General features: G+C 45.8%; 4 protein-coding genes, 1 non-coding gene and 1 pseudogene across 6 annotated transcripts; 3 read left to right on the top strand and 3 right to left on the bottom strand.

Moving 5' to 3' along the window:
* Window positions 1–19986: 19986 nt before the first annotated feature.
* On the top strand, window positions 19987–22939 carry LOC123449229 (glucan endo-1,3-beta-glucosidase 7-like). Its single transcript, XM_045126369.1, has 3 exons — window positions 19987–20667; window positions 21597–22600; window positions 22677–22939. The coding sequence occupies exons 1-3, from the start codon at window positions 20589–20591 to the stop codon at window positions 22881–22883; spliced, it is 1290 nt and encodes a 429-aa protein (XP_044982304.1). The 5' UTR covers window positions 19987–20588; the 3' UTR covers window positions 22884–22939.
* A 194-nt stretch (window positions 22940–23133) lies between these two features.
* Window positions 23134–32238, bottom strand: LOC123449230 (DNA polymerase I). 2 transcript variants are annotated; one of them, XM_045126371.1, is made up of 15 exons: window positions 32128–32238; window positions 31548–31779; window positions 30722–30801; window positions 29882–29920; window positions 29461–29479; window positions 28664–28720; window positions 27594–27721; window positions 27440–27508; window positions 25651–25736; window positions 25434–25543; window positions 24594–24644; window positions 24225–24283; window positions 23948–23992; window positions 23744–23818; window positions 23134–23653 (listed from the first exon to the last, which is right to left on the bottom strand). In XM_045126371.1, the coding sequence occupies exons 1-15, from the start codon at window positions 32221–32223 to the stop codon at window positions 23537–23539; spliced, it is 1263 nt and encodes a 420-aa protein (XP_044982306.1). In that variant the 5' UTR covers window positions 32224–32238; the 3' UTR covers window positions 23134–23536. The 2 variants fall into 2 exon arrangements, with proteins under 2 accessions (XP_044982306.1, XP_044982307.1); XM_045126372.1 differs by lacking the exon at window positions 28664–28720.
* Window positions 26060–27279, top strand: LOC123449231 (annotated as a pseudogene).
* Window positions 32239–32483: 245 nt separating the features above from the next.
* TRNAE-UUC lies at window positions 32484–32557 on the top strand. The gene has a single exon. It is a non-coding gene; the product is annotated as a tRNA-Glu (tRNA).
* A 513-nt stretch (window positions 32558–33070) lies between these two features.
* On the bottom strand, window positions 33071–36907 carry LOC123450684. The gene is made up of 5 exons (XM_045127818.1): window positions 36595–36907; window positions 36335–36536; window positions 34727–35671; window positions 33831–34130; window positions 33071–33298 (listed from the first exon to the last, which is right to left on the bottom strand). Exons 1-3 carry the CDS (start codon window positions 36905–36907, stop codon window positions 34951–34953), a joined length of 1236 nt encoding a protein of 411 aa, XP_044983753.1. The 3' UTR covers window positions 33071–33298; window positions 33831–34130; window positions 34727–34950.
* Window positions 36908–40852: 3945 nt separating this feature from the next.
* On the bottom strand, window positions 40853–49868 carry LOC123449228 (coatomer subunit gamma-1). Its single transcript, XM_045126368.1, has 18 exons — window positions 49617–49868; window positions 48198–48295; window positions 48023–48073; window positions 47722–47835; window positions 47435–47635; window positions 47231–47332; window positions 46184–46291; window positions 45881–46108; window positions 45548–45798; window positions 45260–45431; window positions 43695–43850; window positions 43560–43610; window positions 43221–43361; window positions 42944–43138; window positions 42745–42876; window positions 42484–42657; window positions 41847–42086; window positions 40853–41287 (listed from the first exon to the last, which is right to left on the bottom strand). The coding sequence occupies exons 1-18, from the start codon at window positions 49696–49698 to the stop codon at window positions 41093–41095; spliced, it is 2691 nt and encodes an 896-aa protein (XP_044982303.1). The 5' UTR covers window positions 49699–49868; the 3' UTR covers window positions 40853–41092.
* Between the last annotated feature and the right edge of the window lie 21442 nt (window positions 49869–71310).

The raw sequence follows: 71310 nt of genomic DNA, 5'->3' as shown, positions 1-71310 counted from the left end.
AATTTGGCATGAGGGCCTCGTCAGGGATAGAAGCGCATCTCGTCGTTTCGCAAGAATGGATATCGTTACAAGTACATGTACTGAATAGAAGAGTATATATAGAATTGGCTTACACTCGCCACAAGCTACATCAGAGTCACATCAGTACAATACATAAATATCATGAGGAAGAGTAGGGTCCGACTACGGACGAAAAACAAACGAGAAAAGAACACGACGTCCATCCTTGCTATCCCAGGCTGCTGGCCTGGAACCCATCCTAGATCGATGAAGAAGAAGAATAAGCAACTCCAAATGAACAATCAACGCGCTCGCGTCAAGTAACCCTTTACATGTACCTGCAACTGGTGTTGTAGTAATCTGTGAGCCACAGGGGACTCAGCAATCTCATTTCCAAAGGTATCAAGACTAGCAAAGCTTAATGGGTGAGGTATGGTTAAGTGGTGAGGTTGCAGCAGCGGTTAAGCATATATTTGGTGGCTAAACTTACGAGTACAAGAAATAAGAGGCGGAAGATCTACGCATAGCGGACGTGACTATTGATGATCAAACGAATGATCATGAACACCTACCTACGTCATACATAACCCCACTGTTTCCTCGATCGGAGAAGGAACTCACAAAAGAGACAGTCACGGTTACGCACTCAGTTGGCATGTTTTAATTAAGTTAACTTCAAGTTATCTAGAACCAGTGTTAAACAAAGTTTCCATGTTGCCACATAACCGCGGGCACGGCTTTCTGAAATATTTAACCCTGCAGGGGTGCTCCAACTAATCCATCACAAATTACCACAAGCCGCATAGGAATCCTCGATCACGAAACTCGCGATCTCGTCGGACTCCTTAGTGGAAAACCTCAACTCTGAGATTACCCAAAGCATCACCGGAATCCCGATGCACAAGACATTCGTCAAAGGTAAAACTAATCCAGCAAGTCCACCCGACGTGTCGACGATCCCGATAGGAGCCGCGTATCTCATTCTTAGGACACGACGGATAAGCTACGCGTACGGAGGCCTGATAGAAATCTCCCAAGTTGCCCTAGGTTGGCCCCGCATAGTGCTCTGTTTTGGACCAGCACCATCAGCACTGGCCCCCCTGTATTATGTAGAATTACTCCTCGGGTTCATGACGCCCTATGCTTTCAGTATTAACAAAATTATTATGTTGGGCAAATGTAGTACCAATGTTGGGCCTTGCCAGACCAGCTTTAATCTAAAACGAAGTATCAAGGGGGTCCCCATAACAACCCCGATCATATTTAGGAGCGCTCAATTATGGAACATAACACCGATAGACGAAACTAAGGGGGCAAAGGTGGAACAAAACACCAGGCTAGAAAGGCCAAGCCTTCCACATTTTACCAAGTATATAGGTGCATTAAATTAAATAACGTTTAATATGGTGATATTGTTGGGGAACGTCGCATGGGAAACAAAAAATTTCCTACGCGCACGAAGACCTATCATGGTGGTGTCCATCTACGAGAGGGGATGTGTGATCTACTTACCCTTGTAGACCGTACAGCAGAAACGTTAGTGAACGCGGTTGATGTAGTGGAACGTCCTCACGTCCCTCGATCCGCCCCGCGAACCGTCCCACGATCAGTCCCACGATCTAGTGCCGAACGGACGGCACCTCCGCGTTCAGCACACGTACAGCTCGACGATGATCTCGGCCTTCTTGATCCAGCAAGAGAGACGGAGAGGTAGATGAGTTCTCCGGCAGCGTGACGGCGCTCCGGAGGTTGGTGATGATCTTGTCTCAGCAGGGCTCCGCCCGAGCTCCGCAGAAACGCGATCTAGAGGAAAAACCGTGGAGGTATGTGGTCGGGCTGCCGTGGAAAAGTCGTCTCAAATCAGCCCTAAAACCTCCGTATATATAGGGGGAAGAGGGGGAGCCTTGCCTTGGGGTCCAAGGACCCCCAAGGACTTCGGCCGATCCAAGGGGGGAAGGTCTCCCGTTCCAAACCGAATCCAACTTGGTTTGGAAGGTGGAGTCCTTCTTCCCCTTCCCACCTCCTCCTTTTTTTCTCTTTGATTTTCTTCCTATGGCGCATAGGGCCTTCTTGGGCTGTCCCACCAGCCCACTAAGGGCTGGTGCGCCACCCCCAAGGCCTATGGGCTTCCCCGGGGTGGGTTGCCCCCCCCCCCCCCCCCCCCGGTGAACACCCGGAACCCATTCGTCATTCCCGGTACATTCCCGGTAACTCCAAAAACCTTCTGGTAATCAAATGAGGTCATCCTATATATCAATCTTCGTTTCCGGACCATTCCAGAAACCCTCGTGACGTCTGTGATCTCATCCGGGACTCCGAACAACATTCGGTAACCAACCATATAACTCAAATACGCATAAAACAACGTCGAACCTTAAGTGTGCAGACCCTGCGGGTTCGAGAACTATGTAGACATGACCCGAGAGACTCCTCGGTCAATATCCAATAGCGGGACCTGGATGCCCATATTGGATCCTACATATTCTACGAAGATCTTATCGTTTGAACCTCAGTGCCAAGGATTCATATAATCCCGTATGTCATTCCCTTTGTCCTTCGGTATGTTACTTGCCCGAGATTCGATCGTCAGTATCCGCATACCTATTTCAATCTCGTTTACCGGCAAGTCTCTTTACTCGTTCCGTAATACAAGATCCCGCAACTTACACTAAGTCACATTGCTTGCAAGGCTTGTGTGTGATGTTGTATTACCGAGTGGGCCCCGAGATACCTCTCCGTCACACGGAGTGACAAATCCCAGTCTCGATCCATACTAACTCAACGAACACCTTCGGAGATACCTATAGAGCATCTTTATAGTCACCCAGTTATGTTGCGACGTTTGATACACACAAAGCATTCCTCCGGTGTTAGTGAGTTATATGATCTCATGGTCATAGGAACAAATACTTGACACGCAGAAAACAGTAGCAACAAAATGACACGATCAACATGCTACGTCTATTAGTTTGGGTCTAGTCCATCACATGATTCTCCTAATGATGTGATCCCGTTATCAAGTGACAACACTTGCCTATGGTCAGGAAACCTTGACCATCTTTGATCAACGAGCTAGTCAACTAGAGGCTTACTAGGGACAGTGTTTTGTCTATGTATCCACACATGCAATGTGTTTCCAATCAGTACAATTGTAGCATGGATAATAAACGATTATCATGAACAAAGAAATATAATAATAACTAATTTATTATTGCCTGTAGGGCATATTTCCAACAGTCTCCCACTTGCACTAGAGTCAATAATCTAGTTCACATCACCATGTGATTCCAATGAATCCAACACCCATATAGTTATGGGGTCTGATCACGTCTTGCTCGTGAGAGAGATTTTAGTCAACGGTTCTGAAACTTTCAGATCCGTGTGTTCTTTACAAATCTTTATGTCATCTTATAGATGCTGCTACTATGTGTTATTCGAAAATACTCCAAATATCTACTCTACTATACGAATCTGTTTCACTACTCATAGTTATTCGGATTTGTGTCAAAGCTTGCATCGACGTAACCCTGTACGACGAACTCTTTAACACCTCCATAATCGAGAAAAATTCCTTAGTCTATCAGTTACTAAGGATAAATTTTGACCGCTGCTAGTGATTCAATCATGGATCACTCTTTGTACCTCTCAACAGAGTGCAAGACACACATGAGGTGCGGTACTCAGCATGGCATACTTTAGAGTCTACGGCTAAGGCATAGAAGACGACCTTCGTCTATTCTCTTTATTCAGCCGTGGTCGGGTTTTGAGTCTTACTCAAATTCACACCTCACAACGCAACCAAGAACTCCTTCTTTGCTGATCTATTTTGAACTCCTTCAAAACTTGTCAAGGCATGCATTTTGTTGAAACTTCTATTAAGCGTTTTGATCTATCTCCATAGATCTTGATGCTCAACGTTCAAGTAGCTCAATCCAGGTATTCCTTTGAAAACTCCTTTCAAACAACCTTGTATGCTTTACAGAAATTCTACATTACTTCTGATCCACAATATGTCAACCACATATACTTATCAGAAATTCTATAGTGCTCCCACTCACTTCTTTGGAAATACAAGTTTCTCATAAACCTTGTACAAACCCAAAATCTTTGATCATCTCATCAAAGTGAATATTCCAACTCCGAGATGCTTGCACCAGTCCATTGAAGGATCGTTGGAGTTTGCATATTTGCTAGTATCTTTAGGATCGACAAAACCGCATGGTTGTATCTCATACAATGTTTGCTCAAGGAAACCGTCGAGGAAACAATGTTTTGACATCCTACATGCAATATTTCATAAATAATGCAGCAACTACTAACATAATTCTAACAGACTTTTAGCATCGCTACGAGTGAGAAAGTCTCATCATAGTCAACTGTTTGATCTTGTCAGAAACATCTTTGCGACAAGTCGAGCTTTTCTTAATAGTGACTTATCACTATCATCGTCTGTCTTCCTTTTAAAGATCCATCTTTACTCAATAGTCCTATGACCATCAAGTAGTTCTTCCAAAGTCTACACTTTGTTTTCATACATGGATCCTCTCTCGGATTTCATGGCTTCCAGCCATTTGTCGGAATCTGGGTCCACCATTGCTTTCTCCATAACTCGTAGGTTCACTGTTGCTCAACAACATGACCTCCAAGACAGGGTTACCGTACCACTCTATAGTAGTACGCGACCTTGTCAACCTACAAGGCTTGTAGTAACTTGATCCGATGCTCGATGATCACCATCATCAGCTTTCACTTCAATTGGTGTAGGCGCCACAGGAACAACTTCCTACGCCCTGCTACACACTGGTTGAAGTGATGGTTCAATAACCTCATCAAGTTCTACCACCCTCCCACTCAATTCTTTTGAGAGAAACCTTTCCTCGAGAAAGGATCCGTTTTAGAAACAAACACTTTGCTTTTGGATCTGAGATAGGAGATGTACCCAACTGTTTTGGATATCCTATGAAGATGCATTTATCCGCTTTGGGTTCGAGCTTATGAGACTGAAACTTTTTCACATAAGTGTCGAAACCCCAAACTTTCAAGAAACGACACTTTAGATTTCTCTAAACCTCAGTCTATACTGTGTCATCTCAACGGAAATACGTGGTGCCCTATTTAAAGTGAATGCGGTTGTCTCTAATGCTTAACCCATAAACGATAGTGGTAATTCGATAAGAGACATCACAACATGCACCATACCAAATAGTGTGTGGCTATGACGTTCAGACACATCATCACACTATGATGTTCTAGGTGGCATGAAGTGCGAAACAATTTCCACATTGTCTTAACTGCGTACCAAAACTCGTAACTCAGATATTCATTTCTATGATCATATCATAGACAGTTTATCCTCTTGTTACGACGAACTTCACTCCGAAACAGAATTGAACTTTTCAATATTTCAGACTTGTGATTCATTAAGTAAATACTCTTGTATCTACTCAAATCGTCATTGAAGTAAGAACATAATGATATCCACTGCGTGCCTCAGCACCCATTGGACTGCATACATCAAAATGTATCACTTCCAACAAGTTACTATCTTATTTCATCTCAATGAAAACAAGGCCTTGCTCATGTGGTATGATTTGCATGTCACTAGTGATTCAAAATCAAGTGAGTATAAAGATCCATCAGCATGGAGCCTCTTCATGCAATTTATACCAACATGACTCAAGCGGCAGTGCCACAAGTAAGTGGTACTATCATCATTACCTCGTATCTTTTGGCACCAATATCATGAACATGTGTAACACTACGATCGAGATTCAATAAACCATTGAAGGTGATTATTCAAGAAAATAGAGTAACCATTATTCTCTTTAAATGAATAATCGTATTGCAATAAACACGATCCAATCATGTACATGCTTAACGCAAGCACCAAATAACAATTATTTAGGTTTAACACCAATCCCGACGGTAGAGGGAGCGTGCGACGTTTGATCATATCAACCTTGGAAACACTTCCAACACGTATCGTCACCTTGCCTTTAGCTAGTCTCCGTTTACGTCGTAGCTATCATTTCGTGTTACTAATCACTTAGCAACCGAACCGGTATCCAATACCCTCATGCTACTAGGAGTACTAGTAAAGTACACATCAACATCATGTATATCAAATATACTTCTTTCGACTTTTGCCAGCCTTCTTATCTACCAAGTATCTAGAGTTGCTCTGCCTCAGTGACTGTTCCCCTCATTACAGAAGCACTTAGTCTCGGGTTTGGGTTTAATCTTGGGTCTCTTCATTAGTGCAGCAACTGTTTTGCCGTTTCACGAAGTATCCCTTCTAGCCCTTGCCTTTCTTGAAACTTAGTGGTTTTACAAACCATCAACTATTGATGCTCCTTCTTGATTTCTACTTTCGCAGTGTCAAACATTGCGAATCGCTCAAGGATCATTGTATCTATCCTTGATATGTTATAGTTCATCACGAAGCTCTCACAGCTTGGTGGCAGTGACTTTGGAGAACTATCACTATCTCATCTGGAAGATTAACTCCCACTTGATTCAACCGATTGTCGTACTCAGACAATCTGAGCACACGCTCAACGATTGAGCTTTTCTCCTTTACTTTGTGGACAAAGAATCTTGTCGGAGGTCTCGTACCTCTCAACAAGGGCACGAGCATGAAATCACAATTTCATCTCTTTAGAACATCACTTATGTTCCGTGACGTTTCAAAACGTCTTCGGTGCCTTGCTTCTAAGCCATTAAGTATTTTGCACTGAACTATCATGTAGTCATCAGAAACGTGTATGTCGGATGTTCACAGCATCCACAGACGACGCTCGAGGTGCAGCACACTGAGTGGTGCATTAAGGACATAAGCCTTCTGCGCAGCAACGAGGACAATCCTCTTCAAAGTTTGCTACTATCAACTTTCAACTAAATTTTCTCTAGGAACATATAAAAACAGTAGAGCTATAGCGCAAGCTACATCGTAATTCGCAAAGACCATTAGACTATGTTCATGACAATTAGTTCAATTAATCATATTACTTAAGAACTCCCACTCAAAAACTACATCTCTCTAGTCATTTGAGTGGTACATGATCCAAATCCACTATCACAAGTCCGATCATCACGTGAGTCGAGAATAGTTTCAGTGGTAAGCATCTCTATGCTAATCATATCAACTATACGATTCATGCTCGACCTTTCGGTCTCATGTGTTCCGAGGCCATGTCTGCACATGCTAGGCTCGTCAAGCTTAACCCGAGTGTTCCGCGTGTGCAACTGTTTTGCACCCGTTGTATGTGAACGTTGAGTCTATCACACCCGATCATCACGTGGTGTATCGAAACGAAGAACTGTCGCAACGGTGCACAGTCGGGGAGAACACAATTACGTCTTGAAATTTTAGTGAGAGATCACCTCATAATGCTACCGTCGTTCTAAGCAAAATAAGGTGCATAAAAGGATTAACATCACATGCAATTCATAAGTGACATGATATGGCCATCATCACGTGCTCCTTGATCTCCATCACCAAAGCACCGGCACGATCTTCTTGTCACCAGCGTCACACCATGATCTCCATCATCATGATCTCCATCAACGTGTCGCCATCGGGGTTGTCGTGCTACTCATGCTATTACTACTAAAACTACATCCTAGCAAAATAGTAAACGCATCTGCAAGCACAAACATTAGTTTAAAGACAACCCTATGGCTCCTGCCGATTGCCGTACCATCGACGTGCAAGTCGATATTATCTATTACAACATGATCATCTCATACATCCAATATATCACATCACATCGTTGGCCATATCACATCACAAGCATACCCTGCAAAAACAAGTTAGACGTCCTCTAATTTTGTTGTTGCATGTTTTACATGGTGACCATGGGTATCTAGTAGGATCGCATCTTACATACGCAAACACCACAACGGAGATATATGAGTTGCTATTTAACCTCATCCAAGGACCTCCTCGGTCAATTCTGATTCAACTAAAGTTGGAGAAACTGACACCCGCCAGTCATCTTTGAGCAACGGAGTTGCTCGTAGCGATGAAACCAGTCTCTCGTAAGCATACGAGTAATGTCGGTCTGAGCCGCTTCGATCCAACAATACCGCGGAATCAAGAAAAGACTAAGGAGGGCAGCAAAACGCACATCACCGCCCACAAAAACTTTTGTGTTCTACTCGAGAAGACATCTACGCATGAACCTAGCTCTGATACCACTGTTGGGGAACGTCGCATGGGAAACAAAAATTTTCCTGCGTGCACGAAGACCTATCAAGGTGATGTCCATCTACGAGAGGGGATGTGTGATCTACGTACCCTTGGAGACCATACAGCAGAAGCGTTAGTGAACGCGGTTGATGTAGTGGAACGTCCTCACGTCCCTCGATCCACCCCGTGAACCGTCCCGCGATCAGTCCCACGATCTAGCGCCGAACGGACGGCACCTCCGCGTTCAGCACACGTACAGCTCGACGATGATCTCGGCCTTCTTGATCCAGCAAGAGAGACGGAGAGGTAGATGAGTTCTCCGGCAGCGTGACGGCGCTCCGGAGGTTGGTGATGATCTTGTCTCAGCAGGGCTCCGCCCGAGCTCCGCAGAAACGCGATCTAGAGGAAAAACCGTGGAGGTATGTGGTCGGGCTGCCGTGGAAAAGTCGTCTCAAATCAGCCCTAAAACCTCCATATATATAGGGGGAAGAGGGGGAGCCTTGCCTTGGGGTCCAAGGACCCCCAAGGACTTCGGCCGAGCCAAGGGGGGAAGGTCTCCCCTTCCAAACCGAATCCAACTTGGTTTGGAAGGTGGAGTCCTTCTTCCCTTTCCCACCTCCTCCTTTTTTTTTCTTTTCTCTTTGATTTTCTTCCTATGGCGCATAGGGCCTTCTTGGGCTGTCCCACCAGCCCACTAAGGGCTGGTGCGCCACCCCCAAGCCCTATGGGCTTCCCCGAGGTGGGTCCCCCCCCCCCCGGTGAACACCCGGAACCCATTCGTCATTCCCGGTACATTCCCGGTAACTCCGAAAACCTTCCGGTAATCAAATGAGGTCATCCTATATATCAATCTTCGTTTTCGGACCATTCCGGAAACCCTCGTGACGTCCGTGATCTCATCCGGGACTCCGAACAACATTCGGTAACCAACCATATAACTCAAATACGCATAAAACAACGTCGAACCTTAAGTGTGCAGACCCTGCGGGTTCGAGAACTATGTAGACATGACCCGAGAGACTCCTCGGTCAATATCCAATAGCGGGACCTGGATGCCCATATTGGATCCTACATATTCTACGAAGATCTTATCGTTTGAACCTCAGTGCCAAGGATTCATATAATCCCGTATGTCATTCCCTTTGTCCTTCGGTATGTTACTTGCCCGAGATTCGATCGTCAGTATCTGCATACCTATTTCAATCTCGTTTACCGGCAAGTCTCTTTACTCGTTCCGTAATACAAGATCCCGCAACTTACACTAAGTCACATTGCTTGCAAGGCTTGTGTGTGATGTTGTATTACCGAGTGGGCCCCGAGATACCTCTCCGTCACACGGAGTGACAAATCCTAGTCTCGATCCATACTAACTCAACGAACACCTTCGGAGATACCTGTAGAGCATCTTTATAGTCACCCAGTTACGTTGCGACGTTTGATACACACAAAGCATTCCTCCGGTGTTAGTGAGTTATATGATCTCATGGTCATAGGAACAAATACTTGACACGCAGAAAACAGTAGCAACAAAATGACACGATCAACATGCTACGTCTATTAGTTTGGGTCTAGTCCATCACATGATTCTCCTAATGATGTGATCCCGTTATCAAGTGACAACACTTGCCTATGGTCAGGAAACCTTGACCATCTTTGATCAACGAGCTAGTCAACTAGAGGCTTACTAGGGACAGTGTTTTGTCTATGTATCCACACATGCACTGTGTTTCCAATCAATACAATTGTAGCATGGATAATAAACGATTATCATGAACAAAGAAATATAATAATAACTAATTTATTATTGCCTCTAGGGCATATTTCCAACAGATATAACAAGGAGCCCATGTTGTCACATGGAAACAACTGCACATGCAACTAGCAACGCTAACACATGGTTAAGCAAGCGGTAACATAGCTAAAAATGGTTTGCTAGGTTGTGAACTGGTTGAAGGATTTCATGGCAATGTTGAGAGGCTGATATTTAACAGCTGGTAGGCAGCGAGACATAACTATAGAAACGTTAAAACTAGCATGGCAATGATAGTAATGGTATCTGGGGAAATGGTCATCTTGCTTGAGATCCTTCTTGGAAGAAGAATGACTCCGTGAAGCAGACGAACCGACGTAGTCGAACGGGTCCTCACTTTCCGACACGCTTGCGGAACTCTATTGAGACAAGGAAACCGGAATCAACAATCAACCACGATATTCACCACATGATGCAAAACACATATGATGCATGAACGGTAACATATATGCAAGACATGGCATGACAATTCACAACAAACAAACACTACACATTAAGTGAAGTTCAATATGCAACGAGTTGCATATTGACGAAACTCCACATACGAATTATTTAGTTCTATCCCAATTAAGTACACGGCAATATTAAATGTGGTTAAACAAGGCAAGAGGTGAAGCGTAATTAAACTACCTATCTATGCATTTTAAATGAGGTCGGAAATGACATATAGCACCTCCGAAACGACCTCAAATGTTAATTTACAATTTTGTCCAGATCTGAACTAACACGTTTAAATGTTTGATAAAAAGCAAATCAAATATGTTCACGTGATTCTACGCGCCGTTACAAGCAACTTACACGTAGAGAACATCTCCAACGGAGCTACGGTTCAAAAGATACGAACACCGCAAGATATGATGACATGAATGCAAAATGTGTGCAACGACAGTGACAAACATCCCAAGACATACAACCAGCAAGATAAAATGAAACTACACGAGATTCTAAGCAAGTTTCATATAGGACACGATCAAAACGGAGCAACGGTTCAACAACTACGAGCTAAACAAGAAATCACTACAATCTGCCAAAATCAGCCACATAGCATTTTTTACAACCCACAACTACGAGCTACATAAATCCAATATGCTGAACCAAGGCATGAGGCGGTAGAGGGCAAGAAGCACTACAACATACTACTAACAACACCTAGCATGGAAGAATGGATCACTAGGAAAAGAAGTCACAAAATGGCATCTCACACACTATTTCAGACTTAGAAAAAAACACACTTTATGAAAGTGCAGTTTTTTATCTGAAGGCATATTGACAGCAGCAAAACCATAAGCTACAGGACTCCGAATGGCATGAAAATTGACAACAGGCTAGAGAATCCTAAAGTCTACAACTAACTCCATTGCACCAACCTCGAAAGAGCTACAGATCACCACATAAACTCATGCAAAGACAGCAACAAAATATAACAGATTTTAGACTTACAAATATTTCAGCATCTCCAAATCGGCACTATTTCCTAGCAAGTTGAGAGCAAGCAAACCACACCTAAACATGGATTTCTATTGCAACCAAAATTACCAGGGGCTAGCATACACATCCAAGGGCATATCTCAAGTTGACAACTCCTTCATATCACACACGGATTAAATGACACAAAATAGACAAGAGGGCAACATGGCAAAATATCACACGCACTAACTTCCTCAAAAGGTAAACCTAAATGCACAGTTAAATTCTACGGATTTTTCTACCCCGAAAACATATATAACATGAGGGGTTGCAAAATAAAAACAACGCCACACGTATATGCGGGAATATGTCCTAAACGCGGTATAATAACTAGCCGCGGAATCCTACATGCAGAAATATAACCAACTACTCTAAAATACATGGCAAAGGGTCCCTAAAAACATGAGCATTTTATCTACGGAGTTGGAACATCTGGACACGCACGAAAAATAAATACGGGACAAAAACATAATAGGACAGCACGCGTTTCTAGGCATATGGCAAGCCAAACTACGTCAAACATGCATGCAAGTTATAAATTACGAATCTACGCGCAAAACTACACAAGATCCATATACAATACGTTCCGATCCGACATACGGATTAAAAGTTACGGGCGTTTAATTATCTAATAATCCTGAAATTAACTAATTCGAAAACCCTAAAAAAATACTATCGGGCCGAATCGGCACTATTGAACCTAAAACAACAAATGGGCGCTAGATAACTAGCATGCGCCTAAGCGGGGTTTAGCGGGGGCGGCTCACCTTGGTCCGGCCCGGTCGGGTGGAGAGGAAGGCCGGGCGAGGCGGTGAGGCACGCCTGGAGGAGACCGGTCGGCTAGGCCAATTGGGGCGCAGCTGGGCTGGCTCGGCTGGCGAGGCCCAGGAGCGGCGAGGCCGGTCAACGTGGGCGGTTCCTCGTCTCGATCCAGACGATGCGGCGGCGGGGAGCACCTGGTGTGCCAGCGGCGAAGCACGGGACGGGATCCAGGCGAGGCGGCCGGGATCCGATGGGGACCGCCGGACTGGACGGGTCCGAGCACACGGACCTCATTCCCGGCGGCTGGCGGCGAGGCCAGCGGGCACTGCGGCAGGCGGCACTTGGGGCCAGCGGTAGCGGGATCCGGCACGGGGCGACGAGGCTCGAGGCGCGACGCGAGGCCGGCGGCGGATCTGCCGGGAATGGCGAGGGGCGACTGCTGCGCTCCGATGGCTCGGGGAACTCTGACAGGTAGGGGCTGCTCGGGGAGAGGCTGAGGAGGAACTCCCGTGGGAGGAGCTACTGCTGTGGGGAGCTCGGTCCCAGATGGGCTCAGGCGGGCCCAACGCGGGCTCCGCGGGCCGGCGGCTGGAGGAGGGAGAAGGCAGGCTGTGGGGGTGGCGGCTAGGGTTAGGTGGGCATGGATTTCGAGGGAGGGAGAGAGTGGATGCCTATTTATAGACGTAGGGGCTAGGTTTATCCAAATCCGGCCCTGTTTTCGCCCACGCGGTCGAAATCGAACGAACTCGGACGCGGGGTCGGCTAAGTGAGCGTGTAGTGTAGGTTAGCTGGAGATGAGAGGGAAACGGTGCGGCGCGGCAACACGATTTTAAAACACCGATAAAACGTCCGATGTTAGACCGAATACGGTGCCGCTACGGTCGACCGTTCGGGAACCAGACAGACTCCGATTGCGACGAAATTTGACAGGCGGCCTACCTATAACTAAATACGACCGCACGCCAAGTTCCAACCCAATCAGAGAAATATTTATACACACTTTTAAAAACAAGATTCAAACGATGTCACGGGCGCGTGCGAGCGTGGTCGGGCTCAAAACGGGCAACGACGAACACGGAGAGAACCGGCAACTAACAATGGATGCAAGTTTGAAAACTGGCGGCAACGAGATGTCGATGCAATGCGTATGATGTGCATGATGCGATGATGATGCAACAAACAAATGAATCCACGCGACGGAAACGGAATAAAGGGGGAATCTTCTGGAATTTCGGTCTCGGGCTGTCACAGATGCACCAGTGGGCCACAAGCCCAGGAGGCGCGGGCACCCCCTGGCCGCGCCTACCAGGCTTGTGGGGCCCACGTGGCCCCCCTCCACTTATTCCAGCTCCCATCTCCTTCTCCTACCTCCAGAAAAAATCATTCCGCAGCTCAAACCCGTGTTCTTGCTCTTCTTGCTGTGTTTTTCGATCTCCTTGTGCAAAGCCCCATTCACCAAACGGTTTTGGGGGGATTGTTCCTTGGTATGTGACTCCTCCATTGGTCCAATTAGTTTTTGCTCTAGTGCCTTATTCGTTGTGTATTTTTGCTACCTTGGTGACCATGTTCTTGAGCTTTGCATGTTAACTTTAGTTGGTCCCAAGTAGTTTTGATGCATGATATGGCCTCTAGGCACTTGGAGGAGTAGTTGCTATGAGTTTCGTTGAGCCTTGTTCACTTCTCCTTTGAGTCACTAAAAATTTCAGATATTTTCACAGAAAGAAAAAGGAAAAGATGAGGAGGTTCCTAAGAGGCTCTTCAAGCCGTGACCCAAGGATGATGAAAATGAGAAGAAGAAACCCAAGTATCCGGTCCCCCGAGTTGCAGAAGTTCGAGCGTGCGAGTGGCCAAGCGATGTGTTCTTACGTGTCGCCGGTCTTTATGAGGATTTTTATTACTTGGTGGAGAACGCAGGCCTTACCGCATTTGTTGAAGATAAGTGTCCACAATAGCTCCTCCTCACTAATATTTCCGTGCAAAGCTTTAACTTCTATCCAAGGAAGAATCCTCCTATGTTCGAGTTCAAGTTATATGATATCCCCCAGCGCATGCCACTTCAGGATTTTTGCAATGTTTGTAAATTACCTTATGTTGGGGATATTCATGAACCTCGTCCACGGGACTTGGAGGCTTTCATAGACACTATTGCCGTAGGAGAGGAGAGAGGAGTATCTTGCGCTAGAGTTGCTAGCATACATTTTTCCCGTGCTTCGGTATTTCTCATTATACATGGGAAAATGTTTGATTGGCCGTGGGAAAGCTGGAGCTCTTAGCTCCCTAGATCTTGCGGTTTTGCGCGAAGCTCTTTATAATGATAAAACTTATAGCTTGGGCGCTATAGTGGCTCAACGGTTCAACATGAACCGTACTAAAGGCGTTGTTTATGGAGGTATCTATGCTACCCGTCTTGCTAGACATTTTGAGATACCTATTAGACTGCACGAGGAAGAAGAGATGTTTCTTCCTGAGAGATATCTAGATTATGATAGCATGGTTCGCCATGACTTTCTTGATAAAGACATAAATAAGAGGATGATTTATAACTTGGTGTTTAGCCAGGGTACTCGTGAGACTATTACTTTGCCTGCTCCTTCTTTGTTCAACCTTTATCTAGGCAGGTACACTATTATGCCCTCGGACATCTACGCATATTGGGGCATAGCGCCACCACAGGCGCCAGTGCCCGAGCTACCAGTCGAGTACCAGACGCCAGTTTATTAGTGGGAGCCCAAAGAGCTCACCCAGCAATGGCACCCTCAGTACACTCCGGAGTACCCCGGAGACGGTTATTTCCCTCCATGGGAGTAGACCAACTTAGGCCAAAAGCCTAAGCTTGGGGGAGTACGTGTTTCTCACCAACTTTATATTCATGTTCAAACTTTTATTTTGTTAGTCGGTGTTCACACCTTGCCATTGTATCATCCATGCTAGTTTATTTCTTTTTCTCATTTTCTTTTCATGTGTTTGTCTAGTTTGAGAAAAAAAAACATTTCTCGTTCTTCTTTTGCTTGTTGGGAGCTTTCCCGTGTAAATAGTTTTCTTTTTCTTTGGGTCAAGGTAGAAGACCATGGTTAAAATGTTTAGTGGCTCTCGTATGCATATCTGTTTATCTGTCAAAGAGCCATATTACTTTGTCTTCTCCTCTGTGTTTGCTTGCAGATTCCAGCTTAGTCCAATGCACGAACGCTCTCATTATGATTCTCATCATTCGGTCGTGCAAGTGAAAGGCAATAATGACGATATATGATGAAGTGACTGAGCCTGGAAAAGCTGGTATGAACTCGACCTATTTTGTTTTTATAATATGACTAGCTCATCGTTCCTAATTCGGCTTTGTTATGAGAGAAACATGTTTGCAATGACAACTTAGAGATCATAGTTTCTGATGCCATGCTTAATTAGCTAGGAGCTTATAATGGTTTGTCATGGATGGCAACATGAATTTGAAGATGATTATGATGTAGTATGATAGGATGGTATCCTCCTTTGAATGATTCAAGTGGCTTGACTTGGCGCATGTTTACGCATGTAGTTGAAACAAAATCAACATAGCATCTATGATATTCATGTTTATGGTGATTTATATCCTACTCATGCTTACACTCAATGTTGGTTAATTTCAATGCATATCGATGACTGTTGTCGCTCTCTAGTTGGTCGCTTCCCAGTCTTTTGCTAGCCTTCACTTGTACTAAGCGGGAATACTGCTTGTGCGTCCACTTCCATAAACCCAAAGTTGTTCCATATGAGTCCACCATACCTACCTATATGCGGTATCTACCTGCCGTTCCAAGTAAATTTGCATGTGCCACTCTCTAAATCTTCAAGAAATAATCTATTTTGCATGCCCGAACCGCTCATGTGGTGACAAGGGGCGATCAGTATCTTCCATGCTAGGCGTGTTATCCTCGATACATGTTTATTCACTATCATTCACGAGAAAGGGGTTGGTAATTGGAATGGCCAGTTCCATGCTCAAATCAAAAAGATAATTGCAAACAAAACTCCCCCTGGATTGTTGTTGGTATGGACGGCACCCGAGTATTCGGCTAGTCGTGGAGTGTGATTGATCGGTGGTGGGGGAGTCAAAACTTTACTTTTCTGTTTGGGAACCGCCTATAATATGTATAGCATGGAAGATGGTCAAAACTCTTGGTCATCGCGTTGACAATGAAAGCATGCCACCCAAAATTATTTATCTCTGTTTTAAAATCTTGAGCTCTGGCACCTCTGCAAATCAATGCTTCCCTCTCCGAAGGGCCTATCTATTTATGTTTCTGTTGAGTCATCCTCTCCTTATAAAGGCACCAATTAGAGAGCACCTCCGTCATTTTTATGCTTTGCTTTTAATTGTTATTGAGTATGACTGTGATTGGATCTTCTTTGCCATGAATTACAATGTTGAGTCAGTCCTTGGTCTTTGAAGGTGCTCTGCATTTATGTTTTGCGGTCTCAGAAAGAGATAGCGAGATACCATCTGTTCTAATTGCTTCATGATTGTTTTGATTGAAGTGTTGACGTTTGAAACTTATTGTTATTGCTCGCTAGTTGATTTTGCCATTGATATGACTTTGCCATGAGACGTAAATGTCATTGCTTATGTGGTTAGCTTATGATCTTGCTGAAAATCTGAATATGAGTTAGACATAATTACAACAACAAGATCAAACAAACTTCGTAAATTTTTTTCTTTTGTCTCTTTCAGTTTGTCAACTGAATTGCTTGAGGACAAGCAAGGCTTTAAGCTTGGGGGAGTTGATACGTCTCCATCGTATCTACTTTTCCGAACTCTTTTGCCATTGTTTTCGACTCTAATTTGCATGATTTGAATGGAACTAACACGGACTAACGTTGTTTTCAGCAGAATTGCCATGGTGTTGTTTTTGCGCAGAAATAAAAGTTATCGGAATGACCTGGACATTTACGAGGATTTTTGTGGAATATATAAAAAAATACTGGCGCAAGAATTACCTGGAGGGACGGAGCGAGGAACCCACAAGCCCAGGAGCCCCCCCCCCCCCCCCGGTCGCACCTAGCAGGCTTGTGGGGCCCTCGGGGCTCCGCCGCCTCCAACTCCAGCTCTATTTAGTCTCTTTCGCCCGGAAAAAAATCAGGGAGAAGAGTTCGTCGCGTTTTACGATACGGAGCCGCTGCCACCACCTGTTCTTCCTCTAGAGGGCAGATCTGGAGTCCGTTCTGGGCTCCGGAGAGGGGGAATCGACGCCTTCGTCATCACCAACCATCCTTCATAGCCAATTCCATGATGCTCTTCATCGTTCGTGAGTAATCTCATCATAGGCTTGCTGGACGGTGATGGGTTGGATGAGATCTATCATGTAATCGAGTTAGTTTTGATGGGGTTTGATCCCTAGTAGCCACTATGTTCTGAGATTGATGTTCCTACTACTTTGTTATGCTTAATGCTCGTCACTAGGGCCCGAGTGCCATGATTTCAGATCTGAACCTATTATGTTCTCATCAATATATGTGTGTTCTTGATCATATCTTGCAAGTTGTAGTCACCTACTATGTGTTATGACCCGGCAACCCCGGAGTGACAATAGCCGGAACCACTCCCGGAGATGGCCATAGTATGAGGAGTTCATGTATTCACTAAGTGATAATGCTTTGTTCCGGTTCTCTATTAAAAGGAGAACCTTAATATCCCTTAGTTTCCATTAGGACCCCGCTGCCACGGGAGGGATGGACAATAGATGCCATGCAAGTTCTTTTTCTTAAGCACGTATGACTATATACGGAATGCTTGCCTACATTACATCGATGAACTGGAGCTAGTTACAAATCATCCCATGTTATAACTGTCACATGATGGATGTCATCTGGCATAATTATCCATCACCGATCCAATGCCTACGAGCTTTTCCTACTCGTCCTTGCTACGTTACTTTGCCGCTACTGCTGTCACTGCTGCTACTGTTACCGCTACTGCTGTCACTGTTGCTACTGTTGCTATCACACTATTGTGCTACTGAAACTTTGTTGCAGATACTAAGTCTTTCAGGTGTGGTTGAATTGACAACTCAACTGCTAATACTCGAGAATATTCTTTGGCTTCCCTTGTGTCCAATCAACAAATTTGAGTTGAATACTCTACCCTCGAAAACTGTTGCGATCCCCTATACTTGTGGGTTATCAACTGGCACCCCTCATATACAACTCAAATATGGGGCGGATATAGGGGAGCCCGAGCACGCCCGCCTAGCCCGCACTGCCCGCATTGACCCCACATATATTCATCCTCATCCGTTCACCGAAGCAAACCCTAGCCACTTCACTGCACTCCCATATGCCATCCTAGCTCACCTCCGGCAATCTCCGGCCTTCTCCGACATGGAGGGAAGCGGATCTGACTCCGACCAGTCTGGATCATCGACTGGGGGTCGTCACCTACCGATTGGAGGAGGCAATGGTGGTTCGCATTGCACTTCGCCCGCTCCCGCGGTGACATGATCTGCCTACCGCGACTCCATAGCGTACGGTCAACGGGTGCTCAGTTCCTGTGAGCAGGATCATCGAGGTCCCGGCGGGCAGAAAATCTCTCCTTCCCCATCACCAGTCTGGCGAACTTCGAGTCCCACCGGAAACGGGTTGTTCGCTGTGGAAAGGAGAGGATAAGGGTCGCTGAGGCATATCTCACGGAGGAAATGGCAGAAGCGAAGGTGGCTGATGCGAGGTGCAGGCGGCTCTAGAGGAGGAAGCCATCCGCGCGCACATTTTGAGTAAAGGGCAACGGAGAAGCACACACGTCCTCGCCCACGAGCAGAATCGAGCGGTCCGTGAAATGGCCGGACTGCCATCGGAGGAGGTGGAGGAGGTGAGCGACGGTGAGGACAGCTTCGGTGACGAGCAGATCCGGCTCAATCTGTATTGCATCTTCGACCGGTACTTCGGCGAGAAGGACAGCAAGGGCTCCGGGAAAGGCAAGGACAGTCGTGGCTAATGTCCACCGTAGCCAAACATGCCAAATTTTGATAGTACGATGGCATGTTAGTAGTGATGGATTAATCGAACGATGTGTATAATGCATCGACGTAGTAGTTGCATGGTTTGTATGGATTTAAGATATTAGATTTGAGGCATCCGGTTATAGAATATATTATTTAAGGCGTGGCCGGTCAATGTCCGCCAACGCGCCCGGAGGCGCATTCGCAAGCGTTTGAGGGGCCGGATTTGCAAGTTGCGGATGTAGATGATCTAAGTGAGCTCTCACATAGCTTTTGAATCCGTAATATTGAAGGCACAACCTTGATGATAACCTCACCATACTGTATTGTATGGGCCTAGCATACCATTATATTGCAAAAAGTTTAGTTTTCCTCAAGACATCTTCATTAAACCAAACACCTCATCGCTCATGCCTCTATTCCCTCTTGCCTCAGTGGCTGGCCGCCTCGCATCATTCCTGACCACAACCACTCGTTGACAAACCGTAATCCATCCCCTAGATGAAGACAATGTTATCACGCACAACACGCATCACGAGGAATTTAACATCAGTGCTGAGACGCTCATCGACCAAGATTTGGGACGGCCAAATATTACTAGGATGTTCATAATATAATACCTACACACACGCCATGCAATCCAATCGACCAACCCTCTCCCAAGGAACATATAGGTGGCGGGCGCTTTTCAATTGCCATCATGCGTATGGAAAAAATCGCTTCCTTTCATTTCATCTTGACCTTGTCGAACGGGAGGATGATTGAGATAACAATCGTCTCACAATTAATTATCCCGATAACCACCCGTGTGGCCGGTCGCGCGCCACAGCGCCGTTGCGCAAATCCGGAGACACACACAATTGCTAGGAACCAAGGTTAACAATTCCTGCGCAAAATCCCGTGGCCAGAGTCAGCCTACCACATGACAAACGCGGCAAATCAGACGGTTCCAGCCGGGATGCGCCCCTAAATTCCGCGAGACGAAAGCGCCTCGCGGCGCCACCATGCCCATCGCCTCCGTTTTGCTCTCACCGTGCTGGCCCGAGCCACCACCCACCACCCACCAGAGAGAGAGCATTGCGAGCGAAGCCGCGCCCCCTCCCTGATCGTCACCGCTGCCTATATATCTGTCCTGGTACAGCAGGTGCGCCCGCCGCTACGCACAACACAAAGGCAGCAGAAACGAGCGAGGCGACGGCGACCGGCTTCTGCTGTGTGTCGTCCATTCCATCCTTCTTCCCGCCTTCTTTCCGGAAACGACGACAGCCCAAGTAACGCCTCGCCTCGCCTCCTCCATCCATCCTTCCTCTTCCTCGTCTGCCTCGCATTTCCATAGTCGTCCAAGCGGCCAGCCACCGAATCGGGGGCGTTCATCAGGCGGTCGCAGCACAGCATGGCGGGCAGAAGGTGGCGGCTGGATGCTGCTATGATCTTGGGGCTCCTGCACGGCGCCTTCCTCTTCCAATTGGCAAGTAAGCTCCCAGTACCGTTCTGATATGTTTTTTTTTTAATATATAGCTTACCACATATGCCATGTGGTAGGTCGCAGATTCCATATATAGTTTCCCTGCTTCTCTTATGAGTTTTGTTACTTCTGACTTAACCTGTTCCATTCGGAAAAAAATATATATACTTCTGACTTCAGTTGTACGCGGATATATTGAGCGTATGCTTGCTCTTCTGATTGTGATGACAAAAAAGCGGAAATAAGATGGGATTGTGCCGTCCTGATCATACTACTGTATTTCCCAACGCCCAGATAGAGAAAGGAATCATTTTCGGATTTGCTGTCGAGTCTGACCGACCGTCGAGACGTTAACCGTACTAAACACTGTATTAGCGGAAGCTGATGTGCTCAAAGTAAGTAGAACATGAGTGGAAGTAGCTCCTAAGCAACCTCACATGCACGTTATGTTGGCAAGGTTGGCACGAGGTGACTTTGACCGCTGTCCTCACGCTTGAGGAGTCTCCGCGCCCAACCGGCTGGTCATGGAATCTAGCTAGTGGTACGAGTATCAACCAAACTATCAATGCGAAAAAGAAAAAAAGGCAATGCTTCTACAGAGGAAGGTCCAGCACCTAACAACTGTGCATGTGCATGTGCAGTTTCGAAGAGGCCAAGACTGTACAGTCAGTAGCTGCGTACGTACGTATATTTGCATGTTGCCCAACAATACAAAAGTCCGATACATATAGAATTACAGACATGCCCTGGCTCGTTCGCGTCCCAAGAATTTGATGCTTATCACCACTGCATACACGTACAAAAAAACTAGTTGCGACACCATTTTTGTAGTATCTGCTTGACATCAAACATGCGCTTGTTATGAAAACATCCACGGAAGTAACTTCGTTATGCGTTCTAACTCGCCGCGTGGACGTACGTGTTCAACGTTTGCAGCGTCGCAGTCGTTCATCGGGGTAAACTACGGGACGATCGCCGACAACCTCCCGCCAGCGGCGTCGACGGCGAGCCTGCTCACGTCGACGTCCATCGGCAAGCTCCGGCTCTACGAGCCGCAGCCGGACCTCGTCGCGGCGCTCGCTGGGTCCAACATCTCCATCCTCCTGGGCGTGCCCAACTCCGACGTCCCGAGCCTCGCCGCCTCCCCGGCAGCCGCGGCGTCGTGGGCCGCCGCGAACATCCCCACCACGGTGTCCGTCTCGGCCATCTCCGTCGGCAACGAGCTGCTCAACTCCGGGGACCCGACGCTGGGCCCGCAGCTCCTCCCCGCCATGCAGAACCTCCTCGCCGCGCTCCCCGCCGGCTCGACCACCAAGGTGTCGACGGTGCACTCGATGGCGGTGCTGGCGTCGTCGGACCCGCCGTCCTCGGGGGCGTTCCACCCGGACCTCGCCGGCGGCCTGGACCCGGTGCTGGACTTCCTGCGGCAGAACGGCGGGCCGTTCATGGTCAACCCGTACCCGTACTTCGCGTACGCGTCGGACACGCGGGACGAGACGCTGGCCTTCTGCCTGTTCCAGCCCAACCCGGGCCGCGTGGACGCCGCGTCGGGGCTCACCTACATGAACATGTTCGACGCGCAGCTCGACGCCGTCCGGGCGGCGCTGGACGGCAAGGGGTGCGCCGGCGTGGACATCGTGGTCGCCGAGACCGGGTGGCCGTACAAGGGGGACGCCGGCGAGGCCGGCGCCAGGGCGTACAACGGCAACCTCGTGGCGCACCTCAGGTCGCAGGTGGGCACGCCGAGGACGCCCGGCAAGTCGGTGGACACCTACATCTTCGCGCTCTACGACGAGGACCTCAAGCCCGGGCCCGTGTCGGAGCGGTCGTTCGGGCTGTACCAGGCCGACCTCACCGCCAACTACGACATCGGGCTGGCCAAAGGCAGCGCCGCTCCCAGCACGTCAGGCCAGATCGGCGTCACCGCGGCTCCGGCGCAGGTGCTCGCCGAACCTAGTACTGCCTTTGTGCGTTCGATGGAATGGACGGCGCTGACGCTCTTCGATTGTTTTGCAGGGTGCGCCGCAGGGCGGGAGGGGGATAACGCCGGCGGGGTTCTGTGTGACGACGGGCAGCGTGCCGGGGAACACGCAGCCGCAGCAGCAGAGCAGCTCGTGCTACGTACCGGGAACAGCAGCATCGCCAAGAGCTGACGCCGGCGTGCTGCTGCTTGTCTTGTTTGGTGTTTTGCTGGGCCTGGCAATGGTGGCCCCAAGTAGGTAGATGACTGTATAGATAGTCATTTTCTGAATGAAAACTCCTATGACTTTTGGAACGCAGACATTACTCTTTGTGTGCATAAGAATTCACCGGCTGAGGACAAAGAAAAATGGTCAAACTTGGCACATGATCGAACGACGAACTAATCAGGTGTAATTTTCATCTTAGGAGGCGAAACTTAGCACATGATCGAACGACGAACCAATCAGCCGCCTTGCATCTCTCTACCCTTAGGCCGCGCTTGGGATCGATGGAATTGAATACAAGTGTAATTTACCGGCCAAGAGCTGTTTTCGACTGGATACAAAAATGACCGTGGGAGGTCTGTAAGTCTTATATGGGGGTATCTGAAATGGAAGCGCTAATCCAAACAGGGCCTTAGTTAGAAGTACAAAAAAATACGTTACCGATGTGTTTTATCTACAAAGCTCAAACTACCTATGATTAGTTTCATGGTATGCACAGTTTGTCTAAGCAGGCAACGTCGAATCTTTCTTGCGCGCTTCAGCACAACCAGCAACGAGATGAATTCTCTCTTCGGGTATGGTGAGTGCTCCATAGGCAGAAGCTAGCCGATCGCATTGTACTGGTCTCCTATCTTCTCGCCTAATTATCCGAACATTCTTGAGGGTCACTACTGAAAAACTCTGGCATCGTCATGATTCAAGTTTGTTCCAAAGATACAAAGCTCTTCTGATGATTTGGTCTGCCGACGATCCTTCTGCATACGCTTCCAAAGCTCGCAGCAGATTTATGAATTTGGCGCCATCATCCTGAAAGGCAGGATAGCAGCATAAGCAGGAAGCACAAAATGAACAGAACCTAGTGGTACTGAAGATATACGATGCTACGGCTTGACTTGCCTTTGGCTTCTGGAAGACGAGGTCGGGGGTCTTAAAAGGAACCATGTAGGATGGAAGGTCACAACGTAGTATGGCCTACAGCAAGAATAACCTCGATCAAAAGAGTTCAGTCGAGGGATGGTCTCATCTATTAGCAGGCTAATATACAAAAGATGGTGGAATTCAGTACTCATGAAAGAAGACGGTTAGAAAGAAAAAAAATACCAGGCTTTTGCAGAGTAATGCCTGTTCCGATTGAGAGATCAAAGCCTGTAAAGGACCACAGTCAGCACAGCTTCTCAACATTTTCCTTACGAGAACATTAGGGAAGAACTCTACTGAAATAAATTACTCAGGCATCTGGGACACCATAAGTTGACAACTTGACATACTTTCCGGAGAAAATGCAATCGATAATCAAGAAGATGATAACATGTTTAAAATTTCAGATGTCATTTTTGCATTGTTGCAGTCTGCAAGATTTAGAATGGTCTGCTCTTACCTGTTTGATTCGCTGGTCCTCGACTTCATCCACTGATCTCAATAAGTTCTCCAACGAACCTATTCAAATTCCAACGGAAGGACAATTTCAATCAAGGTTTCTGATAATGCTGTTCCATACTTTCAAAGACTCAAAACATCAAATATATTGTAACAACAACACTGGTGAATTAGTGATGGAACATTAGTCATCTTTAACTCTGTGTATACAAAACCTCGTTTCAGATTGTGTACCTAGCTCGATTAGTCAATAAACTAAAAAATAAATAAAGCAACATCCTCTAGGCCACCGTCCTCAAGTGATCAATAGTGAGTACATATCTAATAAGCACTCAGGAACAAAAAAAGGTTTGATAAAAAATGAACATACCAAACTTAGTTATCAGTTTTGCTGCATTAACATCTCCAATTCCTTCAACTCCTGAAAATCAAAATGATCAGTCATACAATGTCACAGTCAGCAGGTCCCCGTAATGAAAGATAGGTCATTCATGGTCTTGTGTGTGCGTGAGGGGGGGGAGTAAAGGTAATTAGACTTACTAGGGTTCATTACACATACAGTGGGTTCATAGATGTGTTGTGCTGTAGAAGTGCAATCAAATTGCAGTACATCTTATCAGTGTAGAGTTGATATTGAGATGTATGGCATTGTGTTGCAAAGCTTGAAAGCCCTAGATAGAAAAGAAGAGCAGAGAGCCCACTGCACTTGTTGTAGACTTGGGGGCACGAAGCGGTGGGGCAGTTTGGGGACCATGAGAAGCGGACAGGATTTGGAGACAAATGGTGCAGCTGCAAGGTAGAGGCAGAGCGGACTGGAGGCAGTTTGCTCAGGCGACTTGTGGAGCATCGTCGCAGCCATGGACTCCAATGTAGGGGGTGCTTCTTGCTTTCTTGCAAGGAGAAGGGTGACAACATCATAACGACATGTCTCAGGCTAACTTGGCTACCAAAAGCAGCCACCCATCCCATAGGCCAAATAGTCCAGAAACCGTCTAACCCATGCAACACACTTAACCAACTGCCTAAATTAGGAAGTTTCTGCCTGTTTTTTCTCTCCGTACTCCAGTTTTTGATGCATTTCTAAGGTAGAAAGAGATCTATCATGCTTTCATATACAGTTGGGCCGGCTTGTCATGCCAACCCACCAGGAACAAGCTTTGTTGGTCCCTAACTAAAATGGTATAAGATACAACAGCAACAGAAACAATACCTGGTATATTATCAGCTTTGTCGCCTGAAAGTGCAACAACATCAACAAACTGTGATGGCTTTAATGCTCCATATCTCTTCACGAAATCTTCGACTCCAAATGAAACCATCCTGTTTGTTCAGAAAAAATGAAACCTCCAGTATGTCAAAATCATGAAAATGAACTGTTTAGACATTTCAAGCGACACTTTCAGAAGGTAAAAAACAATCACACTGACCCAGAACCACGTGGAGAAATCCTCAGCAAACGTAGAGAAGGTGATAAAATTTGGAAGAAATCTTTATCAGGAGAGACAACACGCACCTTCAAAAGAGGCCAGGCATATTGAAAAAGAAAGAAGTTAGCGATAGATAACATCATAACAACCAGAGTACACAAGAAAATATCAAATACATCAGACTTTAGCAATATCAAATTTATATCAGCTAATTTCACTTCTTGCACTGTTGGTAGAAAACAAGAAATGCTGGGATAGCCCTTAACTCCAGCCATTGCCTAGTTGCTTCACTTTCCAAGTAAAAGTGGTAGTCGGCCCCGCGTCGCTCCCAGGGGCGACTCGGGCGGCGAAACCCTAGCCGCCACCCAAGCCCCCTCCTTCCCCTCCCTCCCCTCGCCGCCGCCGGAGGATGCTGGTGGGCGATGCCCTCGTCGGTGGACGGCAGCGGCGGGGCCCTTGTTCGCGTGCTCGCGCGCTGGAGCGGTGGGAGCGTGTGGTGGCGCGCCGGAAAGCTGTCCGTGTGCAGGAGAGGTCGAGATGGCACGGTGCGTGTGCGCGGAGGCGCTGCTACGGCGGCTGCCGGCCGCTGCAGCGAGCGGCAGAGCTGGGGGCGCCCAGATCTGGGCCGCGCGGGCCCGCCTTGGCCCGAGTCAACCACTCTGCCCCCACCCACCCTTCTCCCTCCTCCCACCCCTCCCAGCCGCCCCCGGTGGTTGCCGCTGGGTTGTGCACGCGCGCGGTGACCCTGACGGTTGCTGCGATGCTGTGCCACGGCGAATCCCGGCGGCGGAGGCTGCGGGCCGGCGCGGTGGCGGCGCGGTGCAGGTGATCGTTGTCGCCTGCTGGACGCGCTCCCGGTGGTGGCCGGCCTGCTGGCGCTGCGCTGGCCGGTGCCCAAACCTGCGACTACCGACGTTCCTAGGCTTCCCTCTCCATGTGCTTCCGTCTTCTCCAACGTTCTTCGTCATGTCCGGTCTGCATCTGCATCTGAGGTCCTTGCTCATGGGTCGGGGCGAAATCCCCGCGCAGCGACGGCCTGCGCTGTCAACGGCGACGCCCGAGGGTGCCGTCGCCTCCTTGGAGGCGTTGGCATGACCCCTGACCGGACCTCCTCCTCGAGCACCGGGAGAAATCCTAGGTCCGGCCTCCTGGACCGGGCAGCGGCGGCGTCTCAACGCCGTTACCCTCTTGAGGGCGCTGCTTTGGTGGCTGGTGATGCACCGTTGGCGTAGACAGCTGAACAGGGAGCAGGTTGTTTGCCAGCGCCGGCCCTCCCCCAATGATTGCTACACCAGTTTCTATCAGGCCCTGCCTTTCACCCGCCGATCCTAGGCACATGGGTGTGAGGTACGTTGGCCTGGGCAGTCCTGGAGCTGCAATTGTCCCTAGAGGTGTCTTGCAATGGCGGCAGGGCGAGGCCTAATGTCGTTGTGTGTCTGTAGCTGAGGGCACCTCCTTACCTAGTTGTAGTCGCTTGGTGAGGACGGTCGTGTGTGTGTGTGTGTGTGTGTGTGTGTGTGTGTGTGTGTGTGTGCGCGTGTGTGTCCCTCCTTTCTGGAGGTTGTACCCCCGATGTCTTCTTCCTGTTCAATGCAATGAAACGCAAATTCTTTTGCGTTTTCTCGAAAAGAAAAAAAAGTAAAAGTGGTAGGAACAATTGTTTATTATTCCATTGTTACCGGAAATCTAATCAACGTTCCAAAAAAGAAACCAGTGCTAAGATTCATGAAGAGAAATATGACAAAACAAAGTATTTGAGGAATGATTTATGACGAAGTATTTTTTTTACCTTGTAACCTGCAGACACACTGTTGACAGCTAGTGTACCAATAGCATCATCAGCTTCGACACCTGGAACCTACATTGATAATTTTGATGATCCAAGATATCAAAAGATAACAAATATCATCTTCAAACCAAATATACAACTGCTACTTTTTTACCTCGATTACTTTAATTGACATTGCTTTGATAGATGCCTTCAAGTATTGCATGCCCTGAACAATGGTGTCTGGTGTTGAGGTGCGATTGCTCTTATAAGCAGGATACAACATATGTCGAAAAGTCATTCCTAGGAGAAAGCAAAAAAGATAGTATCATGTTTCTAAAGATCTAAATAAGTAGAGAATATTGGAGATAACTGTTGAGAAGAAAAAAAACTTCACAAAACTAAATTCAGTTAGTGTTATTTTAATAAATGCAGACCTATATATCAGTAAAGAAGAGAGCAAAATGGGGAAAAAATGGACTAGAGTTGAATTGTTTCAGCTCAGAAGACTAGAATAAACAACACATATCCAGATTTCAGAAGGACCGCAGCAAATACAAATGAGCCAGAGTTTCCAAATGTACACACCACATGAAGTATAGAAATGAGGTTCTGTATGTTTCAAAAAATGAAATGAGGTTCTGTCATATGTACTGGACTCTCCCGACAAATGTGCAGGATTTGTAAAATGCATGAATAGGAAAAATACAGGAACAGAATTTCATGACATGTTGGATCCTAGAAAGATTGGGAACACAGCAATCAATAATAGAAATTGCTTGGTGGCACCACAAGAAAAACTGGAATTCTGAAGACACTGGTCATACACACAAAGGAAATTTTCCAAGAGGGTCACCGCTTGTTAGCTAATCGCTCTGTAACTTAATATAAAACGTTTTTTGACACTCTCATAGTAATTTTGGAGGGCTCGTTCCTTCGAACAAAATGGTGCTTCCCACGAGATTCTTTCAATCCAACGGGGCAAGAAAAGGAGGATTTGAAATAGAACAAGAACACTCCCTTATAGAATGAAAAAACTGGCATTTGTGAGATGAAGCCTTAAACATTGTATTCTACAAATCATATTTTATCACTCCTACTGTTTTACGCTTCTTTTGATCCAAGCCATCTTTTGCAAAAAAAAAAAGGATCTGACTAGAAAGTGAGATGCACCAAGATGAGGAAGCCTCAGATTACCATCTCCCATGATACCCATTAAGTTAGTTGAGTTTATCTTACTCTTACCTTTTGCCATGTGACATTCTTTGGATGGCATGGCAGTATAATGACCGTATGGGACTCCTGAAAAGAAAAGTTTGCCCACTTATTTATAACTAAAAATTATAATGAGATGTGTTACTCTGAATTCGCATAGCAAGGGTATTGGGGTTCATTTCACAAAGTAGTAAACAAAGGGAGATGAAGAAATCCAAACAGAGAGACTAACCCTGGAAAGCCGCATAACATAGATATTTATTTGAAATTGCACCAAACATGTTAAGTTGAGTTACATAGACTAATATGGCAACTGTAAGTCGGTAACATTTGTTTGAGTTTGCACCATTGCACCCCCCCCCCCCCACCCCACCCCCCTGGCGCAGATATAACTCATTCATAAATCGTAGTATCTTTCAACAGAACAAGATGGATCGCAGATGTCAAAAGAAAGTGAGGAAAATACCACTTTGTTTGGTTTGACAACTAAAAGAATAAACCAGAGAAGAGTACTAAATCATGAGCAGGAACGATCAACTAGGGGAGAACGCTACATGGCAGGAAAGATGAACTTGGAGAGGACGTTACATGTCCAAATACAAATAGAAACATGTTCAAATACAAATAGTAATATAAGACAAATGCTTAAAGAAAACAGAATTTGGAGTAAAAAAATTATGTTGCAAACTATGCAAATTGACATTATATGAAGTGGATGTGCATTCAAGAATAATAGCAAGGATTTGATTGAAGGAATTTTTCCAAGAGTAAAGATTAGAAAGAATGAGTTAGGGCAATTTTCTGAATGAGACAGGCACAGAGCTCACCATCATGGTCAAACACCATCTGCAAATGAGTTTAAAGCTACATAAGTGGTGAGAAGGCTAAGAGGAAAACAAATAAAAGAAGTAAAGAAAACACATAAAAACACATTGTTTCTGTAATGATGTACTCACAGCTCAGTATTTACAGCTTAGTTTGGAAAGTGTCAAATGATTATTGAAGGCAAAATGTGGAAATAATAAGTATATAACAAATGTGCAGGTTATCTACAGTTGGCCCCTAAATATTTTATCCCATTGAGGATTGGACTAAGTATACTAGACTAAACATATGCACTTAAATTGATAAGCAGTTACCAATGAACAAAGGTCATGCATACAGATCACCAAAATGTAGATTTTTCAGTGAAAATATAAAAATAAATAAGCACTGCCAGTAGAATCCATGCAAGAACAAATGACATACCGCAACATGAGATGGAAGGAACTCCAGCATGTCAAGAAGCTGCAGAGAAAACTCGACAGATTACAAATCACAACAAAGGATCATAAACTTTATTAGTTAAGCAACTATTACAAAGGAAACAGTTCTACAATGTCAATATGAAGTTTGGTACTTGAAAAGCATGGAGGCAAAAGGTTAATCAATCATTAATGATTGAACAGCAAGAGTATTGAATATTTTCTTCAAAGCCACAGTAAACAACATATTGACACATTCTCTATGGACCCAGAAGGGACTAATACCAACTAAGGATAAACTTTTGTGGTTAATAAACATCACAACTCTGAAATAGGCAGATATGTACAGAATATTGTATTTTCCCAAAACTCAGCCCTATAAGATCCGCCTTAATGGTCAAAGATGCCTACTGGAAAAAACTTGATAAGAGAAACATCCTATTATCTGTCACTATAGTTCATTAACTAAACGTCATATGAAGACAAGCATGGTGGAATAATATTGCACTGACCATCCAATACAATGTGCATTTGACCAAAAACATATCTTAAACTCCAAAAAGTTTCTCAGCTTTCCTCACCTTCCACTTTTTTTTTCACTTCTCCCTGATTCCTACTTGTTGGATTAGTAGTGCCCAGTGAATGGTGAGGAAATTGTTTATGAAGAAAGAAAAATACAAGAATGGACCGTATTCAAAATACAAATGAAGAAACAGAATTGCCCTAGCAGATTGTGTTTCACACAAACTCTACATGAAGCAACCCATAACTGCAACACCCATTATATAAATTTGAGTTTATTAACATTGAGGGTGTCATTTCAAAGCTACAAATAAGTCCTCACCAGTGACAGAGCTTTGAATATAGTTAAAACCCAATCCCCATTGCCATCAGCATGTTCCAACTGACCATGCTGCAGCTGTGCTACATCCATGGAAAAATAATAAATGAGTTGTAGATTACAACACTGAAAACAAGCAATAGGAAAGCGTAAATTTCTCAAACAGCTTTAATGTACTACAAACGTACATATTTAAGAACCAATTTCACAGATTGATCAGACTACTCTGTAGTTTTCTACTATTACAATTGCCCTCTAAATCTGTATTACGAAAACCAGTTAAGAGTTTCTGTCCAAGCATAGCACACAGTTCAACAGATAGACGAATTAGAAGGTAATGGATGTGCACATTACAGGGTAAACAATACAGCAGCTGAACAGCTAAACCATCAGTCTCTGAAAACAATGTCCATAGGATGGGTGAATGAAATAGAAAACATTGTGTCATGTCATATTGTCATGGACTCCAGGTTGCATGTGTGGACTGTGGACGCATGTAATATTTCTTTTGCCCCTATATTTTGTGTCTAGGATAACGACAGAATTCTGCTGTACTTCAAATATCATATTAAAGTAGAATTAAGTCCAACAGTTCCATGTCTAAGACTCTAAGTTGAGTTTAAACATTTCCTTTGCCAGAACAAGAACTGACTTAAATACATGTTCCAATACAACTTACCATATCATATGAAACGAAATGTCTTGAGATTCATGAAGAGGTGACTGTCAAGACATTTTGTTTCTAGAAATGAACATACCATAACAACTAGGAAAAGGCAAGCAAAATGACAAGATGTACCAATAACCAGTGCACGAGGAAAACACTGACCTAATATCTTGTAGTAGGATCTGTACATCACTGAGGTTCCATCAACAAGCATGATTCTACTCTTTGAAGGATCAGCAGGAGCGACATTCACGCCAGGACCCGTTAATATGGTCGACACACCTGAGGGCAAGCTGTCGTCGTACAACGGAATCCGTGGGGCATGATCCACTGACGGTCCTTGAAAACTCTCGACTGAATCAGTGACTGGCAAGACTGACTGCCCCGAGAAACCCTAATGTATCAAAGGCAAAAATAGGAGCAGTAATTAATGGATACTCGCATTTGGAAACATTAAGGTTATTATAAACCACATGAATCCCTATCATTTCGAATCTTAAAAGGGTTGGGTCGTCCAATTTGCAATGCAACTACACGAAGGTGCTCCGCTGAACAAGAAGAAACTTTATCCAGAGGCAATGCGGTGCAGGTAGCAATGAAATGGTCGCCGATTTTACTAGCGCTAGTTAATGTGGCATCCCCCTATTTATTTTCGCTCTACGGGCCCTCTCCGGCCCCAATCTGTGGAACCGTGAGAGGAGGAGGGCGTCGGGTACCAGAGAAGGGGGCGCAGAACACGTACCTTTCGGGAGACGGCGAGCGGCAGCTGGAGGCGCCGCGCGGCGGCGCGGAAGAGGAGGCGGGGTACCGCGGCGGCGCGGAAGCAGCAGCACGCCATCGACGGACCGGATGCCGGCAGCGCTCCAGTCGCGGGCGGCGGTGGAGGCCTGTGCCAGCCGGCGGGCCGTCGACGAGGTGTTTGGAGGCGGTTCCCCTTGGGGCTGATTCAGCAGCACAACCACGGAAGTGTTTTTTTTTTTTTTCGAGGAACACAACCACGGAAGTTGGGAGGGGAGCAAATGGTGTGGCGGCCGGCAAGACCGTGGGACCTAAACTTTTTTTATGATAAATACCGTAAGAAATATTTACTTTTACCAATCCATTGTCGTCCAGCCCGGTTAGGATATCTGGCTTTCACCCAGACGACCCGGGTTCAAATCCCGGCAATGGAATCTTTTTTTGTGTTTACAGTATAATAGATGTGTGTGAAATTTCTTGACGAAATACGGCTTGTACAGTATAATAGATGCTCTGTAGATTCTTTTTGTGTTTACAGTATAATAGATGTACGGAGCTGTAGATAAAATTCATGGAGCTGCTGTACAGGTGCTCTGTAGATTCTTAAATTTTAAAGAGCTGATGGATTATCGAACGAGTCGTTAGTTCAAAACTAAAATCACGAAGCCCATGTCTCCCTAAAACTAAGACCATGTATCCCACATCCTATCAACACCCTATATAAAGAAAATTAATAATGTCCAGCAGCAATCGTGTAGATGCGGAAAACAAGTTGAGGAATAAACTTTAGGTTGCGAGGAATTTGAATGGTACTATGGCCACAACAACCACCTCTCGTATTTTGTACAAAATCTTAAGAGTAATTTGATGAAAGCAATCAAAATGAATGTCCGTGATAAAACCCCATTGACAAAGCTAACAACTCACCACCAACACAAAGGCCAAGATAGCAAAATTAGTAATTCCATCAAATATTTTTTGTAACATGAAATGAGAATTATAGATCATAACTCATACAAATAAACATATTGGTAAAGTTTGTGCTGGCCGATCATCTAGATTTTTCTGTCAACAGTTTTCTAGAAATTAACCATATCTATATAGTAAATGTTAGCTTGCGGTAATGTTCTGCATGACCTTGAATTGGTTGCATCTGTTTTTACGTCTTCAATCATCTGCATCCAAATAATTAAGAGAAAAATAAATTATACACTTAACATGGATCGATGGTCTCATCACATATAGTTTTCAGTTTGTTCTACATTATGGCAAAGCTTACTTTTTCATGTCAAGTTACGCAACGGTACAAACAAATATCACTTCACTCCCAGTTTCATACATACATTAAGCATATATAGTTTATCCCTTGTCATAAACTCATTTTGGCTTATATACAATGATATAATCACAATGGTACATATGTTATAGCCATCACTCAAGCTTCCTTCAGTGTAGCATAGCATCCCTCCAATGTTGTCAACACAGCGCAATACATAATCTAGAATAAGAGAACAAATGTATGTCCATGACTTTTCAACCATCAATACACACTCAAACTATCTTTTTAAGGATTACTAATTGCAAAGGGGTCATCATGTTGGTTTAAAACTACCTTGAAATTACATGCAAATCATCATTTAAACCATCTTGAAATTATCTACAAGCAAGAAATACAACCAAAAGCAAACGCAAACACTCTTAACATACCATTAGTACATGGCTGCACAGCAGGCACATGTGTGCAGATTGCCCACACTCGCAGTCGAATTCATTGCCTCCATCTAGCATTGTAAGTTAGTTTGTAACCTTGTATGAAATTTTCGAGCACTTCTCTCTTTTTTGTGCTTCACTATAGATCACGATGTATGTTTTATGTTTTTCAATCTCTTCAACCTGATAAGCCCCACATTCATACAAAATGTGTCCAAAATGCTCAAACATAGCCCTCGTGTATATCTTGCTGGTATGCCTCTCCACCGCAAGGTTCGCCCTCAGTAGTGGTATCCCCTAAATATATCAAAATTAGGCAAAAGTGAGTGCTTATGATTCTCTCTATGTTGTGCAATATACCATCCATTGTCTTCTGCCCGCATAATCAGAGCAGGGACTCACATCTACTAATTATGTACTAATTATGTGAACTTACTGCAACCATATTACCTGAACTTACTCCTCACATTATTTATGTACTAATTATGTGAACTTACTGCAATCATTTCTTCTGTTCTAGAATCTTTGCATCTCGCACATCAACGAACTTCAAGTAAATACACTGTACGAACCACTCTTCAACCATATTGCTATAGTTGCCTGATTTACTCACTGCTGTCAATTATGCTTTACTAAGAACTTTGCATCTCCGATGACATAACAAAGTATTTTATCTGAATGTTAATTATGTGAATCAAGTTTAGTTACTCATCTGAACCCGCAACACTATAGCAGCCTGATTTCGTTACTGCTAGCATTCTTTCACGGAAATCTATGTATGTCTAATATCATGGGTGGTTCAAGTAAATGCGGTCTACTAAATACTCTGATTCCAGAAACTTATAGCTGACATATTTGCGTCTCTGATAACATAAGGAAGCTTTACCACTAACCTCTTTATTCTATTCGGGTGCCTGCGAATACATCTTCCTCGTCGAGAGCTCGGACGTTGGAGGGGAAGATTTCCCTTCTACACGCTGCAACCTCTGTCGCCGACAAGATCTGTGCTTTGCCGCTGTCGGCCACCATTTGCTATTCCGGCATTTGCCGTTGGCCGCTGGTGCTACATCGTGCTTTGGGTGTCCGCGCGGAGGGTGGGTCATGGCCTGGGATGTTCTCAAGGAGCGCCTCGTCGAGCTCTGCCCCGTCCCCGCTTGGCGTCCCAGCCCAGCACGCGACAAACAACGGCGGCGAGCGCGCGGTGCGCTAGCGGCCTCCCGCAGCGTGTGGCGTCGAGCGCGCGGTGCGCTAGCGGCCTCCCGCAGCGTGTGGCGTCGCGCGCGTGGTGCACGAGGCTGATGCAGTTCTGGAACCTCTTGGCCCGGCTGCTGCCCTTCCTCTTCCTTCCCAACGCACCCATGCACCGGAACTCCCCTTCCTCATGGCTCCACTCATAGTACCCCCGCACCGCGGCGTCCCGCTCGAACAGCCCAAGGAAGAACCCGGCCACCGTGTCCCCGTCGTCCTCCGGCTCGGAGCCCTCATCCTCGTCGTCGCTGTCGCCGTACTCGCCCGAGGATACGCGCCCGGAGAAGAACTCATCGGCGGCGCGGAGTGCATCCTGCTGCGCTAGCGAGGTGGGGGAAGGCTGCTGCTGCGGCCTGGGCGCGGGGGAGGAGGGGCGGCGTCGGGCTGGGTTGGCGGGCGGGGAGGCGCGAGGTGCCAGTCGGCGCCAGGTTCCTCGGGCTCCGCGGCGGGGCACTCGATCATGCGGCACTTCCGTTGGTTGGGGCGAGCGCGGGTGGGGCAGAGATATACCATACCTCGCCACCGCGGACCTGCAGGACGAGGCGGCCTCGCGCTTGCCGTCGGGGAGACTCGCGCGGCGTCGTAATCCCCTGACGAGTAGAAAATCGGAGTGCGCCAACCCCTGTCCTCACGTCGGGGGCGTGTGCGGCCTCACGTCGGTTGGCGGCGAGAAGGGGCGACGGGGATCGAGCAGTTGTAGCGGTAAGAAGGGGCGGCGGGGCCGAGTGGTTGCGGCGTGGAGTCATCGGGTGCCAGGCGGCAGGGCGTGCGGTTGGCGAGCATGGGGCGAGTGGGTTATCGTTTCGCTAGCAAGGGGGATTATTGTTTCGCTAATGATCAATTTCGTTAACAGAGATTTTAGGTCATTAGATTAGTAATCAGACGACTAATATTGCGAGTTGGATCTGCCCTCTTGTGCTTTTTATAGTAGAGATAATGCATGTGCTACAAATATGTAATTTTGTGTAGCTTGCATAAAACTTTTTATCTTTATTGCGGGCAAGCTTGCATAAAACTATTTCACCATGAAACTTTGCATGGGTAGTACACATTCATATGCGTGTGCGTACTTTTTCATAGATTTTTAAACCATACAATTTTGTTTTTTGAAATTCTCAAAGCAAAGGCTCCTTCGCAGAATGCTCCTCGGCTCCTGGGCCGCGGGGGAGGGGCAGCCCAAGTCAGCGTTTCCGAAAGGCGCGGTGGGAGGCGAGATGCATGGTGTGCATGGTGTCCCACCACTCGCGTCCCACGATGGCGAGGAGCGGTGGCCATGCAGATCCGGCAGGGCCGCAGGGGTGGACGTGGGCACTGCATCCTGTGTAATAGTGGTGGGGCCGGCATGCAAAGCAGTAGGTGACAAATCAGCCACAGGAGCTGACGAGGGCGAAGCATCGCTTTGCCCCGACAGCGGATCAGCCTCTTCTCCAAGCCCGTCCACGCCACAATGCACCCCTGCGTCCCATGCGACTCGCGTGCGCAGCACAGGGCGGTTTGCCACGCCGCCAATCACCCTGTGACGTGCCAGGCAGCCGGCCTCTGTCAGCTCCTGGACCCTTGGAGACTTCCTCGCCGCGGCAACTAAGCAAACTTGCTCTGCCCTTCCCAACCCCGGATGCAAACGTCGCCGACAGCCCCTCAACTTCTCGCCGCGCAGAGGACGATCTGCCGCCGCTGTGAAGACTAAACCCGGCGTGCCACCCACCGCTGAGCGCCGTGCGCAGGTTTAGATACTGCGCACCCTCGGCATCATCGGCGCTGATCAGGTGATCTCCGCCGAGGCCATGAAGGCTTATGATGGGGTCTTTGTTGCGCCCCTCTCGCATGCGGTGTTGACGGCCATTGCCGCGCTCGTTGGCCGCGCGCTGCCCGCCGACCCGTCCACGGCGCCTGTCACCAGGGTGATATCGGGCAGCCCGATAGAGGCCTAGCTGTGCCGTCGCGTGCCCATCTGTCGACCTCTGCCTAATGGATCACGGCCTCAAAATCATCAACTGGAACGTTCGGGGCCTCAACGCCCGTGCCAGACGTACGGCAGCTCGCTCGCTTGTTGTAACTTCCGGCGCTTCGATCGCTTGCTTTCAAGAGACTAAAATGGAATTCGTCTACTCGTCGACTGTCCTTGAGACGTTGGGCTCTGAGTTTGATGAATACGTTTATCTCCTAGCGAACGGCACCCGTGGCGGGATACTACTCGCGTGGAAGAGCCGGGACGTGACGATCACGGACCCGATGTTCACCACCAATACCATCTCCGCCCGGGTTCGCACAACTGGTAGCACGAGCTTGCCATGGTGGCTATCTATCGTCTATGGCCCCCAGGACAACAACGCCAAGATAGCCTTCCTGCAGGAGATTCGCGACGTCCGCGACGCATGCCCCGGGGCCATGGCTCATCTGCGGGGACTTTAATATGATCTATCGTGACGAAGACAAGAACAACGGTAATCATAATCGGAGAATGATGGGGCGGTTCCGTTGCGTTCTTAACGACCTCGCGCTCAAGGAGATTTATCTCAGCGGCCGGCGCTTTACATGGTCCAACGAGCAGAACCCGCCCACCCTGGTCCATCTTGATCGGGTGCTGTGCTCCACGGACTGGGAGGAGCGGCACAGCGAATGCCACTTGCGTTGCCTGGCCTCGGTCGTCTCGGATCACTCCCCCTCTTGCTCGACTGCTCGCCACTCCCAGCAACGCGTCGACGATTCCACTTCGAGGAGTACTGGACTCGTCTCGCCGGTTTCCCGGAGATCATAGTGGCCGCGTGGCATTCGGTAGACGACGCCGACCCGTTCCAGCGGTTCATGCGGCGCATGCAGGCCACAGCGCGCAAGCTCACTAGCTGGAGCGCGCGCTCCGTTGGCAACGTGCGAGACCAGCTCGCGATCTTGCGTGAGCTGCTGCTCCGTTTCGACGCCGCGCAAGAGCAACAGGCCCTATCACCACAGGAGGACTGGCTGCGGCGTCAACTCAAGCTCTCTTACCTTGGCCTTGCCTCCCTCGAGCGGACAATCGCCCGGCAGCACGCTCGCATTGCCTCCCTCACAGATGGCGACGCGAACACGACATTCTACCACCGCCAGTGTGCATACCGCAAGCAGAAGAACCGGATCCATGGCATCTCTGTCGACGGCGCCGCTATCACCGGTCCTGCCGGCATGGCCCCGACCACTTTCGAGCACTTTGACAGCCGGATGGGACAGACATGCAGCGTGACTGCACCATTAACCTATCACAATTCATCGAGCCCTCAAACCTGGAAGATCTGGACGCGCCATTCAACGAGGATGAGATTTGGCAAGCCATCAAAAGCATGTCGTCCCGCAAGGCACCCGGCCCCGACGGCTTCACTGCGGAGTTCCTCCGATCCTGCTGGCAGATCATCAAGCATGACCTCCGATGCGTCTTCGACCAGATTTACGCGTTGCGTGGACGAGGGTTTAGCTGCCTTAACCAGGCGCTGATCAGGCTCCTCCCCAAGCGCGCCGAGGCCACTGGCCTGGGGGATTATAGGCCCATAAGCCTAATTCACATCGTCGCCAAGGTCCTAGCCAAGCTGCTTTCGATCCGCCTAGCCCCCAGGCTCAACAACCTCGTCAGCAACGTCCAAAACGCGTTCATCCCCGGGCGAAGTCTTCACGACAACTTCATCCTAGTGCGTCAATCCGCACGGCTATTGCATCAACTGGGTGCCCCTCGAGTGCTGCTGAAGCTTGACTTAGCACGGGCTTTCGACTCCGTCTCGTGGCCCTTCCTATTCGAGGTGCTGCGATGCCATGGCTTCGGCAACCGCTTCCTTGGTTGGATCGCCCTTCTCCTGTCGTCGGCCAGCACCAAGGTTCTCCTCAACGGCAACCCTGGACCAGCGATTTGGCACCGCCATGGACTACGCCAAGGTGACCCCGTCTCCCCGCAGCTCTTCGTCCTTGTTGTGGATACGCTGGGCAGGCTCTTCCATCGCGCGGTCGAGCTCCGAGTCATGCAGCAGCTGCATCCGCGCCGCGCCATCCCCGCCATATCCCTCTACGCCGACGACGTAATTCTTCTGTGCCACCCGTCGCCGGACGATATCGCGGCGGTGAAGGAGATTCTGCAGCTCTTTGGGCGCGCCTCGGGCCTGCACGTGAACTTCCAGAAGAGCGATGCGGCCCTCATCCGCTGCGACACCGAGGACGCTGCTCATATTGTCGCGCACCTGGGCTGCCCCATCGTCGACTTCCCGCTTACTTACTTGGGCATCCCGCTCACGCTGCGTCGCCCCACGGCTGCCCAACTGCAACCCGTCGTCGATAAGGTCGCTGGGAAGCTGCCCTCCTGGAAGGCCTGGCTAATGAACAAAGCCGGCCGCCTTGCCTTCGCCAAGGCTGTCTTGAGCGCGATTCCCATTCATCAGCTCCTCGTGCTTGCGCCGCCAAAGAAGACCATCAAACTCCTGGAGAAGATCGAGCGAGGATTTCTCTGGGCTGGCCGCGCCGAGGCCCACGGCGGCAATTGTCATGTCAACTGGCGGCGCGTCTGCCGGCCTATCCAGTTTGGGGGCCTCGACGTCCACGACCTCGAGTGCACTGGCCTCGCCCTTCGCATGCGGTGGCAGTGGCTCAGCCGAGTCGATGTTGGCAGGGCCTGGAGCGGCCTAGACCTGCACTTCGCGCCCGAGGAGCGCGCGCTCTTCTTTGCCTCTACCACCATGGCTATCGGTAATGGCCAGCGCGCCCTGTTCTGGGAGGACCGATGGATCAACGGGCGTGCAATCCGAGAGATCGCGTCTCTCCTTTTTGATCTCATCCCCGAACGGCGTCGCAAGTCAAGAACTGTTGCGGACGGCCTTCACGAGAACCAATGGGCCGCGGACATCCACGGCATGATTGGCATCCCGGAGATTGGAGAATACCTGCGCCTCTGGCAGACGATCGCCGAAACCGTCCTCACTGACGCACCAGACAACATTCGTTGGAAGTGGACCGCGAACGGCGAGTACTCCGCCAAGTCCGCATACCTTGCCACTTTCCACGGCTCTGCGGGATGCCAGGCTTGGAAACTTACCTAGAAGTGTTGGGCACCGCCTCGGGTGCGCTTCTTCCACTGGCTTGCCAACCTTGATAGGTGCTGGACGGCCGACCGCATCGCGAGGCGCAACCTGCCACACCCATAGCGCTGCCCTCTTTGCGATCAGGCTCCGGAGACGATTCATCATCTTCTCCTGAAATGCCCTTTCAACCGCGAAGTGTGGCACGAGATCCTCTCATGGTTGCGCCTCTCTTGCCCGCTGCCCAACAACGATGCCACTCTACACGACTGGTGGTGCTCTGCACGACACGACACCCCTAAGCCTATGCACAAGGGATTGGCTTCCGTTGCTTTGCTCGTCCCTTGGATGATTTGGAAGCATCGCAACGGATGCGTGTTTGAGGATGCCACACCGTCGGCTACCTCCCTGGCGGCTACGATTAAGGAAGAGGCCGGCCTATGGGCCAGAGCGGGCGCCTTGGGGCTCCGGGCCATCTTGCCACAAACATGGGACGTCCACTAGTGTGCATGTGTTCACCTTGTAAATATGCCTCCTAGGAGGATTGTACTAAACCCCTTCTTTTCAATACAATGAACCGCAAAAGTCTTTTGCGCTTTCTCGAAAAAAAAAGCAAAGGCTCCATGGAGCTCGAGCTCCATTAGCAACTTCCGCTCAAGCTTGCATATCATTTGTGTATAGTAGTGAGAGATTCGACTAGCAGATTAGCCCACACATTTTACAGCAGGCATGCATGCATATCAATACATCATAACATATTTCATTTGAGACAAAGCATGCTCAAGAATCAACTGTGCAATGAACGGCTAAGCAGCAGTAACGCATGGAGCGAAGAGCATTCTGTAAAACACCAACGCATCAACAGGTACACTTTCCTCACAAAACTGAAAACTATTTTCTTTCTGGCATGATACTGAAGACTATATACCGGCTCTACACAGGTTTCGGCAGGGGCAGAGGCAGAGGCAGAGGCCGCCATCCGTTTTACCCACTGGCAACAATCTCATGGATCTTGTCGCTGACTTCGGGGTCATCTGACCTTACCGCCAGCTTCATCGCCACTTCCTTGGGCCCACTTAGTCCGAATGATAACCTCACAAGAACCTTCACGCCCCCTATATACACGCCAGACAGCAGGCATACATGCGATCTTGCATTGCTTGATACAACCTCAGTGCCCTGCAAACATGAGTAACCATTTTTAGTCAACTTTCAGTTTTTCACAAGTTTTGGGGTGTTTAGTTCAACCCAAGTTGACCCTACAAAGAAGTTTGGCCAATCCAGAATATCTCGTTTGCCCATGATTTGGCCAATGCTGGCACGAAAATGAACTTGAGTGGGCAAAGCAGTGTGGACATGCCAAAACATTGGCAACCATACAAACAGAGATAGATTTTTTCCCTATAACCAAAAAGATTGGTATCGCAGATTTTGGCCATGAACAGAACATATCCTTGGCAGACTGGCCTATAGATTCCAATATAGTATATGTAGTTCAATTGAATATTGCATGCCACTGTCAAGTACGTCAATTAGTCAATTATTCTGTCTCGTCACATCCCCCCATGATGGTGGAAGAACAGGAACAGCAACACAAATATAGAATGCATAAGGCACTACACAATGTATGTAAATTCCTGGGTTCAGTTGTGTTGATGCTCGAAGAAACGGCCAAGGATGAATAGGAAAACAGGTAAACTACTTAACCAGATATTAATTTAAAGAACTGAAAGCTCACCTCACACGGTTGCATGCCAAGGATACTAGTGACAGCACTCACGGCCTCAGCCAAGCTCTCTCTAGCCCCAAGTCCATACTCATCAACACGCTCACTTTCCGGGTCCATATTCTCCCAGGCATTCCTAAAATTAGAGACTGCGACCCTCAGCATATAATCAGCTGAAACAATTTCAAGGTCTTCTAACTGGTATTCATCCTCCACACCATCTTCATCAGCTTCCCCTGAAGATGTGTCAACCTGATAATAATAAACAGCATTAACTCAAAGAACACCAAGATGATGCCTACCTCGGTTGAGGTTGTTAAATGTCATTATGTCAATAGGCATTTATGGACAATGACTTATAATGCTTGTAAGTTGTAAGTCCAGAACACTTTATTATATATTAGATTCCGAATTTATTTTCAAAATATTCCAGTTGTATGAACAGATGAAGCAGGTTTCAAATGAAGATTCCAAAATTCCTAGAAGGTGAAACCACCATGCTACATATTAGTAATCAAAGAGATAAGAGTTTATGGAAAAGATTTTCGACAAGACCTAGGCAGTAAGTACCGAAGCAATATTAGTGGAACCTAGAAACACCATTACTCATACTAGAATCCAATAATATGAGAAACATTATTACACTTACCTCTTTAACAGTGAACTTCAGTACATTTGAAAATCTCCCGATTGCAGGAACATGTTCCGGCTTTTCAAAAGCAACAAAAATTTGCCCAGGTGAATCATAAGGCAAGCTTTTAAGAGGCTTTGAAAAAACTTCTGAAAACTCTTCAGCATCCGTGGCATCAACATATACTGTAACCTGAAAGAAGCAACAGCCATTTATCAGAATTCCAGCATGAGTTGACAATTATGCCTCCAATAAAATGCTTAAAGGACCAGTGCTTACATCTTCTAGCAGTTGTTCAGGTATGGTGTTTGTACAGTTGTACTGCAATACAACATGGTTTTCGTAGATGTGCTTAACCACATTAACTGCATATTCAGTCTCTGCCTCTGTCAGCTCCACAGGTTCTGAGGACTGAGGGAATGGAAGAGATTTAGCATGTGAACTTGTCAAATATCACTTAAGTATTTACTCTACAAACCTTGAAGAGCCTTCCGAACCCAGAGAACTCAGGGATAGATGAAAGCATCTTCTGATAAGCATCAACAGCCGAAACAGGCGCAGGGGTGGGAGCACCAGCAGGTGGCTTCTTTCCAGCGGCCTTTTTATCTTGAAGTGGCTGTGACCTGGCTTCTCTTGACACCAAGGAAATATCAAAGGGCTCCTCAGATGGTTCCTGTTATTCTTGAAGATGTGAGCATAGCATAGGATATGATTCACTTGAAACATGCTACATGGAATGCCCACTATAAACCTACATAGGTTCTTAGACTTGCTTCCAAGTTGGCGAGAGGCACATCAAAGGATCCAAATAGAAATTCCTTCACGTCCTTCTCAGAGTTACCTACAGCAACTTCACCATTCAGAGTTTGGAGGTAAAGTGTAGCACGGTCCCGGACCTACAATAGGAAAGACCAATTAGTGCTTATTAACTTATTATTGCCCAGAATGCAACTAGCCGTTTTAATGCTAGAGGTATAGTCCAAGAAGAGGCAGTCTGCTAGACAAAAATTGTAGACCTAATGGAAAATGTTGTTTTACGGTTTGCATGTCACACAAAGGAGATAACTAAAATCAAGTGAGAAATCAAAATTTACCTCATCATCAGTGTCAAACAGGCATCGGCGCAGAAGAACAAATATACGAGGCTAAAAAAAGCCATAAATGAGTTATATGCAAAAAAAAAAAAATGGTGAAAGAATGTGAAGAAAGATTGAATGATTTTATGATACCTTCAATTCATCGACCAAGGCACCAAACTTTGCCAATGTACTGACAGCACTAGCACGAACGGTGGGATTTTCCAATATCACACGGTTGTAGATGTAGCGTATGTATCTGCTTGGATCTGATGTTCTTGGTCCTTCATTTCCCAAAAAGTGCAATATCTGGTAACAAGAGAATAAGAGGGTTAATTCTCTAGTTTGGATGTTGAACTAACAGGAAACCCCTTTTTAAAGAAACTCCAAATTCTAAAGTTAATCCAGAAAATTATTGAACAGTTGTTAACGTCATGATGAATGGGGAAATATAATGGATATGATTACGCGATTGAACCTGTTAAGTACTTAATGACATTAAGGCCCATATGGCTGTTTGGCTAATTGCCATAAAAACAGAAATGATAAACATGTGCATACAATTTCATCAAGTGCAACATGCAGTAAACAGGACTATCCAGGTACAGTTCAACATTGTTTAACTGGTGTGACGAAGAACAATAGATCTGACTGAGTAAAAGTCCCTACTCTGAACAATAGAACCTATCCTAGGTAATGTCCGTAATCAAACATATGTCCGATTGATCTTTACTTTCACTTAATGTGCTCTAGAGAACAACAGGTAGTGTGGTGTGGTACAAAGTGGCATCATCATTTTTTACTCTGGCTGTATTTGCTGGAGAAATGATGTTCCACATGGCCTGGTTAATTTCATGACAGTGCAACTTTACAGTTCTAGCTATGTTGAAAATGTGCCAGATGGAGTATCTTTTGGGAGGATCAAACAATCAATTCACAGGAAGCATCCTGATAACATGGGATTAACAAGCCTATCATGAGACACGAGCTTCTGATCCACAAACTCTATTCAAGACGTAGTTTGAGTGAGCCGGTATTTCCAATAGAGGGAGAGAACAAAATGATCATCCTATCCATAATTAAACACAGTGTTCAAGAAAGCGTTTTTAAGAAGCGTCGCTTAAGCACTGAGCGATGGCAAAGCGCTTCGCTTTTGCCCTAAGCGGTAGATTAAGCGTTTTTTTTTTAAATTTGGCCAGAATTTGACTGTTTTTGAACTACTTTTGCTTGTCTGCTTGCGCAATAATGGCAATATCCCATTTATCTTATTATTAGGCTCTGTTTGGGAACTATTTCCTTCATATGCTGGCAAAATTATGGCCACATGATCTCTATTAGGCTATGACTATTTGAACTGAACTGCATTTTAGTTGTTGTTTTGCTTGCCATATGAACTTAATGTGTATCCGCTATGGTGTGAACTGTATTTTAGATGGCTATTCAATTACACATGTGCCATGTTTCCTATTTTCCTGTGTATATTATTCAAAATCTGTCAAATTCTAGCCAATTTCAAAAAACGCTTAAATGCGGTTAAGCTGCGCTTAAGCGTCCATTGCTCTAAGCTGTGGCCTTCCGCTTCGCTTATGCTTTCCGCTTTATTGAACGTTGATTAAACATATATTAGAAATAAAGAAGTACTGGTTCGTGAGACAGTGAGTTTGGAAGTTACTGAACCATTGTGTAATCATCAGTACTAGAATAAAAAATGTAATTACCTGACTAGAAAGATATGTGAATTCACAGTCTTCGATGAATTCGCAAAGATGCAGAAGACCAATCTCTTTCGCGTCTGGTATCGCACCGATCAGGGTAACTATAGAATCAACTATGGCCTTTTTATACTCAAAGCCCCCTTCTTCTCTCAAACTGTTACTTAAGAAAATCATCCTAGAGAAGAAAAAATAGTTAAAATACTGGCTATAAATGCAACTAAAAATAGTCAAAAGAAAAAACGGACATAAATGTTATATCAATGAATCAACACCCATTAATCGCTCACATACATCGAACGATACTTCAGTGGGAACTTCAGGCACAGAGACCGTATAGCTTCGATGACAACTATCTTGAATTCATCTGATATGTCAGACATGAAACTGGTAATTTGTTTCATGAGGCGATCCACACTTGATTCATTGCCAGTTTTAAGAAGTGTAGTAATTGCCAGGGTCGCTATACTCCTGTTCTGGTCTGACATCAGACTCTCCAAGTCAACATTGCAGTTTGTCACTGCCAAAGGACGTGTTATAGCAACCTGCAAGACAATAGGCATATCAAGAATGGACACAAGATAATATTAAAAAGGTACAAGAGCTTGACAAACATGCATGAATTACCTTATTGAGTGTTCGGACAGCAGCAAATCGAAGCACGGGTTTGGATGAGCTCAAAAATAACTGTAACACAGTAATCGCTGGTGCTAATTCACGACTTGTCACATCCATCTCTGTTATTTTTCGCGCAGCCTCTAAAATCACCATTTCTGCTTTATGTCTGAGACATGATTCCAGATAATCAAAAAATGGGCGATCGCCACTTTGGGTGTTGCTTGATTCGCGGATTACCTACCAAATTGCAACTTCCTTTTCAGCATTTATTACTTATTTTGTAAGAGTCAAATACAAGTAAATATAGGTTACCTGGCTTGTGTAACGAATCAGAAGACATTGTGCAAGGGGCGAGCGCACTGACCCCCTAGTCAAACTAGAAACGAGCTTGCTAATAGCCAAGCGGTCATTCTGTCTGGTCTGCAAATTGGAGAGAAAATTAACTGAATACCAAGTGTCCCGGCAGAAACTATCATACTACTATTTTTTCACTCACTAAAAATGGAGCTTACTTAAATATAGTACAGTATTTAATTTCTACACCACTATACATTTTTGGAGATGTTAAAATAGAATAGAATGATGATTGCAGTATTAGCACAGTATAAAGTCGTCACATGAGCAGAACATTGCTACAAAATATTTTGTTCCGCAAAAGTCAAAAACACATATTCAGAACTGGACATAGTTAAAGGTGCTAGTCCCTCAAGCTTATTCGTCTATAACTTTCTGTTATAAAAGGGTCATTATTTGACAACTGATATACGTGGTGCTGGCATCGGCTGGTGCACAAGTTAGTGACCCATGACGAGCTGGTAAGCCAGATATGATCTATTTTAACTTGGTAACAACTGTACTTATATGATCTGACCTTACAGTGTCCTGGACTAAAAAAATAAGCTATCAAGTTAGCCTGGATGCAGGGACTGGTTCAGGGAACTTAGCAAGACAAGTGTCCTCCTAGAACAGCATTAGAAGAACGAATGGTGAAAAGCTAAAAACCTTAACATGATCAGCTAAGAACCTCATAGCATCCTTCTCATGGGTGGTAGTCCTATGATACCATGCAGCTGATATGATGTACTGTTGCTAAAATATTAGCAGACAGAAGTTGCAACCTACATTTCTAAGCACAGCACTGCAGCCAGCTTCCCTGATACACAGGTGTAAGTCAGCAGTTCCATGTTAACCACAATACTTAGCTCATATAAAAGTAAGGTAGTTCACTCTTCAATTCCATCAAAAACATAGGAAAGGGACAAATACTAAACATATGAACCCATTTACAAATAAGCATTCTACCTAATGCACTGTCATAGTTCTATAGCTTGTCCTCTTATTCCCAAACACAATTTATACCTGGTGAAGAAGAGCAAGGCCATGAAATTGCACAAGTGCAGCTCTTGATTGCACAGCTTCCTGCACTTCATTGCTCCATCTCTTCACAATTTCTGGATTTGCCTATAGATAAAAAAAATCTTTTGAAGTGTCTCCAAACAAGGAACAAGAAAATTGTATAGACTGAAGCAGGAACAAGAAAATTGTATAGAGCTATATCAGTACCTGAAGCAGGTGGATACCACTAACAAGAGCAGCACTAGCAACCACAGGATTTTTGTCTACAATAGCTTGCTTCAAGTATCTCTCAATTTGAGTAAGGAGGTTGCCATCAATTATTCTACAGAGAACTCTAATTGCATTGGCACGATACATATCTGTCTTACTGTTCATATCTTTCATCAATGAGCTTGTGACTATGAAAACCTGTTGCAAATACAAAATTCAAACAACTAAGATTGGTAAGACATGAAATAAACTACACCAAATTGTGCATCGGAAACAGCATTCACCTCATCTGATGATGGAGAAAGCTCTTTGATCATCAAATACACCAGCCTCCTGAGACCAGCATCATTGGACTGGAATAACTTAGTAACTGCAAAGAAGACTTCTGTGGCCTCAACCTGCAACATAACATATCCATCAGAAATCAAAAGAAGATCAAAATCACAATGGCTCTTTTTAAAAAGGTATATGCAACAGAATCGCTCTTTTGATCACCCAGATTGATAACATGGCTTGCATCAGTGGATGTTAAATTTTTAAATCAATATATTAGTAACTAGCTCATGCAGATGTTGACTGTCATACCTTTGTAAAGGACTCTCCTTGGTTAATTAAATATAATAACTTGGTGATAACCTGCAGATCCAAGACAAATATCAAGCAAACAGTCAGAGTCCCCAAGAGAAAGTGGGCAAAAATACACAACTCAATGTACCACTACAAAGGATGAGAAATTTTAGTGACTGTAAGCAACACTTACTTGCGAGCATCTTCTGGCATCAAGCTGGGGATCATGGAAAGCCCGTGCCTCCTGCAGAACAGCCCCCTTCTCAATCCCGAAAAATGGTGAGTACTCGACTGCAAAAGCTTACACGCGGTTAATAAACATGTCATAAGCTGAAAGCATTTGGTTACACTGAGCGTGATCTAGGAGCATAAGAGATAGGACCCTTTTAACAGAAGGTCAAACCTAAACTCAGGGTCAAAAACCATCAAAAGCTACAGTCCCCGAGCCCAACATCCAGAAGAATCAGAAGCTCTTAAGTTTAAAAGGTTTAGGCTGGAATGGATGCAAAACAGAACATGATTCGATCAAAACATGATCATCAAGTAGAAAATTTCATGACAAAGAAACAGAGATATCTCAAACAAAGGAATTTGTTTTTCTTTCTGCAACAAGTAAAGCCATATTGTACGTATTATCAAGATTCAAGCGATAAACTGAATTGCTCCAGCCAAAATGCATAAAAAGTTAGGATGGAAAATTTAAAATTCGTATTTATTGATTAATTAGCATGTGCTTTTGTGCTGGACAAATGCTTGAGTGGAGTCACATGATGGTCTGAGGAGGAATAAGGGACAGGAAAACATGCACTAAGGTCCATTTAACACAGAACCACCTGACGGTAAATGAGCAGAAACACAAGCAATTCATTGTTTTCACGTCCTGCCAGCTATAAAAATTGTCAACGGCACAGATAACCAATGTCCTTAAAACTTTAATCAGATATAAGCTCTAGTTGCAATATCAACCAACTGACTCGTGCAGGAAACATAGAAACCAGTTGTATAGAAGATGGTACGCTCTGAAGCCAATGATAACACATCTAACCAGCTCGTGAGATCATATCTCCAAAAGCATGCCTATCCTGTCAATCTAATTGGCCAAACAAAAATACTAGTACAAGCTAAGGAGCGCATCCACATAACGTTTGCGCAAATACAATGATACGTGGTCGAACTGGTTCTGGCACCAAGCAACACCGAAATCTCAGTCAATTGCCAGAAATGATCGCTGCTGCTAATAGGAGCACGAAGCAAAAGGCAAGGTACGCCGTAGCCGACTGCCCGATGAGGTGCAATTGGTGCAGATCCACGTAAATCCGAGCTCTCCAGCCCCAATTCTGAACTAAAATCCCGCAAACCACCACCCCGAGACCACATCTCCCACCAGCGGAGCGTCGTCAAACGAGGCCGCACGGCCACCGCCACCAACAGCAACACCACGCGCGGGACACACTACGTGAGATCCGCCGCGAGATCGCGCCAGATCCGGCATTCCCGTGGGCGGTGGCGTCCCCTCGGGGTCGCATCACAGCCGAACCAAAGCAGCAGGTTAGGGGAGGGGAGCGCGAGGAGGAGGCGCTGATGGGGTTAAGCGAGGGAGAAGGAGACTAACTGTCGGAGTCGTCGTCGTCCTTCTTCATGTAGGGCTGCGCCATCTCCGGGTCGGTGAGGTCGCCGGCGAGGGAGCGAGGCATGCGACGTTCTAATGGTGGAGCGGGGTGGCGGGTGGGCTTTGTGTCCTCCGGGGCTTCGACCGGACCAAGCTTTTCTCGCCCGGATCCTACGCAAGCTCGGCCGTGCGGCGGTGGACTGGTGGGACGGTGGGGTGGGGTGGGGTGGTGGGGATCGGCCGATCGGGACTCTTGGGACGAGGCTCGTACTCTCTCTAGTCAGTGGTTTGTTACGCGCCCTTTTTGCACTTCGGTCCCTCCTCCGTCGGGTGGCCGTGGTTTGTCAGGGCATGTACAGCGTTCATTAGATAGTTTTGTGTTTTCTTTTGCGGAATATAAAGATAGTTTTATGTTAAGTTTTGCATGTAATTACAATATAACCAAAAAAATGTCTACAATGAATTATTTTTTAGTCGTATCTTTAAAAACTAGCTATTTTTTAAACATGATGAGACGTCTTGTATTAGAAGATCATCTTTTAAATAAGGGTAGACAAGCTTTTTTTAAGGATTTCTTCTCCTTCATCTCAGCATTTATCTTATGTGATATTCTTAATATAGCATTATTGTACATACTCCTAAGTGTTGGATACGAATTTCGTTATGAGGTCTGATTGCAGCACGGCCCAGCCCAACTTTGCTGCCACACATACATTTGGACAGAAAGATTTTCGTAGAAATACAGTAGAATTTTCAATTCATATTTTTTACAAAAAAAATTTATTCAATGAAACAAGACCACCAAAAACTATGAATTGTTTTCCTTCACATAATCTTATATGATACTCCCTCTGTGCCGGGATTATTGCTCCCCCTCGTTATTTAGTGCCAAAGTTTGACCATAGATGTATAAATAGCAAAACATAGATCAGATGCCACAAAAATTGTATTGCTAGATTCATAATTGAATGAAGTTTCCGGTGATACTATTTTTACTACGTATACAACATATTTTGCTAGTGAAATCTATGGTCAATGTCTTAACCAAAAGACAAGATGGTCTAATAAACTCGGATGAATGAAGTGCTTAGGAAGAGATTAAACATCTTATAAATTTCAATCAGGTCTTGTCTTTTTCTTCAAAGGTTTGCACAAAATTATGAAGCATCCAAAAGAACAAGTATGCATAGTCGTGTGTTTTTGTTAATGTAGGGCTTCAAAAAATTATGACATCCGAGAAATCCAATTTGGCTCCCAGGAGCATTTGCTCCTGCTCATAAAAAATAATTTTTGAGATGTCAAAAAAATCCAGCAAAAATTATATGCATTTATAGTCATATTCTAATGCTACCTGTAAATTTTTAGGAAAAAAGGCTAAATATTTAGCCTGTACAAAAATAACAAATTTAAACATCAAATGTTACCCCGAAATGTCATCTAAATTTGTTATGTTCACCGACAAAACACTACTGCTCCATTTGTATGAAAATTGTCAAGCATGCTTGTCACACTAACACGAACATCCATTAAAAAATCAGATTTTTTTGAAAATATTTTACCACTTTTTTCGCAGTACTATTCATCCGGAAGCATATGCTCTCGGGAGCCAAAACACCCCTCCCATGACATCCAACCTACAATCTACATATCTCTCTATTTTTATAACATGCTTTCTAAACAAGATTCTATATCTCAAGCAGTTTGTTTGATGAAAACGAATAATAATGATGCACAAATATTGGATATATCAAGAAAAAAACTTGTTATAATATCATAACATGTTACAAAATACATAATGCATCTTCTAGGAGTTTTATCATTTTTTCCTTTTACATTTTGCTTATGAAGAATAGAACTAAAGTGAATGTGTATAAGTTGATTCCTGGTGCATTTGCCAATATCCAATTAATTGAATCAACCAAGGTAAATCCTACGGAATACCTTCAAGCTCTAATCAAGTTCCATTGATATATAGTGAATATGTGTTTAGGCTTTGTTTGTTTTCTTTTGGGGGTTTTAGCTTTAATTTGCTTGCCAGGTTAGTAGTTATGTGTTATTTTGTTTGTCTGGTTTTTGTAAATCTGTCTTCCCGGCGTGCTTCTCCTGCTACACGGCGTGTTTGAGAAAAGCATTATCTAATGATGATCATGCAAATCAACATGTGGTTAGATGGTTAGGCTCACATTGATATACGGAGCCCATCAAAGTCTAACACTTAGACTAGACATTGTGTTAGAGCATATATCTCCATATGTGGTTTTGGTAATTGATGAAAATTCCTATGGACTAATGGTTGCCTTAAGTTATATTTAATGGATTTGTTCATAGGCACTTCTTGAAGTCCATCTGTTGGGTTCAAGGAGTTTATATGATGACCAAGGTGGTATTCAAGGTATTATCCAAAGAATGGTCATAGAGACACAAGGTTGATCAAGATCTCAGACAAAGAGTAAATCAAGATGATCAACACACAAAGCGTACAAGATGTACCGAGAGGGATCAAGTGATCCCATGGTATGGTAAGCATTGTCCATTACGTGTTTGTGTACTAACCCATGGTCTTCGTGAGAGTTCTATGTGGGGGTTAGGTGTGTTTCCATGGGCTTGCGTCAAAGAGAAGATCTCATACAACCCATGAAGTATGACGTCAAGTTGTGATCGTCATCAAGATTGCGATGTGCAAGTTCAAGTGGATCAGCACGAAGATATCATGCTTGAAGCTTGCCGTCCATTGTGGTGGCAATGGACTTGTGAAGATATGCTAAAGAGTGGCTCACCCATAGTGAGTATGGGGGAGCAATCAACTAGTCTTCATCAAGCCAACGCAATCAAGAAAGGTGGTCCATCTTGAGGAAGCCAAGATCATCATCATCTAGCTCAAGAGGACGAGGTGCAAGGTATAGGTTTGCCCTTGATAGGTTTTCCGTTTAGGATAGATTGTTGTACTATCAAGGGGGGCTCTCAAGTGAGTAGCTTGATCGTATCGTTCGTTGAGAGCTCAAACCATCTGCATCCTTGCATCATACTTCTTGGTTCTTGTTTGGTGTTTCTCTTTGTGAGTTTTAGAGCTTATGGTCAACTTCGTGACAAGCTCGAGTTCATCGAAAACGGAGTCCATATGCATCTACTATGATGTTTTCGATGTTGGAGTCTTTGCCGGTTCTTCATTCATAGAGGACTCACATCTCTATATAATTGGCATTTTCATATCTGCATGGTCTTAAGATTTCTCGATAGCTCTTGTCGTCCTGAATCCAACAAGCTTGGGTTTGCTCGATTCGGAGCTCGTATGCGAAAGTTATGGCTGTTTCAGTGGCGAGCGGTAGTACCGCTAGAGTTGGCGGTAGTACCGCTGGCCCTAGCGGTAGTACCGCTAGAGCTGGCGGTAGTACCGCTGTCCAGCGGTAGTACCGCTCCAAGTTTTTAGTACCGTCATCTTTGCGGTTGTACTGCGTCGGACCTTTTTGCGAAGACTTTCTTGGCGGTGGTAGTGCCTTTGCACTACCAGGGGCCTAGCGGTAGTACCGCTGCAGCCAGCGGTAGTACCGCTAGCTGGCGGTAGTACCGCCCCTGGTCAGCGGTAGTACCGCTGGAGTGCCAGCGGTAGTATCGCTGCAGCCAGCGGTAGTACCGCTGGGCTCGGGCTGTAAGTGGGGGTAACGGTCTGATTCCTTCCCCCACTATATAAAGGGGGTCTTCTTCCCCCTTGGCCTCATCTATCCGTTGAGCTCTTGGTCTACCTTCATTGTTGACATTCTTAGAGCTTGCTAACTCTCAATCCCTCCAATGATTCTTGCTTGTTCTTGAGGGAAAATAGAGAGGAGATCTAGATCCACATCTCCACCAATCACTTTCTCCTCTATGTGAGGGGAACCCCTTGGATCTAGATCTTGGAGTTCTTTGTGAGCTCCTTGTTCTTCCTCTCATATTTCTCCATAGCTTTTGTTGTTGTGGAGGGATTTGAGTGTGAGGGACTTGACCACTTCGTGTGTTCTTGCCATTGCATTAGTTGCATCGCTTTGAGTTCTCCACGGTGATACATGGAAGTGAGAAGTTGAGAAGCTTACTACCTTTGGTACTTAGTACCCTAGATATTGTTCTTCGTGGATGCTTTGGCATCCTAGAAGCTTGGCGGTGTCTCGGAGCTCAATCATTGTGGTGTGAAGCTCTGGGCAAGCGTCGGGCCCTCCAATTATGTCACGCCCAAGATGCGACCCTATCCTCAATTTGGCACGAAGGCCTCGTCAGGGATAGAAGCGCATCTCGTCGTGCCGCAAAAATGGATATCGTTACGAGTACATGTACTGAAAAGAAGAGATATATAGAATTGTCTTACACTCGCCACAAGCTACATCAGAGTCACATCGGTACAGTACATAATCATCAAGAGTAAGAGCAGGGTCCGACTACGGACGAAAACAAACGACAAAAGAAGAACGACGTCCATCCTTGCTATCCCAGGCTGCCGGCCTGGAACCCATCCTAGATCGACGAAGAAGAAGAAGAAGCAACTCCAAATGAACAATCAACGCGCTCGCGTCAAGTAACCTTTACCTGTACCTGCAACTTGTGTTGTAGTAATCTGTGAGCCACAGGGGACTCGGCAATCTCATTTCCAAAGGTATCAAGACTAACAAAGCTTAATGGGTGAGGCATGGTTAAGTGGTGAGGTTGCAGCAGCGGCTAAGCATATGTATGGTGGCTAACTTACGAGTACCAGAAATAAGAGGGGGAAGATCTACGCATAGCGGACGTGAACTACTGTTGATCAAATGAATGATCCTGAACACCTACCTACGTCAGACATAACCCCACCGTGTCCTCGATCGGAGAAGGAACTCACGAAAGAGACAGTCACGGTTACGCACACAGTTGGCATGTTTTAATTAAGTTAACTTCAAATTATCTAGAACCAGTGTTAAACAAAGCTTCCACGTTGCCACGTAACCGCGGGCACGGCTTTCCAAAAATATTTAACCCTGCAGGGGGTGCTCCAACTAGTCCATCACAAATTACCACAAGGCGCATAGAAATCCTCAATCACGAAGCTCGCGATCTCGTCGGATTCCCTAGTGGAAAACCTCAACTCTAAGATTACCCAAAGCATCACCGGAATCCCGATGCACGAGATATTTCGTCAAAGGTAAAACTAATCCAGCAAGGCCGCCCGACGTGTCGACGATCCCGATAGGAGCCGCGTATCTCGTTCTCAGGACACGACGGATAAGCACAGCATACGGTGGCCTGATAGAAATCTCTCAAGTTGCCCCGGGTTGGCCCCGCAAACGGCTCTAGTTTTGGACCAACACTCATGAGGAGAACTGGCCCGGGGGTTGATTAAATTATCCTCGGGTCCGGAAAGTCCCTATGCAATTTTATTAGGTGATTAGGCAAATGTAGTACCAATGTTGGGCCTTGCCAGACCAGCTTTAATCTAAAACGAATTATCAAGGGGGTCCCCATAACAACCCCGATCGTGTTAGGAGCGCTCGATTATGGAACATAACACCGGTAGCCGAAACTAAGGGGGCAAAGGTGGAACAAAACACCAGGCTAGAAAGGCCGAGCCCTCCACCTTTTACCAAGTATATAGGTGTATTAAATTAAATAACATTTTTATATGGTGATATAACAAGGAACCCATGTTTTCACATGGAAGCATCTGCACCTGCAACTAGCAACGCTAACACAGGGTAAGGCAAGCGGTAACATAGCCAATCAGTGGTTTGCTAGGTCGAACAGGTCGAAGGTTATCATGGCATTGTTGAGAGGCTGATATTTAACAAGTGGTAGGCAACGGGACATAAGCGATAGCAACGGTAAAACTAGCATGGCAATGATAGTGATGGTATCTGGGGAAATGATCATCTTGCCTGAGATCCCGCTTGGAAGAAGAATGCCTCCGTGAAGCAGACGAACCGACGTGGTCGAACGGGTCCTCACAATCCGGCACGCTGCGGAACTCTATCGAGACAAAGCAAACCGGAAACACGAATCAACACACGAAATTCACCACACGATGCAACAACACAAATGATGCATGAGCAGCTGAAAACATGCAAGTCACGGCATGACAATTCACACAATCAAACACTACACATTAAGTGAAGTTCAATATGCCACGAGTTGCATATTGATGAAACTCCACGTTTATTATTTAGTTCTATCCCGATTAGATACACGGCAATATTAAATGTGGTTAAACATGGAAAGAGGTGAAGCGTAATTAATCTACTTATGTAGGCATTTTAAATGAGGTCGGAAATGACATATAGCATCTCCGACACGACCTCACATGTTAATTTACAATTCTGTCCAGATCTGAACTAATGCATTTAATTGGTTGTTAAACAGCAAAACAAATAGGTTCACGTGATTCTACGCGTCATTTCAAGCAACCTACACATGAAGAACATCTCCAACGAAGCTACGGATCAAAAGTTACAAGCACCGCAAGATATGATGACATGAATGCAAAATGTGTGCAACGGCGGCTACGAGCACTTCAAAGCATCCAACCAGCAAGGGAAAATGAAACTACACGAGATTCTAAGCAAGTTTCATGTAGGACACGATCAAAACATAGCTACGGTTCGAAAACTACGAGCAAAACAAGAAATCACTACAATCTGCCAAAATCAGCCACATAGCATTTTCTACACCCCACAACTACGAGCTACACAACTCCGTTAAACTCAAGCAAGGCATGGCACGGAAGAGGGCAAGACGCTCTACTACAAACAACTAACAACAACTAGCATGGCAGCAAGGAGCACTAGGACAAGAAGACACAAAATGGCATCTCCCACACTATTTCAGACTTAGTGAAAATTACACCTCATGAAAGTGCAGTTTTCAGCCTGAAGCAATATTGACAGCAGCAAAACCTATAGCTACAGGACTCCAAATGGCATGAAACTTCACAGCATGCTAGAGAAACACAAGGGCTACAACTTACTCCATTGGACCAACCTCAAAAGAGCTACAGATCACAAGATGCAAGCAAGACAAGACATCAACAAAATATAACAGATTCCAGACTTAGAAATATTTCAGCTCCTCTAAAACAGCACTATTTCTAGCAACTTGAGAGCAAACAAAACACACCTACACATGCATTTCTATTGCAACTAAAAATACCAGGGGCTAGTCTAAACACCCAAGAACAACTCCCTAGTTGACAACTCCGTCAAACGAAGCACAGAATAAATCCTACGAATTAAACAAAAGGGCATCACGGCAAAATATTACACTAACTAACTTGCTCAAAAGCTAAAACTAATTGCAACACAAAATAATGCCACACGTTAAATGTGAGAAAAATAATCTATACACGGAAAAATAAACTACCGCAAATCCCTACACGTAAAAATACAATTGACGCTCTAAAATACGTGGAACAATGGTCCCTAAAACATGGGCATTTATCTAAGGCATTCGAGCAACCCGATCTTGCACGAAAAAATAAATACGGGGCGAAACCTATTAGGATAGCACGCTTATCTAGGCAAACAACATGCTAAACGACGTCAAACAAATGTGCAAGTTGTAAAATCGGATTCTACGCGAAAAGTTACACGAGAAACATATGCTACTCGTCGCAATCCGATATACGGTTAAGAAGTTACGTACGTTTAAATATTTAACTAAAACCTGAAATTAAATAAATCCGAAACCTAAAAATAAATAAATTTGCCGGGCCTAATCTAATAACGGGCCGAACTGGGAGCGGCGCGATATTGCTAAATTGCGCCACAGCGCGGAATAGAGGGCAGGGCTCACCTCGCTCTTGGGCCGGATCTGGTTCGGCGGGGGAGGCAGGCCGAAGGAGGCCGGCTTGCCTGGCCCTGGAGCAGATGGGCCGGCGCGGGACTTGGCCACCGGGCAAGGCGCTGGGCCTGGGCGTTGGCCAGCTGGGAGGCCGAACAGGGGGCCTCCTCACTGGGCTGGATCGGCCTGCGCGGAAGGCCGGCCCACGCGGGCGCTGGCTGCGTCGTTCTCCTCGCGAGCTCCCCACGGCAGGAGCTGCTGGCGCGTCGGTTGCAGGAACACGGGGCAGCGCCAGCGAGGGACTTTCGGCGAGCGGGGCCGCCATGGGAGCACAGAGAAGCGGGGCTGGCCGGAGGGGACGGGATCCGGGGGTTGCCGGCCCGGATCTGGCGACGGGAGGCGGCGGCAGAGCTCCGGTTGGGGCGAGGCTCCGGCGCGGCGCTGGGGGCCCGGCGGCGGCGGGAGACGGCCGGAGGAGGCGGATCCGGGGATGGGAGGCGGCGCGACTCCCGGCGGCAAGGGCGAGGCAGGGATGCGGCTTGGTGGCGGCGCGACGTTGGAGAGGAGCTGCAGGGAGCTCGGGCAAGGCGGCGACGGCGGATGGGCCTGCCCGGGCCCGATCTGGGCTCGATGGGCCCGCGCGGCTGGGGAAGGAGAGAGAGGGCAGGTGGGAGGCTAGGGTTTTCGTGGGGCTGCGCGGAAACCGAGGAGGACAGAGTGGCTGTCTAAAAAAATGACATGGGGCCTATATATAGACAAACGGGGGGGGGGGGGCTCGGTTAACCGGAATCGCGTTCCGGATCCAACCGTGCGGTCGGATTCGGACGATTCCGCTCGCGGGAGTGGGTACGCGGCCGTTTAGAGGGATATCCGTGGACGAGAGGGAGAACGGGCAGCACGACAACGCAATTTAAAACACCGGAACACGTCCGACGGTAGACCGAATACGGTGCCGCTACGGTCGACCGTTCGGGTACCAGACGGTCTCCGATCGCGACGAAATTCGACAGGCGGCCTAGCTATATCTAATCGCGATCGCGTGCCAAGTTTCACCTCGATCAGAGAAAGTTTTAAAAGCACTTAAAAACCAGGGTTACGACGGTGCCGCGGGCGCGTGCGGGTGCGGTCGGGCTCAGAACGGACGACGACGCGAACCGGCAACTAACAATGGATGCAAGTTTTGAAAACCGGAGGCAACGGAGATGCCGATGCAATGCTGATGATGCGCATGATGCGATGATGATGCGACAAAAGAAAATAGACACACGACGAAAACGGAAAGGAAAAGGGAATCTTCTGGAACGTCGGCATCGGGCTGTCACAACTCTCCTACACTACAAGAAGATCTCGCCCCGAGATCCAAGAATGAAAGGGGGGAGAGGATGAGAAAGAACAAGAGGTAAAACTTAATCGCTTCTTTGACAAACGAGTGAAACCAACGATTCTTGAAAGTTGCAAAGAGATGAGGAATGATATGGGAGAGAAGCACGAATTCACGGAAAATTTCGGCAGCACTTCGGTAGGAAAATGGGACAAAAAAATCGATAAGAAGAGAGAATTAGACAATATTCACAACAAACAAGTAAATAGAGCAAGGTAACACCATGATCATGATAGAACAACAAGATAGACCCAAAAGAGCAACATCACAAGGCCTCCGGAACAATCGAATAGGAGCTAGCTCATACGGAAAAAGAACATAAAGAGAGAATTACAACTACCATCACAATAGAATTGAAGAGCCTCCGGACAGAGAATTGACGTAGTAGTTGGCAAACCAACAACGAAAAGAACAAGATAGCAGTGGGTTTATGAAAATCATCTCAATATATATGAGGTGACAACAAACCACTAAAAGAAACAAGGATAGATTTGGAGAAACAAGATATGAACAATTTATTACGCCAAGAGGATACCTTGAGAACTTGGATAATTGATAATCACCATAATAGCAACATCCTTAGACAAGCTTTAGGTGAAGTCCAAACCAAGATAGCTCAAAGAAGGAATCATGGGTTGAAAATATCTCATGATCATAGAATTGGTGGATTTAATTATCTCGTACTTGAAAGAAAACTCTTCGAGGCTCCTACACTAACAAGAATGCTATAATACCACCTCAACGGATAAAGGAATAACAATTGCGCATATAAATGCAAGAGAAAGGATACTTGAGGTTCTCCAACAAGAATCTTGAAGAACATTTGATAATGGATTGAAACCTTGAAGAACCACCATGAAGGACCTCCGTATACAAATGAATGATGCAAAGATATGAAGGTAGAAGGAATAAGATTATGACCTTGCCAAGATTTAGATGAAGCTTCACAAAGAGATACTTAAAAGAAGTTGGAACTCCGGAAAACAAAGATAGGCACTTGAGAAAAGACTTGAAACCATGAGCCACTCCGGAAGAAGAATTCAGGTTACTATGAACAAGAATAAGAATTATGTTATGCTTATCCTTCATCAAGTTAAACTGACGACCAGCAACGGATTTAGCAAACCACTTAATCTTCTAGAAATGAATCTTGGAGAAACAGAGAGAAAAACACCACTTGAAGCAAAATTGAAGGAAGCACCGGTAAGAATTCACAATTGAATGGGAACACCACGAATTAATGGATATACTAGAGAATGAAAAGATCATGAGCCACCTAACAGAAAACTTGAATAAGGCTCTAGAATAATCGAGATACGAACGAAGAGACAACAATTGAGAAGAATCGAGGATGAAAGCTGAAAGCTGAGAACGAAGAATCTTCTAAAATGATGGCCTTCGGAGGACGAGAAATAAAAATAACTCAGAGAAGCACCGGATAGCACGAAAGGTATTACTCATGATTGACAACAGTTAAGACGACGGCACAAAGCTGAAATGACAATCTCCAAGAGAAAGGACCAAGATTTGAGAAAGCACTCCTTCAGACTGCAAGCTGAGAATGATGACAAGAACAACACCAAGAATTACTGAGGCACTCCGGAATAAAGAAGAATGCAAGATTGAGCCAAATATGAGAGTTAACTCAAATAGAACTTGGAGAAAGAATATGACTAATGAAATTCATACTTACGTCATAGTTGAAAAGAATTAAAGATCTCCGGAAGATTACAAGAGCTATAACAGATCCTGGGAAAAACCTATGGGTTATGGGCCCACTCAAAGAAATCACCATTGAAAAGATTACTAGAATGAGAGATATTGCACCGGTATGAAGAAACTTGATGAGGTTGAGCACCTCGAAATAACTGAAGGGTTGAAAAGCAGAACTTTTGAAAAATCTTTAACACTCCGGATAGAAAGAGAGAGGAATTAATAAACAAGATAGGCTGAAAGAATTTCCAACGTCGGAAAGAATTTAATGGTTGAAAAGGATATGATGACCATGGATAACTGAAATGAATTCACCGGTAAGGATGACAAGAATGAACAAATATGACACGAATCTCCTGAGAATCTTCATAACGAATCACCGGGTAAGAGAGAAAAGAACACACAGCGGAAGCACAATGAAAAGAAAACTCTTGGATGAAAATTGAATCATCGAAGAAAAGGGTGGGAGGGCGGGAAAACAAAGACAACATGGGACATATGAGATGAACTCCGGAATAAAATGAGAGAATGATCTGCAACAACTGGAGAAGATTGAATCCGCTTGGAGAGAAACACACCGGTTGAAAAAGAATTGATACGACGACTCCAGATGACAAGAATTAATAAGACAACTGATTGAGCAAAAGAATTAGTATACCCATAAAAAATATGAGAACACCTATTGGAAAGATCTGAAATCACCACTTGACATCGAAGCAACTTGAATTACCATATTCAGCAAAAACAAGGGATGAGGCTTATGAAACAAGCCAGAACAAACTCATGAGAAAGATTTCGTCCGATATTTTCGTGGACAGGATCGCACGGGCTCGATTTTACAGTAGCCATCAAGTGCAAGGCAGTGCACCCAACATACGAAGCGTCCCTGAGTCGTAGCAAGCTACAAGGACTCTTTAAGACACAACGTGTACCGCTGTAAGTCGACCGTGAACAAACGAATCCACTAGATGTCGAACCCAACCTAACATCATGCATTTGTTGGAAGATTGTCCTATAAGCAACTACTTGATATCCCACCTATGAATTCCCGAAATATTTGGTCATGCAATCTGGTACACGGATACAAGGAGTAATATCGCACAACTCCTATACTAACCCGTCACTTGTATCACATCCGTCAACACACGACCAGAATCTCGGACCTTCATCTACAACAGACCCTCGTGATCACAACGATACAAAGTATGGCAGTACTCCCGAACAATCTGCACCAGTACTGGGGACATCGGGGTTATCTCGCCACTACTAGTATTGAAGCAATTACGAAGATCCTTCGTTCTGAGATACTAAGAAATCTGAATGATAACGATGTGCTCGAGAATCCCCTGGAGCTCAACTCCTCGGAAGAAGATCAAGTCAGACAGGAGGCACCAAGACAGAACTCCGTCACATCGGCATCATATAGATTCCAAGAATATCCGCGTGATCCTAATTTTTTTTTTGAGTGAGAAGAGGAGTAGAATTAACTTATTACGTCAAGAATCCTCACCAGAGCATAGAAGAGGAGGAAAAGAATCCTACTCTCCGATATATAACTAGACTCAAAATAGTTTTTCACTAGACTCGACTCGGCCAAGTTCGATCAATCAAGGGGGGCTCCTAGGTCGGTACGGATCTGATACCAACTTGTCACGCCCAAGATGCGACCCTATCCTAAATTTGGCACGAAGGCCTCGTCAGGGATAGAAGCGCATCTCGTCGTGCCGCAAGAATGGATATTGTTACGAGTACATGTACTAAAAAGAAGAGATATATAGAATTGGCTTACACTCGCCACAAGCAACATCAGAGTCACATCGGTACAGTACATAATAATCAAGAGTAAGAGCAGGGTCCGACTACGGACGAAAACAAACGACAAAAGAAGAACGACGTCCATCCTTGCTATCCCAGGCTGCCGGCCTGGAACCCATCCTAGATCGACGACGAAGAAGAAGAAGAAGCAACTCCAAATGAACAATCAACGCGCTCGCGTCAAGTAACCTTTACCTGTACCCGCAACTTGTGTTGTAGTAATCTGTGAGCCACACGGGACTCAGCAATCTCATTTCCAAAGGTATCAAGACTAACAAAGCTTAATGGGTGAGGCATGGTTAAGTGGTGAGGTTGCAGCAGCGGCTAAGCATATGTATGGTGGCTAACTTACGAGTACCAGAAATAAGAGGGGGAAGATCTACGCATAGCGGACGTGAACTACTGTTGATCAAATGAATGATCCTGAACACCTACCTATGTCAGACATAACCCCACCGTGTCCTCGATCGGAGAAGGAACTCACGAAAGAGACAGTCACAGTTACGCACACAGTTGGCATGTTTTAATTAAGTTAACTTCAAATTATCTAGAACCAGTGTTAAACAAAGCTTCCACGTTGCCACGTAACCGCGGGCACGGCTTTCCGAAAATATTTAACCCTGCAGGGGGTGCTCCAACTAGTCCATCACAAATTACCACAAGCCGCATAGAAATCCTCAATCACGAAGCTCGCGATCTCGTCGGATTCCCTAGTGGAAAACCTCAACTCTAAGATTACCCAAAGCATCACCGGAATCCCGATGCACAAGATATTTCGTCAAAGGTAAAACTAATCCAGCAAGGCCGCCCGACGTGTCGACGATCCCGATAGGAGCCGCGTATCTCGTTCTCAGGACACGCCGGATAAGCACAGCGTACGGTGGCCTGATAGAAATCTCCCAAGTTGCCCCGGGTTGGCCCCGCAAACGGCTCTAGTTTTGGACCAACACTCATGAGGAGCACTGGCCCGGGGGTTGATTAAATTATCCTCGGGTCCAAAAAGTCCCTATGCAATTTTATTAGGTGATTAGGCAAATGTAGTACCAATGTTGGGCCTTGCCAGACCAGCTTTAATCTAAAACGAATTATCAAGGGGGTCCCCATAACAACCCCGATCGTGTTAGGAGCGCTCGATTATGGAACATAACACCGGTAGCCGAAACTAAGGTGGCAAAGGTGGAACAAAACACCAGGCTAGAAAGGTCGAGCCCTCCACCTTTTACCAAGTATATAGGTGTATTAAATTAAAAACATTTTTATATGGTGATATAACAAGGAACCCATGTTTTCACATGGAAGCATCTGCACTTGCAACTAGCAACGCTAACACAGGGTAAGGCAAGCGGTAACATAGCCAATCAGTGGTTTGCTAGGTCGAACAGGTCGAAGGTTATCATGGCATTGTTGAGAGGCTGATATTTAACAAGTGGTAGGCAACGGGACATAAGCGATAGCAACGGTAAAACTAGCATGGCAATGATAGTAATGGTATCTGGGGAAATGATCATCTTGCCTGAGATCCCGCTTGGAAGAAGAATGCCTCCGCGAAGCAGACGAACCGACGTCGTCGAACGGGTCCTCACAATCCGGCACGCCGCGGAACTCTATCGAGACGAAGCAAACCGGAAACACGAATCAACACACGAAATTCATCACACGGTGCAACAACACAAATGATGCATGAGCAGCTGAAAACATGCAAGTCACGACATGACAATTCACACAATCAAACACTACACATTAAGTGAAGTTCAATATGCCACGAGTTGCATATTGATGAAACTCCACGTTTATTATTTAGTTCTATCCCGATTAGATACACGGCAATATTAAATGTGGTTAAACATGGCAAGAGGTGAAGTGTAATTAATCTACTTATCTAGGCATTTTAAATGAGGTCGGAAATGACATATAGCATCTCCGACACGACCTCACATGTTAATTTACAATTCTGTCCAGATCTGAACTAATGCATTTAATTGGTTGTTAAACAGCAAAACAAATAGGTTCACGTGATTCTACGCGTCATTTCAAGCAACCTACACATGAAGAACATCTCCAACGGAGCTACGGATCAAAAGTTACAAGCACCGCAAGATATGATGACATGAATGCAAAATGTGTGCAACGGCGGCTACGAGCACTTCAAAGCATCCAACCAGCAAGGGAAAATGAAACTACACGAGATTCTAAGCAAGTTTCATGTAGGACACGATCAAAACATAGCTACGGTTCGAAAACTACGAGCAAAACAAGAAATCACTACAATCTGCCAAAATCAGCCACATAGCATTTTCTACACCCCACAACTACGAGCTACACAACTCCGTTAAACTCAAGCAAGGCATGGCACGGAAGAGGGCAAGATGCTCTACTACAAACAATTAACAACAACTAGCATGGCAGCAAGGAGCACTAGGACAAGAAGACACAAAATGGCATCTCCCACACTATTTCAGACTTAGTGAAAATTACACCTCATGAAAGTGCAGTTTTCAGCCTGAAGCAATATTGACAGCAGCAAAACCTATAGCTACAGGACTCCAAATGGCATGAAACTTCACAGCATGCTAGAGAAACACAAGGGCTACAACTTACTCCATTGGACCAACCTCAAAAGAGCTACAGATCACAAGATGCAAGCAAGACAAGACATCAACAAAATATAACAGATTCCAGACTTAGAAATATTTCAGCTCCTCTAAAACAGCACTATTTCTAGCAACTTGAGAGCAAACAAAACACACCTACACATGCATTTCTATTGCAACTAAAAATACCAGGGGCTAGTCTAAACACCCAAGAACAACTCCCTAGTTGACAACTCCGTCAAACGAAGCACGGAATAAATCCTACGAATTAAACAAAAGGGCAGCACGGCAAAATATTGCACTAACTAACTTGCTCAAAAGCTAAAACTAATTGCACAGAAAAATCCATCGAATTTTCTACCCCGGAAACATATAAAATATGTGGGGTTTGCAACACAAAATAATGCCACACGTTAAATGCGAGAAAAATAATCTATACACGGGAAAATAAACTACCGCAAATCCCTACACGTAAAAATACAATTGACCGCTCTAAAATACGTGGAATAATGGTCCCTAAAACATGTGCATTTATCTAAGGCATTCGAGCAACCCGATCTTGCACGAAAAAATAAATACGGGACGAAACCTATTAGGACAGCACGCTTATCTAGGGAAACAACATGCTCAACGACGTCAAACAAATGTGCAAGTTGTAAAATCGGATTCTACGCGAAAAGTTACACGAGAAACATATGCTACTCGTCGCAATCCGATATACGGTTAAGAAGTTACATACGTTTAAATATTTAACTAAAACCTGAAATTAAATAAATCCGAAACCTAAAAATAAATAAATCTGCCGGGCCTAATCTAATAACGGGCCGAACTGGGAGCGGCGCGATATTGCTAAATTGCGCCACAACGCGGAATAGAGGGCAGGGCTCACCTCGCTCTTGGGCCGGATCTGGTTCGGCGGGGGAGGCAGGCCGAAGGAGGCCGGCTTGCCTGGCGCTGGAGCAGATGGGCCGGCGCGGGACTTGGCCACCGGGCAAGGCGCTGGGCCTGGGCGCTGGCCAGCTGGGAGGCCGAACAGGGGGCCTCCTCACTGGGCCGGATCGGCCTGCGCGGAAGGCCGGCCCACGCGGGCGCTGGCGACGTCGTTCTCCTCGTGAGCTCCCCACGGCAGGAGCTGTTGGCGTGTCGGTTGCAGGAACACGGGGCGGCGCCGGCGAGGGACTTTTGGCGAGCGGGGGCCGCCATGGGAGCACAGAGAAGCGGGGCTGGCCGGAGGGGACGGGATCCGGGGGTTGCCGGCCCGGATCTGGCGACGGGAGGCGGCGGCAGAGCTCCGGTTGGGGCGAGGCTCCGGCGCGGCGCTGGGGGCCCGGCGGCGGCGGGAGACGGCCGGAGGAGGCGGATCCGGGGACGGGAGGCGGCGCGACTCCCGGTGGCAAGGGCGAGGCAGGGCTACGGCTTGGTGGCGGCGCGGCGTTGGAGAGGAGCTGCAGGGAGCTCGGGCAAGGCGGCGGTGGCGGATGGGCCTGCCCGGGCCCGATCTGGGCTCGGCGGGCCCGCGGCGGCTGGGGGAGGAGAGAGAGGGCAGGTGGGAGGCTAGGGTTTTCGTGGGGCTGCGCGGAAACCGAGGAGGACAGAGTGGCTGCCTAAAAAAATGACATGGGGCCTATGTATAGGCAAACCGGGGGGGGGGGGGGGTTAACCGGAATCGCGTTCCGGATCCAACCGTGCGGTCGGATTCGGACGATTTCCCTCGTGGGAGTGGGTACGCGGACGTTTAGAGGGATATCCGCGGACGAGAGGGAGAACGGGCGGCGCGGCAACACAATTTAAAACACCGGAACACGTCCGACGGTAGACCGAACACGGTGCCGCTACGGTCTACCATTCGGGTACCAGACGGTCTCCGATCGCGACGAAATTCGACAGGCGGCCTAGCGATATCTAACCGCGACCGCGTGCCAAGTTTCACCTCGATCAGAGAAAGTTTTAAACGCACTTAAAAAACCAGGGTTACGACGGTGCCGCGGGCGCGTGCGGGTGCGGTCGGGCTCAGAACGAACGACGACGCGAACCGGCAACTAACAATGGATGCAAGTTTTGAAAACTGGCGGCAACGGAGATGCCGATGCAATGCTGATGATGCGCATGATGCGATGATGATGCGACAAAAGAAAATAGACACACGACGAAAACGGAAAGGAAAAGGGAATCTTCTGGAACGTCGGCATCGGGCTGTCACAAATTAGGTTGTGGAGATAGCCCCGAGCAATTTGTACGGGTACCGGTAACCGCCCCCAAGGGTTGCCACGTGTACGGGTTCGGTGACCGCCCCCATGGTTTGCCATTTGTACGGGTTCGGTGACCGCCCTCAAGGGTCCCTTAGTGGAATCACGGCATCTTGCATTGTGCGAGGGCGTGAGGAGATTACGGTGGCCTTAGTGGCATCTTGGGGAGCATTGTGCCTCCACACCGCTCTAACGGAGATTAGCATCCGCAAGGGTGTGAACTTCGGGATACATCATCGTCTCCCCGTGCCCCGGTTATCTCTTACCCGAACCCTTTACTTTTGCACTTTACTTTGTGATAGACATATTGTTTATTATAATATATCTTGCTATCACTTAGTTGTTTATCTTGCTTAGCATAAGTTGTTGGTGCACATAGGTGAGCCTAGTTGTTTGTAGGTTTTGTGCTTGACATATTAAACGTTAGTTTTATTCCGCATTTGTTCAAGCCTAAACCTTAATTATTTTAAAGCGCCTATTCACCCCCCTCTAGGCGACATCCACGCCCTTTCACATTGGTACTCACATTTTTCTAGATTATTTTCAAACTTTCTGGCAATGTGCATTCAGTGTATGGTGACGTTTTCATCGACTACGAAGCCGTCTATGACGATTTCATGAATCTCAAGATGATGTGTCTGCTCATATACGCAGAGTGTGCACGCTTGTGTCATAGAGATGATCATTCTACGTATATATATATGATCAGTATGTCTATATTATGATAAAAAAATGTAAGGATGGTCATTTACGATATACTCCCTACATCGCAAAATAATTTTTCCATGGAGAGAAAAATATTAACATGTCAAGATTTGAATCGGATTGCTCACCCGTGGGTAAGTGTGTCACATGTTGGAGCACGTCGGCCATAGAAGTGTCGTCTTCTGATGCATCGCCCGTGTGATTTCCTTCTCCCTCGCTTAATCTCTCTGTTTGTTGGGAGACTCTCATGGGAGTGATGTCTTCCGAGCTTAATCTCTCAGTTTTCTAGGTAATCCCTACGATTTGGCGCAAGCTCAACGGGTTTGGTACGGTGCGGCCCTGCTATGGCTCTTTCGATGAAGATCGGCGACTCATCGTGTTAGCGCGTCGTCTGTTGCAGTATCGTGTGCATGTGGGTATGTCTCCCTTCCGCAACACACATCGACGCCCTTTCTACATGGGAAAAGGCCCAGTTTAAACCTTGAACTTGTGTTGGTCGGGTGGAATGAACCCTAAGTCAAATTTCCAGTCGATTGCACCCTGAACTATGCAATCCCGGTCTAAATCGAACTCTCGCATTGTGTTAACTCGGATTTGTCTGATGGGCTAGCCCGTTTCAAAATTTGTTCAGAATTTCATAATTTGTACATATATTAAAAAGACGTTCATGTTGCCAAAAATTGTTCAGAAGTTGAGAAAATGTCCACAGTTATAAATTTTTGTTCGAAATATCAGGAAATGTTCCATTATTCAAATGTGTTTCCAAAACTTAAAAAAACACAGTTTTAAAATTTGTTTAGAATTTCATGGTTTGTACATATATTAAAAAAATCATGTTGCCAAAAATTGTTTAGAAATTGAGAAAATGTCCACAATTATAATTTTTTGTTCAGAATATCAGAAAATATTTTATTTTTAAAATGTGTTTTTAAAATTCAAAAAATGTTCACGGTTTCAAATTTTTTACATATATTAAAAAATGCTCCTATTGCCGAAAATTGTTCAAAAACTGAGAAAATGTCCGCGGTTATAATTTTTTGTTCGTAATATCAGGAAATGTTCCATTTTCAAATGTATTTTCAAAAATTCAAAAAATGCCCATGGTTTCAAAATTTGTTCAGAATTTCATAATTTTCACATATATTAAAAAAGCGTTCATGTTTCTGAAAATTGTTCAGAAATTGAGAAAATGTCTGCAGTTATAATTTTTTGTTCGAAATATCAGGAAATGTTCCATTTTTCAAATGTGTTCTAAAAAATTCAAAAAATGTTCGCAGTTTCAAAATTTGTAGAGTGGCCAGGTTTTCCGCTACGGCTAATGTTTTAGGTATACGTTGCAATACGAAACACAAAGCTTCTTTGGTGGCGTGGCTTTGAGCTCGCAATCGTAAGTGGCTGGTCACCTTTATAATATAAGAGAAAATAAACAGTAACAAGAAAACAAAAAAGAAATCAAAAAATATTCAAGCATTACGAAAATAGTATGTGGCATTTTAAAATATATTTAAATATTGTAAAAATATATAGGTGTGTAATTTTGAAATTTACATTGCATTTCAAAAATGTTCACACATTTCAGAAAAATGTTTGGGACATTACAAAAATATATATAAGATGTATTCAAAAAGGAATTATTGAGGGAACGTTATTTTCTCATCATGTAATTTTCTCTCTTTTTTTGGGTCCGTATCGTATAAAGAATGGGCCTTACTGGGATGACTAGGCTGGCCCAGTCTTTCTCTCGCGTGCACCTTACAGCTTAGCCCAATCCCAGTCACGTCAACAATCCCGCTTTGGCAAGCAAACATAGGGTTCTTTTTAGACCAGGATTGCATAGTTGATGGTGCAATCGGCAGGGTTTTCAACGTAAGGGTTCGTTTTACCGAACCTCTACAAATTCAGGATTGAAAATGAACTTTTTCTATGTACATGTAGGTGTCGTGGCTTGTCCCGGGTAGGTGCCCGAGACAACATCGACCTGGCTGGCTTCTATGGACGCAATCGGTTCAGGCACCGCCTCATAGCGTGTCGCGCACCAATCGAAGAGCACTTTTTTGTTAACTAAACGGTGTCTCCTATGCGGAGGACAGTGATATGGGAGCAGCCTATGCGTATTTGAAACATACATACACATTTCAAATGGAATTAAAAAAACTAAATGGGTTGCATTTAAACTAAATTGTATTTATTATATTTTTGATATATTTCATTAAATAAAAACGTCCGGAAGTTGACCTAACCTAAATATTTGTCGGGGTCCATGCTCCAAGTCACTCTTGTTCCTCATGTTCGTCATCTTCGCTCTCATGAGCCCCGAGGAGTTAAGCCGCGGTTGTCAATGAGAACGAGTAAGTCATGAAATACGGAAGTGATTTTTTTAAGGGTTACCTTTTTAACTAGTGATTTAGTTTTTTTCTTTATAAATCACATTGATTCTTGAAAAAAAATCATGTTGGTTCTTAATACACTAGTAGAAAAAGGGTCATTAGTCACAGTTTCACACGGCCTTTAGTCCCGGTTCTTCAACCGGGACTAAACAATCGGGATTAAAGGTCCAAACCTTTAGTCCCGATTGGCTTATGAACCAGGACAAATGTGCTCCATGTGGCCGCTGCGGGGCACCTAGGCAAGAGGACCTTTAGTCCCGGTTGGTAACACCAATCGGGACCAAAAGGCAGCCACGTGTCAGCAGCTCGTAGGCGTTGGTTTTTTTTAAAGGGGGGTTAGGGGTTTTGGAGGGTTTTATTAGGGGTTTCATGTTGCGTTAGCTAGCTACTACATATAGAGAGAAGTGACCTCTCTTTCTCCGTGCTTGGTCGACGGTAGCTACTACATATAGAGAGAACTCAATGCTAGCTAGTAAGCAAATGAAGAAACCATTAATTACACAACATCGTCATGAACATATATAGAGAGAAGTGACCTCTCTTTCTGCTTGTCTGGTAGAACAACTCGACGCTACTACATATAGTACACGATCATGCATATATACAATACATAACATCTCTTGCGATCCCTAACTAGCTAATATCTATCCACCAAAATCGGTTAGGAAATCCATATGATATTCCCCGTCTGATGGTATGACATGCTCAACAAAGAATGCCGCTAATTCCTCTTGAATTACTGGTGTGCAATCAGTTAGTAGGAGTTCTTCCCGCTTCCGCTCGATATAATTTAAAAAAGGGGTCAATATATATAATTTGAAGAATGGAACTCAACACATTTCATGGTAATAAAATAAAAATGTGAATATTGTTTACGTACATCAAGTTTTGTAAAACATCTGCCCTTCTCACAGGTCGTCTGGTTAATCCACTCGCAAATGAAGTATTCACATAAATTAGTCCCGGTTTCCTGCCTCAAGATGTACTTTACGAGAATAGAGTTCAATCAAAATAATAATCAAGCATGATAATGGTATTGAAACTAGAATGAATGAGAGATGCGCGGAGCTAACTAGTACTACTTACTTT

This window comes from Hordeum vulgare, chromosome 4H, assembly GCF_904849725.1.
Source record: "Hordeum vulgare subsp. vulgare chromosome 4H, MorexV3_pseudomolecules_assembly, whole genome shotgun sequence".
NCBI lineage: Eukaryota > Viridiplantae > Streptophyta > Magnoliopsida > Poales > Poaceae > Hordeum > Hordeum vulgare.
Note: the sequence above shows the minus strand (reverse complement) of the source record. Positions and strands in the feature narration are given on the sequence as shown.

Excerpts from the sequence above, each read along its gene's own strand:
- LOC123449230 (XM_045126371.1), bottom strand. The coding sequence starts at position 32,223 with ATGGCGTGCTGCTGCTTCCGCGCCGCCGCGGTACCCCGCCTCCTCTTC. Across the intron at positions 27,722-28,663 it reads AGAATGTCACATGGCAAAAG|GAATGACTTTTCGACATATG; the intron begins GTAAGAGTAAGA and ends GCTTTCTCCTAG. Across the intron at positions 23,654-23,743 it reads TCGTCTTCCAGAAGCCAAAG|GATGATGGCGCCAAATTCAT; the intron begins GCAAGTCAAGCC and ends CCTGCCTTTCAG.
- LOC123449228 (XM_045126368.1), bottom strand. The coding sequence starts at position 49,698 with ATGCCTCGCTCCCTCGCCGGCGACCTCACCGACCCGGAGATGGCGCAG. Across the intron at positions 45,432-45,547 it reads CCACTGAAGTATCGTTCGAT|GATGATTTTCTTAAGTAACA; the intron begins GTATGTGAGCGA and ends TTTCTTCTCTAG. Across the intron at positions 43,362-43,559 it reads TGTTTGACACTGATGATGAG|GTCCGGGACCGTGCTACACT; the intron begins GTAAATTTTGAT and ends TTCCTATTGTAG.
- LOC123450684 (XM_045127818.1), bottom strand. The coding sequence starts at position 36,907 with ATGCGAGAGGGGCGCAACAAAGACCCCATCATAAGCCTTCATGGCCTC. Across the intron at positions 36,537-36,594 it reads GCTGCCTGGCACGTCACAGG|GGGTGCATTGTGGCGTGGAC; the intron begins GTGATTGGCGGC and ends CATGGGACGCAG. Across the intron at positions 35,672-36,334 it reads GGCCACCGCTCCTCGCCATC|GGGATTACGACGCCGCGCGA; the intron begins GTGGGACGCGAG and ends TCTACTCGTCAG.
- LOC123449229 (XM_045126369.1), top strand. The coding sequence starts at position 20,589 with ATGGCGGGCAGAAGGTGGCGGCTGGATGCTGCTATGATCTTGGGGCTC. Across the intron at positions 20,668-21,596 it reads CTTCCTCTTCCAATTGGCAA|CGTCGCAGTCGTTCATCGGG; the intron begins GTAAGCTCCCAG and ends CAACGTTTGCAG. Across the intron at positions 22,601-22,676 it reads TCACCGCGGCTCCGGCGCAG|GGTGCGCCGCAGGGCGGGAG; the intron begins GTGCTCGCCGAA and ends ATTGTTTTGCAG.